At 48.2% G+C, this 66,966-nt stretch overlaps 2 protein-coding genes across 4 annotated transcripts; both read right to left on the reverse strand.

The window, feature by feature from the left end:
* Positions 1-17,385: 17,385 nt before the first annotated feature.
* Positions 17,386-44,892, reverse strand: CAPN1 (calpain 1). 3 transcript variants are annotated; one of them, XM_060158694.1, is made up of 23 exons: positions 44,745-44,778; positions 44,262-44,300; positions 43,749-44,016; positions 43,560-43,629; positions 43,177-43,295; positions 41,549-41,682; positions 41,293-41,461; positions 40,365-40,448; positions 39,929-40,014; positions 39,498-39,572; positions 39,200-39,360; positions 24,153-24,337; positions 23,229-23,240; positions 22,226-22,437; positions 22,083-22,122; positions 21,441-21,506; positions 21,293-21,350; positions 20,439-20,503; positions 19,971-20,039; positions 19,635-19,713; positions 18,896-19,012; positions 18,546-18,604; positions 17,386-18,177 (listed from the first exon to the last, which is right to left on the reverse strand). In XM_060158694.1, exons 2-23 carry the CDS (start codon positions 44,270-44,272, stop codon positions 18,151-18,153), a joined length of 2,166 nt encoding a protein of 721 aa, XP_060014677.1. In that variant the 5' UTR covers positions 44,273-44,300; positions 44,745-44,778; the 3' UTR covers positions 17,386-18,150. The 3 variants fall into 3 exon arrangements, with proteins under 3 accessions (XP_060014677.1, XP_060014678.1, XP_060014679.1); XM_060158695.1 differs by lacking the exon at positions 44,262-44,300 and having other exon boundaries at positions 44,745-44,892; XM_060158696.1 differs by lacking the exon at positions 23,229-23,240 and having other exon boundaries at positions 44,745-44,777.
* Positions 44,893-52,929: 8,037 nt separating this feature from the next.
* SPDYC (speedy/RINGO cell cycle regulator family member C) lies at positions 52,930-54,919 on the reverse strand. Its single transcript, XM_060157607.1, has 6 exons — positions 54,778-54,919; positions 54,470-54,528; positions 54,122-54,207; positions 53,846-54,017; positions 53,420-53,762; positions 52,930-53,240 (listed from the first exon to the last, which is right to left on the reverse strand). The coding sequence occupies exons 1-6, from the start codon at positions 54,917-54,919 to the stop codon at positions 53,206-53,208; spliced, it is 837 nt and encodes a 278-aa protein (XP_060013590.1). The 3' UTR covers positions 52,930-53,205.
* Positions 54,920-66,966: the final 12,047 nt, after the last annotated feature.

The following is a 66,966-nucleotide window of genomic DNA, read 5'->3' on the forward strand; positions in this document are numbered from 1 at the left end:
TCCCCGGTCGGGGAACTAAGATTCCACAAGCCGCGCATGTGGCCAAAAAAAAAAGAAGAAAAGAAAAAGAATTTCTCTGAATAGTTATGTTTCTGCAACAAGCAAGCATTTACCCCTTAAATGCCTGGACCCCAGTGGCCCCTGAGGTGGCTCTGCAGCTCACTGACCCCTGCTTGGCTCTCCATGGCTGCTGCCCAGCTCTTCACTCCCCCCATCTCCCTGCCTGGCCTGTCTCTTGCTCGAAGATTAACGCCTTCCATGGAAAAGGTCAGGACCAGCCACATAATTTGCAAGGCTCAGTGCAAAGTGAAAATTCAGGGCTCCTCATTCAGAAATGATTGAGAATTTCAAGATGGCGGCAGCAGAGCATTAACTCAAATGTGGGACCCTTCTGGGCGTGGGGTCCCGAGCAACTGCAAGGTTGCACACCCATGAAGTCAGCTGTGTTCACAGTCATTCTCGCTAATGCCAGAGCCTTCCTTTGCTTGAAGCCAGCACTGGGCCAGGACCACGCGGGCTGGCTGCCCTTCTCCTGACTTGGGCGTCTCAGCTGCTTCATCCCGGCTTGATGGGTCTATTTTATAATCCTCACTAAGTCTTTCGGAGATGGGAGGCTGGTCTGTGAGAGGGGAGGGGTGCTCTGGGAGCAGCCCCGGCTGGGGAACCAGGAGACCTGGCTGGGTTCTCTCTCCAGGTAAGGCTGGGTTGTGGCTAGGATTATATGACGACTGACCTTGGGTGAGTGCTTGATAAAGAGAGAAGTGGTCCTGATGCTGGGAGCTGATGAAAGGCTGCCCTGAAGAGATAACAATGGTAGCATTATTTAAGGTTGGTTTTGTTTTGTTTTTTTGTATTTTGCACAGTCATCCTCTCTGGAAACTTTGTCTAGTAGTTGGAAATCACCCAGGAAAATCATATCCTTTATCCATTACCTTATCATTAAAAGTAATCAGGGGACTTCCCGGGTGGCGCAGTGTCTGCCTGCCAATTCAGGGGACAGGGGTTCGATCCCTGGTCTGGGACAATCCCATATACCTTGGAGCAACTAAGCCCGTGCAACACAACTACTGAGCCTGCGCTCTAGAGCCCACGAGCCACAGCTACTGAAGCCTGCATGCCTAGAGCCCGTGCTCCACAACAAGAGAAGCCACTGCAATGAGAAGCCCACGCACCGCAATGAAGAGTAGCCCCCGCTCCCCGAAACTAGAGAAAGCTTGCGCGCAGCAACAAAGACCCAACACAACCAAAAATTAAAATAAAATAAAATAAATAAATTTTTAAAAACGTAATCAGGACTCATTAAAAGAGCTGCCTCCTTGCAAATGAAGGAGAATCTATGCCCAGTGACCCTTCAACTTCCCAACAGTGATGATCCTGTGCTCTGAGACAGCTGGAGAGGAAGTATCTAGAGCAGGGTCATGGTGGAAATTTCTAGCTCTGTGCCGCTTGATACAGTAGCCACTAGCCACATGTAGCTACTGTGCACTTGGAATGTGGCTAGTGAAACCAAGGAACTACGTTTTAAATTTTATTTCATTTTAATTAATTTCAATCTCAGTAGCCACAGGGACCCTATAGCAATCACATTGGACAATGCAGACTAAATCTGGAGTCTAGATTCAGAACATCGTAACCCCAGACAACTTTAAAATATTTGTAAAGACCCAAATAATGTCCCAAAGTGGTTATATTAAATGTTTTAAGCAGGCAAAGAACAGTGCTGGGAACCAGAGGGAAGGCTGCAAAGCAACCCACAGTTCCTGCTTCCAGAAGCTTGTATTGACAAGGAGACAGGATATGGAACATGAACTAAGATGTAAAAGTTATAGAATCTATGAGCTGATGGGATCTAAAATTGACTCAGTCCCTTTCCCACTGTGCTGTTAGACTCTGTTGTACAACAGAAACCACCTTGCATCACAATGATGAGGGTAATGTCATCAATGTCATCCACCAAGAGTCAGCAGGGACAGTGGGCCTCACGGCAGAGTAAGGATCTGCAAAATCTTCTCCTGCATAAAACCATGTGAACACTGGCAAAAGATGTTAAAATCAACTTTTCCAGAACTCTGAAAATTAATCAAAATTAGTCAAAGGCTTGCAACAGATGCTCAACGGATTAGTCATTAAGGACGTGCAAATCAAAACTGCAATGAGATGGCACTTTACACCCACTAGGATGACCATAATTTAAAAAATGGAAAATAACAAGTATTGGCAAGGATGTGAAGAAACTGGAACTCTCATACGTTGCTTTGCTGGTGGGAATGGAAAACGTTGCAGCCACTGTGCAGTTGCTCAGAGTTACCTGATGACCCAGGAATTCCTCCCCTGGGTATATAACCGAAAGAATTAAAAACAGGTATTCGAACAAATACTTGTACACGAATGTTCGGAGCCACACTATTCACAACATCCTCAAAGTGGAGACAACTCAAATGACAGTTAATTGATGAATGGCTAAACAAAGTGTGGTTTAGCCACGCAAAGGACTATTATTTGGGCATAAAAAAGGATGACACACCGATACATGCTACAACGAGGATAACCCTTGAAAGCATTATACAAAGTGAAAGAAACCAGACACGATAGACCAGATTTTATATGATTCCATCTATATGAAATATTCAAAATAGGCAAATCTATAGAAACAGAAAGTAGATAATTGATTGCCAGGTATTAGGAGAAGGGAGAAATGGGGAATGACTCCTAACGGGTACTGAGTCTCTCTTTGGAGGTGATGAAAATATCATAAAATTAGACAGTGGTGATGGTTGCACGACTCTGTGAATACACTAAAAACCACAGAATTATGAACCTTAAAAAAGTAAACTTTATGATAGGTGAGTTATACATCAATAAAGCTGTTATTAGAAACCACCACATAAAGCTACCAATTAAAAAAATTAGTTTGTCCTTTAGCTTTTTTGTTTTGTTTTGTTGTTTGTTTTGGGGTTTTTTTTTGGCGGCTTGTGGGATCTTAGTTCCCCAACCAGGGAATGAACCCAGGCCCCAGCCATGAAAGTGCCGAGTCCTAACCATGGGACCGCCAGGGAACTTCCCTGTTTTATTTTTCATTATTTACTTTTAAAATTGTGATAAAATACACAACATAAAATTGACCACTTTAAACATTTTTAAGTGTACAATTCAGTGGCCTAAGTACATTCATATTGTTGTACTACCAACATAACCATCCATCCATAGAACTGTTTTCATCTTGCAAAACTGAAACTCTGTACCCATTAAGCAATGACTGCCCATTCCTCCCTCCCCTCCAGCCCCTGGCAACCACCACTCTGCTTTCCGTCTCTGTGAGTCTGACTAGTCTATGTACTTCCTATAGGTAGAATCATACAATATTTGTCCTTTTGCAACTGGCTTATTTCATTTAACATAACGTCCTAAAGATTCATTCATGTTGTAGCATGGGTCAGAATTTCTTTCCTTTTTAAGACGAAATAATATTCCATTGTATGTACGTACCACATTTCGTTTATCTCTTCATCCGTTGATGGACACTTGGGTTGCTTCCATGCTTTAGCTATTGTGAATAATGCTGCTATGACACTTGGTGTACACATACATCTTCTTATCCCTGCTTTTAATTCTTTTGGGTGTATACCTAGAAGTGAAATGGCTGGCTCATATGGTAATTCTATTTTTAATTTTTTGAGGAACTGCCATACTGTTTTCCACGGTGGCTGCACCATTTTACATTCCCACCAGCAGTGCACAGGGTTCAAACTCCTTCACATCCTTGACAACCCTTGTTATTTGTGTGAAGTGGTATCTCATTGTGGTTTTGACTTGTATTTCCCTAACAATTAGTGCCTTAGTCAGTTCGGTCTACTATAACAGAATACCATAAGTTGGGTGGCTTAAAAAACAAACATTTATTTCTTACAGTTCTGAAGGCTGGGAAGTTCAAGATCAAGGTGCCGAACTGGTGTCTGGTGAGAATCTTCTTCCTGGTTTGCAAGTGATGGCCTTCTTACTGTATCCTCACATGGTAGAGAGAGATGAATCTTGTGGTCCTTCCTCTTTCTATTAGGGCTTTAATCCCTTCATAAGGGCCCTGCCTTCATGAACTAATCTAATTACCTCCCAGAGGCCCTACCTTCAAATAACATCACATTGAGGGGTAGGGTTTCAACATATGAACTTTGGGAAGGACACAAACATTCGGTCCATAGCATTTAGTGATGCTGAGCATCTTTCCATGTGCTTATCAGCTATTAGTACATCCTTGGAGAAATGTCTATTCAAGTACTTTGCCTGTTTTTTTTTTAATTTATTTATTTATATTTTTGGCTGCATTGGGTCTTTGTTGCTGTGCGTGGGCTTTCTCTAGTTGTGCTGAGCAGGGTCTACTCGTTGTTGCTGTGCGTGGGGTTCTCATTGCGGTGGCTTCTCTTGTTGCAGAGCACAGGCTCTAGGTGCACGGGCTTCAGTAGTTGTGGCGCTTGGGCTCTAGAGCACAGGCTCAGTAGTTGTGGTGCACATGCTTAGTTGCTCCGCGGCATGCGGGATCCTCCTGGACCAGGGCTCGAACCTGTGTCCCCTGCTTTGGCAGGCGGATTCTTAACCACTGCGCCACCAGGGAAGTCCACTTTGCCTGTTTTTGAATTGGGTTGTTTGTTTCTTGTTGTTGTTGAGTTTTAGGAGTTCTCTTTAATCCCTTATCAGATATGTGATTTGCAAATACTTTCTCCCATCCTGTAGGTTGTCTTTTTACTCTGTTGATAGTGTCCTTTGATGCACAAAACTTTTTCATTTTGATATGTCCTTTAGCTTTTAGGTTCAATGTACAAGCCTTATATGACTTATATAATTGTTAACTTAGTTAATTAAATTTACAGTTTAAATATTTTATAAATGTAAGCACTTAATTGCCTAACAAGTAGGATCTTAACAAGTTCTTAGGTAATTCTATAACTCTAACAAACTTAATTTATAGACATGATAAAACTTAAGTTTCTGTTGTACATGTCAATACTGTCTACTATTAATTGGTCCATCTAATCCATTCACTGCTTGTGTTCATTCTAACTTCCCTTCCCATTCTTCCCACCTGACAGGATCACAACCCTTACAGGTGTGGAAATTACACCCAGTGAGATTCTGAGCATCCTTCCTGTCTTTTGCCTGGCTCTCTTGTCATAGCTGTCAGGGTCCGTCTAATGACACCTGGATACAAATGATGCCTGGAAGGATGTGTAGAAAATGTTAACAGTCATCATCTGTGGGTCATGAGATCACAGGTGATTTCTATTTTCTTCTCTAGATTTTTCTGCATTATCAGGGTTTCCCAAAACAATCATGAATCATTCATTTAATAAATATTTATTGAGTGACTGTTCTGTGTGTAGTACCACCCTTGGCTCTGGGGAGAACAAGGCAGTCATGGTCCTTGCCCTCACAGAGTTTACAATCTAACAGAAAAGGAAGACATTGAACAAGAAGGACAAATGTGATGATGAAATGTGCTGTGGTTCTATTCTAATAGCATGTGTCCTAATCTGGAGGGGGCTTCTGGCCGGGGGTGGGGGGAGTGGAGTACTTCCTGGAGGGAGTGATACCTACCTGGGACCTGAAGGGTGAGAAGGCATTAGCTAGGATAGAGGTGGGTGACGGAGGAGTGTGAGCCATTTGCTTCTAACCCTGACACATGTGTCCCTCCCCACTGCTGCCAGAGAGGTTTTTCCTAAAATGCAAATCTGCGCTCATCACTTATTTAAAACTCTTGACTGAAAAATCATAAAGAACTATGAACTGTACTTACCTCTGGGGAGAGAGATGGACAGGGGAAATCTTCTTTTCATCTTGTGCCTTTCTGTGCCGTTTATACTTTCTAATTTGTACATGTACAACTTCTGCTTTTAAAATGTCAACAGGGGTCTTTTTGTTCAGGACAGTCCTAGTTTATTTCCTTCTTAGTATTTCTTCATATTCTTCTTCACATCCTTCTCTGACTTGCCACTGCCATCTGGAGAAAAAGCCGGTTGTTTAGCACGGCAAAAATGATCTGCCCTCTCATCCCTCATTTCCCACTTTTTTTTTCAATCCCAGTCGATGCTCCAGTGTTTTAGTCAGGACCTATGCATGGGAAATGACAGAAACGTGACTCATACTAGTTTATGCTCTTGGCTTGCTTTTTTCTTTGTTGGTTTCATTCTCACACTGGCTTTCTGTGTGCACTTGGCACTGCTCTACCTGTTCTGTGTCTATTTTCTCATTTAACTGTCCTATTACGGTGTAGGTAAGGCTTATTAATCTCATTTCACGGAGGAGAGAGTCTAGCTCCCCCAAGGTCTCACAGTTAGTAAGGGAGCTGGTAAGACTTGAACCAGGCAGTTTGCCTCCAGAGCATCCAGGACATTGGTCTCTTCCTGAAGACCGCTTGAGTCAGGACCCAGAGGATTCTCTTCCTCCCAACCCCAATCGGGATTTCATAGAGTGAATCTGATTGGCCCTCCTTGGGTCACATGGCCTCCCTGCACCAATCCCTGGTGCTGAGGAAATGGCGTATTCTGATTGGTCAGGCTGGCGCATGGAGTCAGCCTCCTTTGAACTCTAATGAATGAGTTTCCCACCTGGAAGTGGGGTGTTTAGTTACCTTCGCTCTGCAGTCATCCAGCCACAGGGTTCCATCTTGCATCTCCCAATATGCTTCACAGTCTCTCTTACTTCTCTGGCTTTGCCTATGCCATTTCCTCTTCCTGGGAATCTCCCCCCCATTCCCCACCAAGGTGATACCAGCTTCTAAAGGTTCAGGTCTCTCATTCATTTCCCGCAGGAAATTCCTTGTAACGCGCCAGGCAGGATCAGAGGCAAGCTGGGGCGGGATGGGGCTGTCAGGCCCGCAGTTCTCCTGTGACCGTGCCATACCCGCTTTTTTTGGCTGTGCAGCGCAGCACGCGAGATCTTAGTTCCCCGAGTTCCCCGATCAGGGATGGAGCCCACAACCACTGCAGCCAGAGCACGAAGTCTTAACCACTGGACCACCAGGGAAGTCCCATGGCTGAGGCTTTCTGATCCATGAGTTTGAATGCAATGGAACCAAGCAAAGCAAGTCAAATTCCTTCCAGGGATTTGAAAATGTTAAGTGAAGAATCAGTGGCAGAAGATGCTCGGAGCTGCACCATCTACCATAGGTCCCTAGAGAAAAGGCTGGAGCACTCCTGCTGAGCAGGCCTGGAGCTGCACGGATCCTTTTGCCTTTTCTTCCAGCCCGTGAATTCACCCAACAGCTGTCCAGAAAAACCTCCTCTGGGACTCAGTTTAGCCAGAGTCAGTTTCTGTTGCTTAAGACTGGAAGAATTTTAGTAGACAAGTGCCCCTTGCTCTGGTCATACCTGTGCACCCCTGTCGTACACCCTCAGAGCTGAATTACTTTCTCACTAGACTGGTTTCCCTGCATACGGTGTTATTGTCCCCATTTTACAGATGAAGTAAGCTAAGCTTAGAGAGGTTAAATGCCTTGCTCAAATTTACACACTTAGTGATAGCACTGGGACATATGGGTACCTGGAATAATGGGAAAATAATGGTTTTATGGAAATACAGACCTGGGTTCAAATTACAACTCTGCCACTTACTGGCCATGTGACTTTTAGCCAGGAGAGGTATAAACTGAGCACTTCATAGGTATCAGGTACAGTGATTTGCATATATAATGTCATTTAACCCTTAAGATAACTTTGTTGGGTAGGCCTTATTTTCCCTCAGTTTACAGATGAGGAAACTGAGAATCAGAGCAGTCAATTGACTTGCCCAAGATCGTGTAAGAAAAAACATTCTGAAAGAATTTACTTCTAACTGTGAAGAGAGAGTGGGGAATGGAAAGAGTATGGGGAAGAAATTTTCACCTTTTTTTTTCAAACATTTTCCTCTCATGTTTGAGTTTTTACAACATGTGAATTTGGGGGTGGGTATAGATAAAAATGTCTGAATAATATGATTATCACTCTATGAAGGCTTTAAGGTCAGGTGAAGTCTGGGAAGGAAATACCCTGACATAGCCACAGTCAGAGTGTTGAGGGGAGTGTGGCAGCTGGCCTCCAAAATGTCTCCCAAAGATCTTCAACTCCTGGTACCCAAGACCACATGTAGATTCCTTTGACGTGACTCAGGACTAACTTGTGTGATCGATAGAATGTGGCAGAAGCGTGTGCTTTCTGAGGCGAAGGTCATAAAATGCATTCTGGGTTCTACCTTGAACTCTGAATCATTCCTTCTAGAGGAAGCCAGTCGCCATTTTGTAAGGACACTTCAGCAGCCCTGTGGAGAGGCCTGTGTGGAGAGGAACTGAGGCCTCCTGACAAAAGCCAGCTCCAACTTGCCAGCATTGGAAGTGGAACCTCCAATGCCAGTCAAGCCTTTAGAGGACTGCAACCTCATGAAAGTTTCTGAGTTAGAACCACCCAGCTGAGTCCTTCTTGAATTCCTGACCACAGAAACCATCGGAAATAATAAATATTTATTTTTATTTTATTTTATTTATTATTATTTATTTTATTATTTTTATTTATTATTATAATTTTTTATTATTTATTTTATTTTATTTATTTATTATTATTTATTTATTATTTTATTTATTTTTAAGTCACCAAGTTTTGGAATGATTTGTTATGCAGCAATAGATAACTAATAGGGGGGTGGGTGGAGTCGGGTAGAGATCATGGGTCGATTATTTCACTCTGTTTTTGAGACTTCCCATGATGTCATGTCACTTCAAAAAACAGTGGTAAGGGCTTCCCTGGTGGCACAGTGGTTAAGAACCCACCTGCCAATGCAGGGGACACGGGTTCGAGCCCTGGCCTGGGAAGATCCCACATGCTATGGAGCAACCAAGCCTGTGCACCACAACTACTGAGCCTTGTGCTCTAGAGCTCTCGTGCCACAACTACTGAGCCCACGTGCCATAACTACTGAAGCCCGTGCTCCACAACAAGAGAAGCCACTGCAATGAGAAGCCCTGCAACACACTGCAACGAAGAGTACCCCTGCTCACCGCAACCAGAGAAAGTCCGCACACAGCAGCGAAGACCCAACGCAGCCAAAAATAAAAATAAAAAATTTTTTTAAAAAGTGGTAAAAATCATTTAAAAGAAGAGGGAGGAACAGGCTATCTCTATACCTCTGTGTTTGTTCCAGTGCATCCCAAACTTTTTCTTTTTATGGAATTAGTAGAAAATATATTTGTTCATCCCACTGGGGGAAGTTGAGGGATTGAGGGAGATTTGGGCTATTTCCATGGAGCACAGAGAAAACATTACATTGTCTTAGTATTTACTTTTTTACTAAAATAATAAAAAATGATGCAATGTATTAGGAAAGACATTTGAATTTGTATTATACTTGTCTCTAAAATCTTTTAAAATATTTTAATAGGAAAGTTGAGTTTGCTTCAGAACATAACTTTTTATATCAGGTTTTATGCTCAAGATGGCTGTGTGCAGTTCTTGTTTTTCATGATGATTCTTTCGAATTCAAGAATTCTTCAAATTCTTGATAGTCACCATCAATGCAAAATTGCATTTGTACAGGTAGCTAGTGGCAAGTAACAGAAGATTATCACTTTTTTTCCTTGATGGATATTCTTATCCATTAATTGATAATCATTAATTTGCCATTAATCAGAATGTAGATAATTCTATCAGTTTAAATTGTTTTCAATGGTGAGATTATCTTTTAAATCCAATAGTTCTGCATCTTCTGTCATTAAGAACTGCAATGTTGGGCTTCCCTGGTGGAGCAGTGGTTGAGAGTCCGCCTGCCAATGCAGGGGACGCGGGTTCGTGCCCCGGTCCGGGAAGATCCCACATGCCGCGGAGTGGCTGGGCCCGTGAGCCATGGCCGCTGAGCCTGCGCGTCCGGAGCCTGTGCTCCGCAGCGGGCGGGAGAGGCCACAACAGTGAGAGGCCCGCGAACTGCAAAAAAAAAAAAAGTGCAATGTTGAGATTTCTTAGGATATTGTTAATGGGTTTTTACTTTGATCAAATTTTTTCACATCAATATTTCAAAACAATAGTGTAGGTTTTCCTCAAGCAGACCCAGATACTGCTTTTCTAGTCTTTTTTAAAAAATATTTATTTATTTTTATTTGGTTGTACCAGGTCTTAGTTGCAGCAGGCAGCCTCCTTAATTGTGGCTCACTGGCTCCTTAGTTACAGCACATGGGCTCCTTAGTTGTGGCATGTGAACTCTTAGTTGCGGCATGCATGTGGGATCTAGTTCCCTGACCAGGGATCGAACCCGGGTCCCCTGCATTGGGAGAGCGGAGCCTTAACCACTGAGCAACCAGGGAAATCCCTGCTTTTCTGGTCTTGATAATTCTTTAGAGTTCAGTTTTTAACAACTACACAACCCGAGTGAACAATTCTTTAAGTCCGAATTCTGTTCTACAATACTTTGTCAGAACATGCTGTAGCTTACTTGCATTTGACCTTTGCATTTTTCAGTATTAAACTCATCCAGCAGCTCAAAAATGTCAGCCAGTAGCTATCTTTCTACAAATCTGTAAAGCAAGAATCATTCACAAAATCATTTTTGAATTCTATTTTGCCCCTATTTCTTTCCTTTGGGCAGCCAACACATTACCATGAGATTAGGGAGGGGGATGTGCTGATCCCAGTTCTTTTGCACAATGCTGGAAACAGGGACTGTTGCCGTGAGGACTTTTTAGAATGACTTCTTGGCATCAGTGATGCGCAACTTGGTCTAGGGTCAGACATGCACACAGGAGAGCCTGTGGGCTACAAAACAGGTTATTCCTTCCTACCACTGTAGCCCCAGCTGACCTGGTCTTTGTCCTTGGTGGAGAACCAGACCTCTGCTGAAAGGCTGAAAACCTATCCCTCTGCCCCTCACCTCTCCATGCCCCCTACCAGTGGGAGGAGCTCCATGGGAGGTCACTGATTGGAGCCTTGGCTGCCTTCTGGGTCTTCGGGGAACTTCCGCATCGCACAGATCCTTCCCTCACTCCAAGCCTCAAGACGGGCTGCCCTGCGTCTGAGAAACGGCCTAATTGAATTCCTATAATTTTTTTCATTGTGTGCCTCATTCCCTCGATTACCAGAGAAAACCTGCTCAATGTAGATAATTTGGAGAAAAAAATTTTAAATATAAAGCAGCCAGGAAAAAAATAAAATATCACCTATACTTTGAGTCAACCACTGTCACCATTTTAACATATCGTTTTCTCTCTACCGAGTCTCTATTTCTTGACATAATTAGGAAAATATCATAAGTAATTATAATACACTGTTTAACAGCATATTGTAAACATTCCCCTTGCCATTAAAAACTTCATCAACATGGCTTTTAACTAACGCACAATGTATCATAATTTATTTAAATTGTTCGATATTTGGAGAGTTCACATTTTTTTCTGGTACATTAAGCAGGATGACGAATATCCTTGTAAATAAACTTTGTCCGTATTTCAGCTTATTTTTTTAGGGCAGAGTCCGGGAAATGTCATTGCTGCTTAGAAGAATGTGAAAATTTTTCCAACTCATGATCTATAATGCCAAAGAAACTTCCAGAAAGGTTGCAGGAGTTTCCTCCTTGCTACCCGTACATCTCCTGCATTGACTATGCATTGACATTACTATGTTTGAAAATGTTTCCTTAAATATTTGAAACAGGGCATCTCCTGGTTTTAACTGCATTTCTCTGATTATGACTGATGTGGAATCTTTTCCTCTGTTTACTTCCTATTGGTATTGTCTCCTTTGTGAATGTTCTATTCTTACATAAAAGGATTTTTTTTGAACGGGGTTAGTCAGGTGCTCCTTTGCTACGCTGCTCCAACAAACTCGGGCATAAACCCAACTGGGTCACCGGGGCTGACCCCAGACTACACCAGACATTCAGACCATTCTGAAAACAGTATCTGGTCTCGTGATTAATGAAAGATCTTGGGGATGAGTAACTTGAACCCTAGAAACAGGCATTTTCTTTTCATCTTAATCTTTAACATCCCGAGCCTATGACCAGCACTCATAATTATTTGATGAGATTAGAAATTGAGGGCTTCCCTGGTGGCGCAGTGGTTGAGAGTCCGCCTGCCGATGCAGGGGACACGGGTTCGTGCCCCAGTCTGGGAAGCTCCCACATGCCGTGGAGCGGCTGGGCCCGTGAGCCATGGCTGCTGAGCCTGCGCGTCCGGAGCCTGTGCTCCGCAACGGGAGAGGCCACAACAGTGAGAGGCCCGCGTACCGCACAAAAAAAAAAAAAAGAAATTGAGAAAAATGAGATGGGCTGAGGAGTTCTGAATTCTTATTGTCCAGAAGTCTGAAACTCCACTTGACTATCTCGTGAGAGAGGCTGTCTCTCGCCTCCCCTTCCCCCATGTCACCGTTTCCCCACAAACTAAAACAAGTCCAGTTGTTTCCATCTCATGTTTGCTTGGACAAGGACTGTCAAGAAGAACCCTGGACAGGTCACTGAAGAAGCCCACGTACCAGCCAGTAATTTATAATGTGCTGGTCAAGTCTGAACCTCCTCTTGGAGCAGCTTCTACCAGCTTGTCTGCATTGTTTATTGAAAATTGTAGGTTCATGGTCTGCGCCTGGTTTACCAGGTTACACAGCCTGATTTGGGCTGTGACCAGTGGGATAGAAAAGACCCCTCAGCAAACTTGTACTTGGCCTCCCTGAGATCGAGATAGCTCACATCCATCCAATGGCTTGTGATGCAGGGATGAATGACACCCTGGGGGCTGCGAGGACCCTGGGAGGTGCACCTGGGTGCCCTGGCCCTTCCTGATGTTCGCCTGTATTTTCTTTCTCCTGCTGTATTGTATCCTCCGTCTTTTTTCTGGCTGCTCCGCATGGCATGTGGGATCCTAGCTCCCCAACCAGGGATTGAACCGGAACCCCCTACACTGGAAGAGCAGAGTCTTAACCACTGGACCATCAGGGAAGCCCCTGTCCTTGGTCTTATGAAAGCCTTAAATAAGTGTGCTTTGTGGAGTCTTATTAGTTCTTCCAATTATAAAACCCTGTGTAACTGCTGGAGTCACGAAAGTCAAAGAGCAAAGGACCTACTCCTGAAAGAGAAGCAACAGCTAAATGCCATTTGCGATTCTGAACCCGATCCTCTTGCTTTATAGGACATTGTGGGGAGGACTAGGGAAACTTGAATGAGGTCTGAGGGTGAAATGGTAGTCATATAGCAACACTAACTTTCTGACTGTGGTGGTTACAGTGCGGTCACACAGGAGAATATCCTTGGAGGAAATACACATGAATATATTTGAAAGGGACGTCAACGTCTTTCAGAAAAGAAGTTCTTTGTCCAGCAGGAGCACTTCTGTAAGTGCTTCTGGGCCCCACGTCTTGCTTCTCTGCAGGACATGCTGGCACAGACCCAGGAACCTAGAGGGAGGAGAAGTGGAAAAATAGAAAGTGGCAGTGGGTTCTCTCCTAGCAGGGCCCAGCATCTGCTCCCAAACCACTTACTGAGAAACTCCTACCATCCCTCCCAGCCATCCCCAGCTGTGTGAGTCAGTGGAGATGGAACAAAAGAGAAGAGACTTCTAGAAAAGGTGACAGTAATTCTTGTTGGCCCTAGGCAGGCCGGGGGGCGTCAAGGAAGAATGCAGGTCTGATTTCACCACTCCAGCTCCTCCCAGGTGGACATGAGAGGCAAGGCCCCCAATATGATTCTGAACAAACTCAGGTGAAACATCTCATGGCCCTTAACACCGCAGGGGAGGCAGTGTGATGTGGGCTTCCTTTGGTCTGGAGTTGTTAAGCTTGAGAGTAGATAATCTGACCTTGGAGGAACCAGTTCTGCTTCACTGGTCTCCTGACCCCACCTGGACATCATGGTCACTGCATGGACTGTCTTCTCGCCCACGCTTGTCCTCCACTGGTCACTCCCTTCTGGTTGGTTCCTCTTGTCTCAGCTTCCCTGACACGGCTCCTTCACCTCTCTCCTCCCCACTCTGTCTGGTGTTGCTCTGTCTTCTTCCCCCTTCTTTCTTCTCTCAAGTGTAGATGCCCCTGCCTTCCTTACCTTCACGAGTTCATTTGTTCTTTAATTTGCTCCTGCACGCTGCCATGTAAACGTTCTACTATGTTCTGGGCACACAGCACTATCGGGGCTTCCAGTCCGGTGTGGAGACCAGCATTTGGGGAAGGAAATCCATCATTGAAGAAACTTTGTCACGTCACTGAAAATACAATAAAGTTATCCATAATGTTTCCCTGCCTTGACGTCTCCTGAATGAACACTGACTCCCTTCCTTTTAAAGCCTCCCAAGGGACTTCCCTGGTTAAAATTCAGAGGGTCTGGGTTTGATCCCTGGTCAGGGAACTACATCCTGCATGCATGCCGTAACTAAGAGTTTGCATGCCACAGCTGAGGAGCCCGCGTGCCGCAACTAAGCCCTGGCGCAACCAAATAAATAAATTTTTTTTTTTAAAAAAGGAATATACCTCTTTTTTTTTTTTTTTTTGGTACGCGGGCCTCTCACTGTTGTGGCCTCTCCCATTGCCGAGCACAGGCTCCGGACGCTCAGGCTCAGCGGCCATGGCTCACGGGCCTAGCCACTCCACGGCATGTGGGATCTTCCCAGACCAGGGCACGAACCCGTGTCCCCTGCATCGGCAGGCGGACTCTCAACCACTGCGCCACCTGGGAAGCCCCCCTCAGGGGCTCTTTTGGTCAGCTGTGGCTCATCTGCACAGTGGGATGCAGCCCAGACACAGGGAGGACAGGAGAGCTTTTTCTGAAGGAATACGCAGAGGTCACGAATGAGGTTAAAAGCCAGATACAAAACCATGCATGGGTGTGTCAGCATTTGTATAGAAAAGGGGGATGGAGCACATGTACATGTTCACCTAGATTGTATAAAATCATAAAAAATCTCTGTAAGATACATGGAAACCAGGCTGCCCTGTAGAAATTACTGGAGTGTGGGGCAGAGGGGAGAACGCTTCCTTGCATACCCGCTTGTACCTTCAGGAATTTTGAACCTTGTGAATGTATTGTATGTATTATCTATTTTAAAATACACTAACTTTAATAAAGAAAAGTTAATGAAGAGGCGCGGGAGGCTGGGACCTGCGGCGCCCACCAGCACCCCGGTCATGTAGACGGACTGAGCCAGGTCTCAGAGGGCGCGGGCCTCACACACCAGATCCCACCGCGGGGAAGGGAGGGACGCTCTAGCCTCGGCCTCAGGCAGCAGCCCCCCGCCCCCCCCCCGCCCCCTCCCCCACCCCGACCTCCATCACCATGGTGGACGGAAAACACTGTGGTCCTAGACTGAGTCGTCCTTGCGGCCCTTGGTGGCCGCCCTGTGGACGGAGGTGTTGGGGCCCAGGAGGGCCCACTGAGGCTGCATGAAGTGCCAGCATGGCTCGGGGGGCCCCAAGCAGGTCCAGGGGTACGGTGGCCCTCAGCCGGGCCCCTGAGCCATTGACAGTGGCCGCAGTGTGGTTGGCGGGCCTTTGGCAGTAGTGGCGGGGCACGGCGGCCGTGAAGTTCAGTTGTGGCCGGCCAGCAGGCTGCAGGGCAGCAGCAGGGCCGTGCAGACCAGCTGGAAGCCACCCACGCCACCCAGGGCATCCAGCGGGTCTGTGAAGGCCATGGCCACGGGCCAGACCTGAGGCCCAGCCTCGGAGCCTTATGTGAAGGGGCTGGGACGGGGCCCTGAGAGGTGGAGGAACAGGCCAGGGTTAGGACCTCAGATGCCCGCGTCCCACAACTCAGAGGGGTCGGGTTACACCTCACAGGAGGCCTCGGGTGTCCCCAGGTCTGCAGGCCTCCCCCTCCTGCCAGGCCCTTTCTCCTCATTTCTCCCAGCCTCTCACCTCCGAGTTAAAAAAGCGAGGGGTCCTAGAGGGCCGCCTCATATCCCACTGCCCAGATCTCCAGGCTCAGCCCCCTGCCCATGGTCCTCGCAGGGGGGACCCCAGCAGTAAATGTGGCACCATCGTCACCTTCCCCTTTTCTCTGGAGGCCACTCTGAGGCATCTTCAAGAGCCCAATTCCAGGGGACTTCCCTGGCAGTCTAGAGGTTGAGACTCTGCACCTCCAATGCAGGGGACGCGGGTTCGATCCTTGGTCGGGGAACTAGGATCCCACAAGCCGAGTGATGCGGCCAAAAAAAAAAAAAAAGACGTGCAATTCCAGCCTCAGCACATGGGACCCAGTCCTGTCCCTGGGCTCCCTTGACGCCGGAGCCTTAAATGCTTGGAGGTCACGTAAGGGGGTGCCAGTGATTACAGCTGCTTGCCCCTCCCCCACTTCCCTGGAAGTCAGAGGCTGCATAGGAGACACTTGGAAAAAAGTCCTTGAAAAATGCCCAAATAGGGCAACCAAGAGGAAGCCCTACTCTCCCTGCCCCCATCCCAGGTACTCTCAGGCTGGGGGTGTGGGAGGGGGCAGGGTCTCTGCTCATCCAGACCCGCAGTGTTCCAACCTCTCATGAAAGGAAACCCAATACAGAGCTAAGCGGGTGGGGCCTGGTGCACCAGGCTCCCCGCCCCTCCACCTGGCCCCTCTCACAAACCAGCCCAGGATTCCGGGAAGTGATGGACCACTCCTCTTACTGAGGAGGAGGCTGAGGCCCAGCAGGACTTGCCCAGGGACTCCCAAAGGCAAAAGGCAGATTCCAGGCCCTGTGCCCGACAGTCTGCCACTCAGGGCTCCACATGGGGCTCCTGGTGGCCGAGGGCAGCCCCCACCCCCCAGCTGGGCTCCTTCAGTCTTTGCTCTGCAGACGCTGCCCTGGTTTGCGGCTCACCCCTCCCCACGCTGTCCCAGCCCCTCCTCTACCCCCACGTCAACCTACTCTTTGTCTTCTCTCTGGTAAGAAGAGCTGGGATCCCGGGGCGGGGGTGTGTGGGGGTGGGTGGGGTGGTGGGGGGTGGTGGTGGTGGTGTTGGTGGTGGTGGTGGTGGTGGTGGTGGGCTGGAGCAGCTTATATAAGCTGCAGGTGTCTGGGTCACAGGGGCAACTCCCCTCCCCCACCCCCGAGAAGACTTAAAGGAGGCTCCGTGTTCTGGGGAGCTTCCTGGGGTCAGGTTTGCGCTAAGTAGGGGTTTGGGTTTGAGCCAGAGCTGCACAGGCAGAGTGTGTGGGGAAAGAAGGGGTCAGGGCTTCGAGGAGCGGGGCATGTAGGACCAGCAGGGCCATGTGGGACCTCAGCAGTATGGCCCTGTCCCTGCAGGGGGTACCCCATCCTCCCCTCCCAGATGCCCAGGACTCCAGCAGAGGTGCGAGCCTCCAGGGCGATGGGGAAGGGGATGGAGGGCAGGGCAGGGGCGGGTGTGAGGCCCTGAGCAGAGTCCCTGCAGGACAAGGCTTGCTGTGCCCTCCTGGGCAGCAGGTGTAGGCAGAAACACACTCCAGAGTCAAAGGTGGGGCCGTTTCCTTTATTATTTGGGGTTTCTCTGCATGGAAACATGAGACTGCCCCACCCCATGCCCAGGTGCCTCTGGCACCCCCATAGGTGGTACTTCAGTCCCCACAGAGGCCCCTTTAAAATCACCAATATAAAAAAGGAGGGAGGGAGGGAGGGAGGGAAGGCCTGACCACCCCGCAGGCAAGTGGGGACAGGGCTGGGGGGAATGTGGGGCAGAGGGGGGCACTGGCTTCGGCACAGGAAGGAACAGGCATTCATTCCCAGCCCTGCGGAGGACGCCCCAGCTGGGAGAGTGCTCCGCACGGCTAGACAGCAGGCTGTGCAGAGCTAGTGGTTATAGTTTAAAGGCTGCAGCTGGGGCGTGGTGGGCTTGGGGGTGGAATGGGTGGCCTGTGGAGGGAGAGGAGGGGACACATCAGGATGTCCAGAGGCCTGGGGCCGTCAGCTCCCCCTGGGGCCCCACGTGAGGCAGGAACTAGCAAAAGCTGCCTTCCCGGTTTGGCAACCAGAGGGGCTGGGGGAGTCCATCTGAGCCCGTGGCCAGTGGAGGCAGGGAGGGCCACGCAGCTCTGCCCAGAACAAAGGAACCGGGGCGGCCGGGAAGTGAGGACGAGGAGGACGAGGCCGCCTCCTGCTCCAAGGAAGGCACTTGCAGCTGGCGGGGCCTGGTGTGGCGGGGCCTGGTGTGGCGTGGCGGGAAGGCACGGCCCGGCAGACGAGGAGGGCAGAGAAGCACAGCAAGGGGCTCGTGCAAGAGCCCCTCATGCGAACATGGTCAGCTGTAACCACTGCCAGGCAGAGGGCGGAGAGAGGGGTCAGCCAGGGCAGAAACCCCAAGTCCGGCCTCCCAGCTCCATGGCTCAGGAGTCACCATCTCCTCACCCCCCTGAGGGCAGGTGGGAGAGGGACCCTCCCGGGGAGGGGGCGGGGCACTCTCTTACCTCCTCGACCCCTGGGAGCCCAGGCTGCTGGCTCCTGTACAGGCCTCCAGGGGTCTGGCCCATCCTCCCCAGGACCCAGACACCCAAGCGTGTCCTTGCAGGACCCAGGTGGCCGGCCTTAGGGCTGGCGCTGAGGCCGCAGCCTCCAGCCCAGGCGGGTAAGAAAACACTGCCCCTGGGCACCTTCCCCAACCGGGACCGGAGGACAGCCCCACCTTAAACAAGTCAAAGGTCACGACTCCATCCAGATCCGTGTCCAGAGTCTTGAAAAACCCTGTGTGTTCAAGAAATGATGACATGGGGCTGAGAACTCAGTGGGACCTTCAGGCAGGGCCAGGACCAGGCCCCACCTCCTGCCTCACCCCCACCTCCCCACAGCGCCGCAAGCTCTCTCACCCTCACAGCCGGGGAGCAGCCCTTCCTGCTGCTCGAGAGCCCCCTCCAGAGTTCCCACCCAACTCCGTGTTGCCTGGCACTCAGCCTGCCTGGACCCCACCTCCCCGAGACCCTCGTTGGGGACGAGTTGGGGACTGAGCTGGAGGGGGAAGCCGACGGGGACACTCACGGAACATGGTCTCCAGCCGCACTAGGCAGCACACGAAGTTATCGAAGTCCACAGCCAGGTCGGGTTCCGAGTAGCGGGTGATGATGAGCTCGTACAGCTTCTTGTTGAGCCTGAAGCCTGGCGCAGGAGAGCAGGTGAGGGCCAGGGACGTGCAGCCAGGCCAGAGGGGGCGGAGAGGGGGACTGAGGCTGGGCAGGGTGAGCCCCAGGGCTGGGGGGCATGAAGACCGCCTGGGCAGGGCCAGGAGCTGGGCAAGTGCTGGTCCAGAGGGAGCTTGAGGACCCAGACTGCCCCAGGGAAGCAGGTGCTGGCCATCAGGGCCCAGGGTCCAGTTTCATTTGTTCTGAATGCCCTGGCCTCATCCTGACATGGGACTGAGGATGAGCCCTGCACTGCTCCCTTTGGAAGCTCTGGAGACCAGCTCCACTCCTCCCTGGCTGTGTGGCCTCAGGCCAGTCACTACCCCTCTCTGAGCTGCACTTTTCTCTGCTCAATGGGATAATAAAAGACCCTATCCTCATGAGGCTGCAGTCAGAACAAAAGGAAATTCTGATAAAGCGCTTGGCCCAGTCACCAGGAGAGAAAGGCAGTAGATGGCTGTTACTGCTTCACCACCATTGCCATCACCCCCCCAGGGACAAGGGCTAGGGCCCACCCACCGCCCTGGGTAGCTGTCAGAGAAGCGAGCCAGGGCCATCTCCCTGGGGCTCCACGAGTGCCACCAGCCCTCAGGCCTCACCTGCAGACTCGATGGCCATCCGCATCTCGTAGGCACTCATGCTGCCCGACTTGTCCAGGTCAAACTTCCGGAAAATTGACTGGGGGGGTGGGGGTGGGGGGCAGAGGGTGAGGGCTTGGCGAGCATCCAGCCCTTCCCATCTGCCCAGGGTGGAGGGCTGACAAGGGTGGAGGGGAGAGGCCCGAAGGGGGTCAGCCACTGGGATACGTGGGCTCGGAGAGGCAGACCCAGGGCAAGGGCCTAGTCCACACAGCTGGTCTGGGAGCCGGAGCCCGGCCGCCCGCTGTGACTGAGGCTGCAGAGGAGGGGAGGGTGCTGCCAGCAGGGACCACCTACCAGGTAATTCCGGATGCGGTTCCACAGGATGTTGAACTCCACCAGGCCCAGCTTCCCGTTGCCGTCACGCTGGGCGGCCATTAAGAAGAAAACTCCACAGCTTAAACCAGGCACTGGGTGAGTGAGCACCGGGGAGAGCAAGACGAGGAGGGGGAGGGGAGAAGGGGCAGGAGCCCGCAGACAGCTGCCTGGGGCCAGGCCTGAATCGGGGTGGCTGGGAGGGGCGCAAACAGAGCACCAGCCTCAGGGTCACCTGCAGACGAGGCCCTGCCCGCCTCTCACTCAACACAGGCCTGTGCCTCGGTCCCCGCCCCACCCCGATCAACGGGAAGATGCCAGGAAGGAACTGGTCTGTCCACACTTGTCCCTTTCTCTGTGCTGCTCCTGGGATGGGTCACTCAGGGCTCTCCCCATGCCTACATCCCACCCCAAAGGCCGGCTCAGGAGGCAAAAGCAAAGGGAGGATACGTCCATGAGGTTCACCATGCTGCGGCAGGACTCCAGGCTGAAGCCCTTGGTCCGCAGGTCTTTGTCTGCAAGAAAAACCAGTCCCAACACCTCAACCCAGCCAGCTTCCTGGGGCTGCCCCGTGCTGGGCACACTGGTGGGACAAGGGTCCGGGAGGCACCATTTCTGTCCCCTGGTGTGTAAAGTCTAGGCTAGTAGGTATGTAGGATTGTTTCCATCATCAGAAAAAAGAGTTCAAGGTATTTTAGCAGTCAAGCCGGTGTCCCAACAGGCACGTCAACACCACCATTAGACCCGAGTGAAAAGGAACAGTGCTAAGTATAAGTGAAAGAAACACAGTAGAAACGTGCAGCACAGGCGGTCACGGCAGGGGTGGGGTTTGCTGCAGGCCCCGAAGGGTGAGAAGAGCAGGAGAGGGGCTCTGGGCTGAGGGAGCAGCATGCACAGAGGTCGGAGGTGAGAGGTCAGAGGCGGGGGCAAAGGGAAGGTTGAAGGGCAGTTGCCTTCAGTTTTGCACATTGGGGAGTGAAGCCGGCCACCTGCCTTCTGGAGGAAGGGGCGCCCACACACTGGCCCTAAGGTGCTGTCAGCAGCCGGCTAAGCTTCTAATCACACCAGGCACAGCGCTCAGGCACGGAGAGCAGCAAGACGGCATGAGGAGTTTGGGAGGAAAAGGGGGTGAGCAGGGCTCAGAAAGGTGGTGGAGGGTGCCCCACCCACGGAGACCAAGGGGTGGGGTTCAGCCCAGGGTGGGAGCAGAAGGCTAGATTCTGGAGTTTGGAGGAACGGGGCGGGGGGGTAGGGGGGGTGGGAAGCAGGACACGGGGTGGAGAGCAGCCGCTCAGGGTGCTCACGTTTGCCGATGATCCTGTTGAGGATGGTCTGCAGCTCCTTGACGCTGATCTCCATGTCCTGCGGGAAGAGGGAGGAGGAGCCTTTTCCACTCTGGGGAAAGGCTGCCCCTTGGTGCCCCCGACCACCCGTCCACCACGCCCAGCCTACCTCCCCTGCCAGTTGTCTGAAGAGGGATTTGAAGTTCTCATCAATCTCCTCTTCTGAGAGTACTTGCTGGATGGAGAAGTGGGGGAGAGCAGGTCAGGGGCACCCCAGCCTGGCCCCTGCATGGGCAGCTGCTGGAGGCAGGGCTGGGACCACTCATCAGCTATGTGTCACTTCACCTCTGAGCCTCACTCTTCTCATCTGTGAAATGGGAACCTGGCCCCTACTCTATCCCTGTCCAGGCCTCTGTGGCCTAAATGTGGAGAGTGAAGGTCAGCTCAATGATGAACAGTGAGGCTTTGATTCCCTACTGCACGACCTTGGGCAAGTTCCTTAACCTCTCTGAACTTGAGTTTCCCACTGAGAGGGTAGTGACAGTACCCTGACACAGCTGTTATGGAGGAAACGGGGTGACCCAGGTAAAGAGCTCAGCACAGACCCAGCAGAGAGCAAGAACCCGGGGACCCTGTGCCATTATTATGACAAAGTCCTTTGCAATCTGTAAAGTGCTGGGCAAATGAGGGATTAGTATTACTCTTACGGCTCCTGCCAGGAGGGGCTCTGCGCTGCCAGCCGGAGCCCAGGTCACAGGACACCCAGGGTGAGGGAGAGGAGGAGGGTGGCTGGTGGGGGCAGGGCACGTACCTCGTCAGGGAGATTGGCCTGGATCTGGTCATCCAGCTCTCTGCAGAGGGTGGGGAGACAGGGGGCCAGTCAGCAGTGGGGGGGGGGGGCAGGAGGGGCGTGGGGGGCGCGCAGAGAGCGGGGTGGGGGGCCCTTCTACTCACTGGGTCCCAGCGCTCTTCTCTGAGAAGAAACGCAGCACAAAGTCGCCCTCCTTGTTGGGCTCGAAGGTGGACGGCACCACCACATACTCCCCGGGTGGCAGGCGGAAGCGGGTGCTGACCTCCCGCAGGTTGATGAACTGCTCGGAGCGGGCCCGAGACGCGTTGGCCAGGAAGAAGTCCCGCTTCAGGTGCACGGCCGGCCTGCCCATCAGCTGGCGGGAGGGAAGGAGGGAGCGGGGGCTGCAGCTGCCCGCTCAGCCCACCCTTAGGAGCTGCCCCCAGACCCAGATCCAGCCAGAACCAGACCCAGATCCAGACCCCAGGCTCCAGGTTCTGGCCAAGCGGCTGGAGAGCTGTGTCACGGCTCCGTCACCCACAGGCTACCCGACCCTGACAAGTCACAGTGCTTGTTGCCTCATCTGTGAAATGGGGGTAACAGCCCTGCCTACCGCACCGAGTGGAGGGGAGGAGACACCATGAGGTGAATGTAGATACTGTGACACCATGAAATAACTTTCTCATTATCCTTACCTGGAGCTTCCCGTGTCAGACACCGCAGGGCCTTTTACACGTCACCTCACTTAACGCTCATGACAACTCATTTTACAGACACTGACGCCAAGGCTTAGAGCCTAGGCAACTTGCCCAAGGGTACAGAACACTCAGCCCACTACCAACCTGCTCCTAGCCAGCACCCCAGACGGCCTCAGTGTGAACAGTAAGACAGGAAGAGCCTCACGGGTGCGTGTCAGGTGGGGCTCTGAGGGCCAGGGTTCAAATCCAGCTCCCTTACTTATTACCTGCTCTGACCCCCAGGAGGACAGTGTTTGCTCTGCCCACTGAACAGCAGGCAGGGGGGTGGGGGCACTGTGTTAGCCCCAAGATGAGGAGACTTCTTAGCTCTCTACGTGTGGGCTTGCCGCCGTCCTGCTCCCTCTGGGCACCATTGGGCCATGTGTGTTCAAGGGTGTGTAAATCCAGGCGAGTCAGATGCCACACCTACCTCCGGAGGGACCTGCCAGAGAGAGGAGGGAAGTTAGAGATGCTTGCTTGGCCCAGGGGCAGATGCTGTGGTGTGTGCTGGGCAGCGGCCCTGAGTTCTTAAGATGAAAATGATGGGATGAAGAGACCAGGAGACAGGGTCCTGGACAGGGGCCAGTGTTGACCCAGACCTGTATTCATGCCAGAGAGGGACCCCAGGACGCCAGGAGGGAGGCCCAGGCAGGGCCCTCTGTCCCTGGAATGCCCTGCACCTCAGCTCTGAACCAGAGCCTCCAGGACTGCCCCATGGGGCGGCCAACTGCAGAGTCCTCCGGCCCAGGGACACTGGAGGTCCACCCCAATCTGCTACGAGGGGCCGTGGGCCTGGGCTGAGGCTGCGACTGTCCTTTACCCCCACCAGGGAGATCCAGAAGTTTCTGTCTTGAATACAGTGCGTGAAGCAGGGCCCTCCACGGCCAGCCTCTGCTTACATACTTCCAAGACAGGGAGCTCACTACTCCTTCAGGGAAGACCACTTGCCCACTTCTTTCTGAAACTGAGTCAAAGTCTTTCTCCCAGGTGTCAGCTAAGGCAGATCCCTCTGCCCGAAAGCAGCCATGCAGCCTCTAAGGACAGGGGAGAATTGCAGAATCTTCCCCTCTCCTAGCTACACATCTTCCTCATCCTCCATCTGCCTCACAGGATGAATTTTAGGCCCCTGGCTGCCCCAGTCCTGGCGGAGGGCCTCAGCAGGTGCCTCCCGAAGGCTCAGTCTAGGGCTGCGTGCCTCAGGGGTGTGACTGGCCCCAGTCGGCTCTGGATGGGCGGGCGCCGCCTTGTCCTCTGGCGCCCCTGGCGTCCTCTGGCGCCCCTGGCGCCGCCTGGCGGTGCTTGCCGGGAGGCCGCTTTCTCTGCCGGGTGCTGGGAGATCCGCCCGCTCGCTCACCTCGTAGACAGCGAAGCCTATGGTCTCCATGTCGCGGCCAAATCGGCGCTCCCTACGGCGGTGCTTCTGCATGAGGGCGAGCAGGAAGCTGCAGCCTGACTCCCGACTCCTGTAGTCGTCGTCGTCGTCCGGGTCATCCGTCTCCTCCAGCCGGATCTTGAACTGGGGGTTCACCCAGAAGGTGGCTGCAGGAGGTAGGGAGGCAGGATCAGAGAAGCAGAGCAGTGCCCCCAAGCCTTCCCTCCCCCATGTTTTCATTCATTCATTCATTCAACAAATTTTACTGTGGCCACCGTGTGCCAAGTGACAGATGTGCCACAGGGACACACAGGGTCCCTGCCCTCATGAGCTCCCATTCCAGAACGAAGCGGAGGCAAAGATGAACAAGTCAGGTTAGTTAATGGAACAATTACAAAGAAAGCAAGCTGAAGTCGGGCAGGGAAGGAATCTTCGAGGTGACATTTGAGCCAAGGAAGCCTAGGCAGAGGGAGAAGAAAAGACCCACACCTGGGGCTCCAGTGAGCACAGGGGATCCAGGGAGGTTGGCAGACGTTGGTGGAAGCAGGGTCGGTGATAAGACGTGTGGATTGAATCAAAGACCAAAGGACTCCCTGACAGGTTTACACTGGGAGGGGCATGACTGGATCAGGATTTTAGAAGGTGGCTGCACGGACTTCCCTGGTGGCGCAGTGGATTAAGTTTTCCGTGCTCCCAGCACAGGGGGCCCGGGTGTGAGTCCTGGTCAGGGAACTAGATCCCACATGCATGCTGCAACTAACAGTTCACGTGCCACAACTAAGGAGCCCTCCTGCCGTAACTAAGGAACCCACCTGTTGCAACTAAGGAGCCGGCAAGCTGCAACTAAGGAGCCCTGGAGCCGCAACTAAGGAGCCTGCCTGCTGCAACTAAGACGTAGCGCAACCAAATAAATAAATATTAAAAAAAAAAAAAGAAGGTGGCTGCTGTGTGGACAGTGACTTAGAAGAGGGCGAGAGAAAGCAGGGTCTGAGAGGAGGCCACTGAGCTGCAAGGGCTGAGGGGGACTTGCATTTCTGGCAATTTAGTGATTCAGCTGCCTGAACAATCCTGCTGACTAAAACAACCAAGTGCCGGAGAGAATATGCAAAACTTCTGTTTAAAGGCACCAGTAAGTCCAGCATTTCCCCCTCCCCACATACAAAATTAACATTAATCAAAAAGAGAGATAATAAGCAAGGATGTGGGGACTTCCCTGGTGGCGCAGTGGTTAAGAATCCGCCTGCCAATGCAGGGGACATGGGTTTGAGCCCTGGTCTGGGAAGATTCCACATGCTGCGGAGCAACTAAGCCCGTGCACCACAACTACTGAGCCTGTGCTCTAGAGCCCATGAGCCATAACTACTGAGCCTGTGTGCCAAAACTACTGAAGCCCACACGCCTAGAGCCTGTGCTCCGCAACAAGAGAAGCCACTGCAATGAGAAGCCCGTGCACTGCAACCAAGAGTAGCCCCCGCTCTCCACAGCTAGAGAAAGCTTATGCACAGCAATGAAGACCCAATGCAGCCAAAAATAAATACATTTATTTTTGAAAAATTAAAAAAAATAAGCGAGGATGTGGAGAAATCAGAACCTCAAGCATAGCCGGTGGGAACGTAAAATGGTGCAACTACTTTGCATAATAGTCTGGCAGTTCCTCAAATGGTAAAACACAGAATTACCATATGACCCTGCGATTCCACTCCTCTGGGGATGTGTGTGTGTGTATATCCAAGATTAATGACAACATACACGCACACAAAAAACATGTGACTGTTCCAAGTAGCATTATTTATAATTGGCAAATGGCAGAAACAACCCAATTTAAACAAAATGTGATATAACCAAACAATGGAATATTATTCAGCAATTAAAAGGAATGGAGTACTGACACATGCTACATAACATGGATGAACCTTGAAGACATTATGCTAAGTGAAAGAAGCCAGTCACAAAGGACAACGTGTTGTATGATTCCATTTATATTAAATTATTGTCGGGAACAAGCAAATTCATAGAGACAGAAAGTAGATTAGTGGTAGCCTGGAAATGAGGGGGAGGGGCTTGGGAGTAACAGCCAGGGGGTATAGGTTTTCTTTTGGGGGTAATGAAAACGTTCTAAAATTGATGTAATAATGGGTGCACAACTCTGTGAATAAAGTAAAGGCCACACTGGATTTTACACTGTAAATGGGTGAATTATGTGGTATGTGAATTATATCTCAATAAAGCTGTTTTAAAAAATGGAAACTGGGAGCCATGAAAGGTAAATAATGCCAAAGGATTTCTGCAGACTCCTAGAGGTCTTGAGTCCTGCCTGGGCTCAGGGGCAGGAGATAAGGTCCAGTAGGAGATCACAGCCATAAAACTGGAAGCCCCGTGAGGAATGCCAGCAGTGTAAGTGTGAAAGAAAAATAAAACCACTGGGAGGAAGTAGAACATTCTCTGAGGATTTATAACCACAAGCCAGCCTTCTCATGAGCTTGCAGATTTAATTCATGCTGCCCATGAGGTCAAAAAAAGAACATTAAAGAGAAAATTTATTTTTAAGAGTCCTGGGTCGGGAGTATCCCAGGTGACTGGCAGAAACACTAGAGGAACTTAACTTCATCCAATAACTCAAACAACTCCTGAAGATAAACTTCTGGCAGAAACACTAGAGGAACTTAACTTCATCCAATAACTCAAACCACTCCTGAAGATAAACTTCTAGGTCAAATAAGCCAAAAACCTCAGAAGGTTGAGAACCAGCAGCCACAATGGATGAACCTCATGATGGCTGAGGATGAGCAGCGACAAACAACAACTCACCAAGACTCCAGATACTGAAATTATCAGACACGGAATATGAAAGACTAGGCTTACTATACTTAAAGAAATAAATGAGATGCTTAAACATATGAGCAAGGATGAACAGATCAGAAAAAGAGCCATTAACACTTCCAGAAATAAATTTTTCAAGTGAAATTAAGTATTTGTCGGAAGGATTAACCAACAGCAAAAAAGAAAATTTGTGCATTGAGGATGGATCTAAAGAAACTACCCAGAATGCAATCCAGGGACATTCAGGGATGTTAAGAGATGTTAAGTAAGAGATCTGGAGGGTTGACTGAGGGGGTCCAGTTTACATTTGATTGGCATTCCAAAAGAAGAAAATAAAGAGAGTAGGAAGGTGATATTCTAAAAGATCATGGCTAACAATTTTCTAGAATTGTTGAAAGACATCAATCTTCATACACAGGGAGCTTGACAAATCCAAAGCATAATAAAAAGAAATCCCCACCTCAACACATCATGGTCAAATTGTAGAATATCAAAGAAAAAGAATCTTAAAAGAGAGAAAAGACAAACCATTTCAGAAGGCATGGTAGACAGACTCCCGACTCACATAGTGACAGTGGAAGCACAGTGAAGAGTAATATAGCATATTCAGGGAAGTGAAAGTAATGTCAATTCAGAGTTCTATATCCAGAGAATTGTCAAGAATGAGCACTCTATAAAGGCATTTTATACAAGTACTGAGAAAGTTTATCACCAAAAGACCCTCAGTAAAAGAAATTCAAAAAGATATATTTCAGACAGACAGAAAATGATCTCAGATGAAAGGTCTCACCATTCATGAGAGTAGTGAGCAAAAATACTGATATTATGTGGGTAATCAAACAAATACGGGCTATACCAAATAATGGGGATGATGATGGTGCTAATTTAGGACAGGCAGGAAACTGTTAAGAATTAAAATACTAGCTAAGGATAGCAGATTGAAAAAAGGGAGGGTGTGATCCAACTTAAATATTCTCAAGTCTTTACATTATTCAGGTGGAGGGTAAAGATACTGATCAACTAACTTTGGAACTTATTAAGCAAGCTCTTCTGTCTTCCAAACTCACAGAGGGAAAAACAAGCAGAGAGAAAAGAAAAAATCCAACCCAAAAGAAGGCATAGCAGGAGGGACAAATCGAAAATGCATAGTAAGTCTGCTGAAATAAATACAAATATATCAGTAATCACTATGAATGTAAATGGATTAAACTTTCCAATCAAAGGACAATGTTTTCCAAATTCAGCTATTAAAAAAATCAGTTATATGCTATTTATGAGAGATAACTAAAACACTGAGCTGTAGAAAGATCGGACATCAAACGGTATAACAAGACATACCACAAAAGTACTAGTAGTAACTAACAGAAAACTGCAACAGCATAGTAACACAGACTGAAACAGACTTGAATGTAAAAAGAATTACTAAAGATGAAGGTGGTCACTAGATAGTAAAAAAAAAAAAAGTTTAATTCACTAGGAACTTATATCAATTTTAAACTTGATGCACCTAGCTCAACATATGCAAAGAAAAATAACGGACAGAAATAAAGGGAGAAATTGGCAAAGCCAGCAAGATGGTGTGAGATTTTATTATCCCTCTTCCAATCATGGATAGATTAAGCAGACAAAGTAATCAATAAGTTTGATATAATGAACAATTATAGAAGATTCCCCCTAACATTCAGAGAACAGTATACTGGTCAAGAGAACAGACTCCAGGTTCACACTGACAGGGTTCAAATCCCAGCTCTGCCACTTATTAGTGACTTTGGCAAATTGCTTAATCACTCTGTGTCTCACTTTCCTTATCTGTAAAATAGTGATAATGTAGTACATCCCTCATAGGGTCAGTGTGAAAGGTAATCAGGTTGTTATATTTAAAATATTTACAGGAGTGCTAACACAATATATGTGTTAGCCAGTCTTTGCAAGAACACGTGAATATGCATGAAAACTCACCACATGCTGGGCCATAGCACCAGCTTCTGTTTATTTCAAACCTATGATCTCATATAGATCATATTTTCTGACTGCAAGGAAATTAAGTTAAAAATCAACAATAAAATAGTAACTGGGAGGTTTGATTATTGATTCAATCTCTGAAGTGTTACAGGTCTATCCAGATTTTTTATTTTTCTTGAGTCAATTTTCATAGTTTGTTTCTTTCTAGGAATTTGTCAGTTTCATCTAGGTTATCTAATTTGTTGTCATACAATGGTTCACAGTATTTTCTTATAAATCATTTATTTCTGTTGGGTTGATAGTGATGTTCTCTCTTTAATTCCTGATTTTAGTAATTTGAGCCTTCTTGTCTTTTTTCTTGTTCAGTTTGGCTAAAGATTTGCACTTTTTGCTGAGCTTTTCAAAGAACCAACTGTTGGTTTCATTGATTTTTCTCTATTGTTTCTCTGTTTCATTTATTTGGCTTTCTTCTGCTTGCTTTGGGTTTAGTTTGCTCATTTACTAGTTTCTTAAGGTGGAAAATTAGGCAATTGTTTTCAGTTCTTTCTTTTTCAATATAGGTACACAGTGCTTTAATTACTATTCTATGTGATTTCTCATTTACATTACTATTTCTTTTGATAAACGAACTCATTCTACGGGGCCAGCATTACCTTGATACCAAATCCAGATAAAAACATCACAAGAAAAGAAAATTACAGACCAGTAACATTTATGAATATCAATACAAAAATCCTCAACAAAATACTAGCAAACCAAATCCAACAGTATATTAAAGAGATTACATACTATGAAATAGGATTTATCTCAGGAATGCAAGAATGGTTCAACATAAGAAAACCAATGTAATACATCATGTTAATAGGACAAAGGGAAAAAAAACCACATGACCATCTCAACTGACATGGAAAAGGCATTTTACAAACTCCAAAACAAATTCATGATGAAAATATTCAGGATTTCCCTGGTGGCGCAGCAGTTAAGAATCCGCCTGCCAATGCAGGGGACATGGGGTTCGAGCCCTGATCCAGGAAGATCCCACATGCCGCGAAGCAACTAAGCCCATGTGCCACAAATACTGAGCCTATGCTCTAGAGCTCACGAGCCACAACTACTGAGCCTGCATGCCACAAATACTGAAGCTCATGTGCCTAGAGCCCGTGCTCTGCAACAAGAGAAACCACTGCAATGAGAAGCCTGCACACCACAACAAAGAGTAGCCCCTGCTTGCCGCCAACGAGAGAAAGCCCGTGCACAGCAATGAAGACCCAGTGCAGCCAAAAATAAATAAATTAAATAAATAAATTTTTTTAAAAATTCAGAAATTTAGGAATAAAAGGGAACTTCCTCAACATGATAAAGGGCATTTATGGAAAACCCACTGCTAATATCATACTCAGTGGTGAAAAAAAAAAAAAGAAAGCTTTCCCCCCAAGATCAAGAACAAGATGCCCACTTGCACCACCACTATTCAACATTGTATTGGAAGTTCTAGCTAGAGCAGTTAGTCAAGAAAAAGAAAAAGTATCCAAATTGAAAAGGAAGAAGAAAACTATCTCTACTTGCAAATGACATTATCTTCTATATAGAAAAACCTGAAGAATCCATAAGAAAGTTTAGAGTTAAAAACAAATTCAGCAAAGTTGCAGATTACATTAGAATATAAAAATCAGTTGTGTTTCTATACACCAACAATGAAAAAATCCAAAAAGGAAATTAAGGAAACAATTTCTTTATAATAGCATCCAAAACTATAAAATACCTAGGAATAAATTTAACCAAGGAGTTGAAAGACTTGTACACTGAAAATTACAAAACATTGCTGAAACAAATTAAAGAAGACATAGAAAAGTCAAAAGACATATCTTCATGGATTGGAAGACTTAATATTATTAAGATGTCAATACTACCCAAAGTGATCTTCAGATTCAATGCAATCCTTATTAAAATTCAAACAACCTTTTCCCACAGAAGTGAAAAGCAGATCCTCAAATTCATAGGGAATTGTAAGGGGCCCAGAAGCCGAAACAATCTTGAAAAAGAACAAAGTTGGAAGACTCACACTTCCTGACTTCAAAACTTACTACAAATCTATAATAATCAAAATGGTGTGGTACTAGAATAAAAATAGACATACAGACTAAAAGAACACAACTGAGAGTCCAAAAGTAAACCCATACGTAAATGGCCAATTGATTTTTGACATGGGTGCCAAGACCATTCAATGGGGAAAGAACAGTATTTCAACAAATGATGCTAGGACACCTGGATTTCCACAAGCACAAGAAATAAGTTGGGTACCTATTTTACACCATAAACAAAAATTAACTCAAAATGGATCAACAACCTAAATATAAGAGAGCTAAAATCATAATGCTCTCAGAAGAAGACACAAGATAAATGACCATGGATTTGGCAATGGATTCTTAGATTATGACACCAAAAGCATGAGAAACAAAAGGAAAAAATAAAAATTGGGCTTCATCAAAATTAAAACCTTCTGTGCTTCAAAGGACACTATCAAGAAAATGAAAAGACAACCCACAGAATGGGAGAAAGTACATACAAACCATCTACCTCATAAGGCTCACATCCAGAATATATACAGATATATATATATTTAAAAAATATATGAAAAGACAACCCGATCTAAACATGGGCAGGGCTTCCCTGGTGGCGCAGTGGTTGAGAGTCCACCTGCCGATGCAGGGGACGCGGGTTCATGCCCCGGTCCGGGAAGATCCCACATGCCGCGAAGCGGCTGGGCCCATGAGCCATGGCCGCTGAGCCTGCGCGTCCAGAGCCTGTGCTCCGCAACGGGAGAGGCCACAACAGGGAGAGGCCACAACAGTGAGAGGCCCGTGTACCGCGAAAAAAAAAAACCAAAAAGACAACAACAAAAAAAACTGCATTTAAAAATGGGCAAACTATTTGAACAGACCATCCAAAAAAGACATACAAATGGCCAATAAATACATGAAAATATACTCAACATTATTGGTCATTAGGGAAATGCCAATCAAAACTTCAATGTGATACCACTTTACACCTGCTAGGATGGCTATAATAAAAAAGTTGGGGGCTTCCCTGGTGGCGCAGTGGTTGAGAGTCCGCCTGCCGATGCAGGGGACACGGGTTCGTGCCCCAGTCCGGGAAGATCCCATATGCCGCGGAGCGGCTGGGCCCGTGAGCCATGGCCGCTGAGCCTGTGCGTCCAGAGCCTGTGCTCCGCAACGGGAGAGGCCACAGCAGTGAGAGGCCCGCGTACCGCAAAAAAAAAAAAAAAAAAAAAAAGTTGGACAATAAGTGTTAATGAGGATGTGGGGAAATGGGAACCCTCATACACTGCTAGGAGGAATGTAAAATGGAAAGTAAAATGGCTGCCACTTTGGAAAACAGTTTACAGTTCCTCAAAAAGTTAAACATGGAGTTACCATACAACCTAAAAATTTCACTCCTACTTTAGACCCAAGAGAACATATGCTCATACAAACACATGTACATAAATGTTCAGAGCAGCATTACTGATAATAGCCCCAAACTGGAAACAATTCATCAACTTTGGAATGAATAAGCACAATGTGGTGTATCCATATCATGGAATATCATTCAGCCCTACGAATGAAATGAAGTACTGATCACACTACAACATGGATGAACTTTGAAAACGTGATGCTAAGGGAAAAAAGCCAGGCACAAAAGGCCACATATTCCATGATTCCATTTATATGAAACGTCCAGAATAGACAAATCTATAAAGACGAAATTAGATTAGTGGTTACAGGGCTGGTGGGTGAGAGGGTTAGGGAGTGACTTCTAATGGATACAGGGTTTCTTTTGAGCGCAGTGAAAATGTTTTGGAGTTAGGTGATGGTGATGATCACACAACATTGTGAACATATTAAAATGACTGAATTGTACACATTAAAAGTGTGAATTTTATGGTATTACAATTCTTAAAAACATTACATATCAAAATTGTGTAACTCAAAGGTACACTTGGAGGGAAATTTATCATTATAGGTGCATACACAGAAAAAAAAATTAATGAAATAAGTGTCTAATTTAAGAAGTCATAAAATTACAATTGCATCAAAAAGAATAAGATACCTAGGAATAAATCTAACTAAGGACGTAAAAGACCTGTACTTGGAAAGCTATAAGACACTAATAAAATAAATTGAAGAGGACACAAATGGAAAGATATACTGTGCTCATGGATTGGAAGAATTAATATTGTTTAAATGACCATACTACCAAGGCAATCTACAGATTCAATGCAATCCCTATCAAAATACCAATGACATTTTTCACAGGACTAGAACAAATAATTCTAAGGTTTGTATGGAAACACAAAAGGTCTTGAATAGCCAAAACAATCTTAAGAAAGAAGAAGACTGTAGATATCACACTCCCTGACTCCCTGACACTCCCTGACTTCAAACTATACTACAAAGCTACAGTAATCAAAACAGTATGGTACTGGTACAAAAACAGACACATAGATCAATGGAACAGAACAGAGAGCCCAGAAATGAACCCACACTTATATGGGCAATTTATGACAAAGGAGTCAAGAATACAAAATGGGGGAAAAGACAGCCTCTTCAATAAATGATGTTAGGAAATCTGGACAGCTACATGCAAAAAAATGAAACTCAACTACTTTCTCACACCATATACAAAAATAAACTAAAAATGGATTAAAGATTTAAAGGTAAGACCTGAAACCATAAAACTACTAGAAGAAGCCATAGGCAGTAGGCTCTTTGACATGGGTCTTAGTAATATTATTTTGGATATGTCTCCTCAGGCAAGGGGAAAAAAAGCAAAAATAAACAAATGGGACTACATCAAACTAAAAAGCTTTTGCACAGCAAAGGAAACTATCAACAGAATGAAAAGACTGCCTACTGAACAGGAGAAGAAATTTGCAAATGATATATCTGATGAGGAGTTAATAGCCAAAACATACAGAGAATTCATACAACTCGACATCAAAAAAAAACAAACAACCCGGGCTTCCCTGGTGGCGCAGTGGTTGAGAGTCCGCCTGCCGATGCAGGGGACACAGGTTTGTGTCCTGGTCCAGGAAGATCCCATATGCCGCGGAGCGGCCGTGAGCCATGGCCGCTGAGCCTGCACGTCCGGAGCCTGTGCTCCGCAACGGGAGAGGCCACAACAGTGAGAGGCCCGCGTACCGCAAAAAACAAACAAACAACCCACCCAATTAAAAAATGGACAGAGGGGCTTCCCTGGTGGCGCAGTGGTTGAGAGTCCGCCTGACGATGCAGGGGACACGGGTTCGTGCCCCGGTTCGGGAAGATCCCACATGCCGCAGAGCGGCTGGGTCCGTGAGCCATGGCCGCTGAGCCTGCGCGTCCGGAGCCTGTGCTCCGCAACGGGAGAGGCCACAACAGTGAGAGGCCCGCGTACCGCAAAAAAAAAAAAAAAAAAATGGACAGAGGAACTGAATAGACATTTTTCCAAAGAAGACATACAGATGGCCAAAGAACACATGAAAAAATCCTCAACATAACTAATCAACATCGCAATGAGATTTCACCTCACACCTGTCAGAATGGCTATTATTAAAAAGACAACAAATAAGTGTTGGCAGGGATGTAGAGAAAAGGGAACCCTTGTGCACTGTTGGTGGGAATGTAAATTGGTGCAGCCACTATGGAGAACATGGAGATTCCTCAAAATGGAATTCCTCACTATGGAGATTCCTCAAAAAATTAAAAATAGAACTACCATGATACCCAGCAATTCCACTCCTGAGTATTTTTCCAAAGAAAATGAAAACACTAATTCAAAAAGACAAATACTGGATGATTTTGTTTATATGTGGAATCTAAAAAAGCAAAACAAATAAAAAAACACAGCTAAACAGTAACAGAGTCAGAGATACAGAGAACAAACAGGTGGTTGCCAGAGAGGAGGGGGAGAGAGAGAGAAGACAAATAGGTAAGAGAGATTAAGAGGTACAAACTTTCAATTACAAAATAAATGAGTCACAGATATGAAATGTACAGTGTGGGGAATATAATCAGTAGTTTTGTAATATCTTTGTATGGTGACAGACGACAACTAGATTTATTGTAGTGATGGTTTCGAAATGTACAGAAATATCGAATCACTATGTTGTGGACCAGGAACTCACATAGTGTTGTAGTTCAATTATCCTTCAAAAACAAACAAACAAACAAACTCACAGGAAAAGAGATCACATTTGTGGTGATCAGAGGCAAAGGGTGGGGGCAGAGGGAATTGGATGAACGTGGTCAAAAGGTATACATTTCCAGTTTTAAAGTGAATAAGTGCTAGGGCTGCAATGTACAACATGATAAATAGAATTCACACTGCTATATGTTATATATGAAAGCTGTGCAGAGAGTAAACCCTAAGAGCCTAAGAGTGCTCATCACAAGGAAAAGATACATTTTTTCTATTTCTTTAATGTTGTATCTATATGAGATGACAGATGTTCACTAAACTTACTGTGGTCATCATTTTATGATGTATGTGAGTCAAATCATTACGCTGTGCACCTTATACAGTGCTGAATGTCAATTACATCACAATAAAACTGGAAAGAAAAAAAAGATGTCATAAAGTCTAAAAATAAATCCAAAGAAAGCAGAGGAATGAGATAACAAGCAAGAAACCAAAGATTAATAATATAGAAAAAAAAACTAAAAAGGATCAATAAAGTAAAAAAATCATTTCTGTTTAAAGACTAATATTGACAAACCCCTCACAGGATTAGTAAAAACAAAAGAGACAATGCCAACAAGCAACATTACCAATAAAAGAGATGATATCATTACAGATGAGGTATGGTATATTAAGCATGACTTCACGCTAATAATTGTGAAAACAATATGCAAAGGATCAACTTCTAGAAAATAAAACTCATCAAAAGAGTCTCAAGAGGAAATAGAAGACCTGAATAGTTCAATCACCATTAAAGATACTCAATAACAAAAGTTAATCTTCACACAAATAAAAGAGCAGGCCTGACAGCTTTATAGACCAGTTCCACCAAACATTCAAGCGAAAAATCATACCCACCTTATACAAACTCTTCTAGAAAACAGAAAAAGAGAAAACATTTCCCAGTTCACTTTACCAGCCAAATACAGCACCAATACCAAAACTAGACAAGGTAAGTATGAGAAAGGAAAACTATAGGCAAACCTCAGTCATGAACATGGATGTAAAATTATTGTATAAAGAAAGTTACGTCATGACTCTGGTTTTCTTTTCTTTTTTCTTTTTTTTTTTGCGGTACGCGGGCCTCTCACTGTTGTGGCCTCTCCCTTTGTGGAGCACAGGCTCCAGACGCGTAGGCTCAGCGGCCATGGCTCATGGGCCCAGCTGCTCCGTGGCATGTGGGATCTTCCCGGACCAGGGCACGAACCTGTGTCCCCTGCATCGGCAGGCGGACTCTCAACCACTGCGCCACCAGGGAAGCCTGACTCTGTTGTTTTTAATCTCAGGAATGTAAGGTTAATTTAATATTAGAAAAGTGATCAGTGTAACTTACCTTTTTAACAGATAGAAGAAAAAAGCTAATTCTAATAATAAAGTATTTAATAACATTAAGCTTCATTAATCTGATAAAAGGTGCATACAAAAATGAAAACAAGGGGCTTCCCTGGTGGTGCAGTGGTTAAGAATCTGCCTGCCAATGCAGGGGACACGGGTTCGAGCCCTGGCCTGGGAAGATCCCACATGCTGCGGAGCAGCTAAGCCCATGCGGCACAACTACTGAAGCCTGAGCACCTAGAGCCAGTGCTCCACAACAAGAGAAGCCACCGCAGGGAGAAACCCGCAAACCGCAATGAAGAGTAGACCCCGCTCACTGCAACTAGAGAAAGCCCTGCACACAGCAACGAAGACCAAACAAAGCCAAAAATAAATAAATAAATAAATAAATGTATAAACAAAAACAAAAACCTAGAGTAGAAAAGTTTTTAGTGATGAAATCTACAGTCAACATTTACTAGTAAAAACTTTTCCTTTGGGCTTCCCTGGTAGCACAGTGGTTGAGAGTCTGCCTGCCGATGCAGGGGACACGGGTTCGTGCCCTGGTCCGGGAAGATCCCACATGCCGTGGAGTGGCTGGGCCCGTGAGCCATGGCCGCTGAGCCTGCACGTCCGGAGCCTGTGCTCCGCAACGGGAGAGGCCACAACAGTGAGAGGCCCGCGTACAGCAAAAAAAAAACAAAAAAAAACCCTTTTCCTTTGAGAGAGGGGTAATACCAGGACATAGCCAGTGCTAGTCAGCATGCTGCAGGCCTGGCCAGCACATTAAACAAGAAAATGCAACAAAAGTAATAAGAATTGGAAAAGAAACAAATTCATCACTATTCTCAGATACTATACTGTCAGTTAGAAAAGCAAAAAGGATCTACAGAAAAATGAGTAAAGTTAACTACAGTTTAACAAGTTTGCTGGATACAGCATAAACTTAAAAGGTCAGCTGCATGCTACAGTATCAGCAACTACTTGGGAGAGGTAATTTTAAAAGAGATACCATTTACAACAGCAACAAGATGATAACGTATCTAGGAATAAATTTCAAGAGATGTATAAGCCCTTTATGATGAAAGACATTAAATAAGGCCTAAATAAATAAAGAGATATACCACATTCTTGGATAAGAAGATTCAAAATTGTAAAGATGTCAATTCTCCCCAAATGGGTCTGCAGAGTCAATCCAATTCCAAAGTAAAATCTCAAAAGGGCTTTTTGTAGGACTTGGTAAACTGATCCTAAAATTCACATAGAAAAAACAAAAAAAGGAGCACGAAGAGCTAAGAGACTCCTGAAGAAGGAATTCATCCTGTCCAATTTCAGGACTTATAAATCTATAGCTACTAAATCAATGCACTCTTGGCAGTGGGATAGGCCAAGGGACAGAAAAGCAACTCAGAAACAGACCCGCACATATGTGGGGACTGTATGATGGGGCTGGCGTTGCAGGGAAAGGATAGACTTCTCAATAAGTGGTACAGGGAACAGTGGTCATCTGTTTGGGGAAAAACTGATGAAATTAGATCCCTGTGAGGGAGAAGAATGCTTGAAAACAGAGGGCTGTGAGCCAGCCTGAGAACTGCTAACAGGGGCAGGTCATGAGAGCAGAGCTGTAGTGGTGGACGCGGCACAGCCGAAGCTGGCCAGTGAGACGCTGCAGCACCGGGGTTGGGTGGAAGCTGGACTGGAGGGGGTTAAACACTGAACTGGAAGCGAGCAAGGAAACGCTGAGGGCAGCACTGCTGAGAAATTTCACTTTGAAGGGGAGCAGAGAAATGGGTGGGGGAGTGGGTCGAGAGACAGGCGACTGTTCTGAGGCAGGCAGTTCTCTCATCACGACACAGAGTGAGAGGTGACAGATGAAGGAGCGGGAGGCTTTCAGAGTGAGGGAAAGGGAGTCTGGAGCAGAGGTGCGGGGTCCCCACGAGCAGGGATAGTTCTGCCACTGTCCCGGGCGGCAAGGCAGCAAAGGCGGGCACAGGTCCAGTCAGGCTGGGGGATTTGGGGGTGGGAATGGGACGGGTGTCCCATGAAATCAGATGAGAGTGACAGTGGAGGCAGGTCTGAGGAGAGAGTGGGAACGTACTCATAGGAGCTGCTGGGGTCATGCAAAGTGCACAACTGAGGTTTGCGCCTGTGAATTTACAGGGAAAATACTGCCCCAGGTGTGTAACTTCTCTCCAGGCACAGTCAGCGGTTCTGGAGCCGGTGGAGAGGGTTCAACTAGGGTTATGGGGCAGAGGGACAGAGGGGCCGGGAAACTCGAGCGTTTGCAGGGGGAAGATTAAAATGGTGACTCCAACCTGGTAAGGATGAGGACTCTAGCCTGGTAAGAAGAGAAGGCGAGATGGGAGAGGAAGGATACCCCACGGATCTAGACGCCCAGGGAAAGGTGACAGAGAATCAAGGAGGGAGACAGTGGGCCAGGAGGAAGGTCTCGGAATGAGGAGTGACAGGAAGGTGGCTGGACGGCAACGAAGCCTTCTCCCCTTGTCAGCACTCTGGCTCAGACCCCACCAAGGGAGTCAAATGTGGCTCTTTGGAATTTACAAGGACATTCAATATTTCATCCTCAAAGCAAACTCACGAGGTCAGCACAACTACCCCTACCTTACAGGCAAGGAAACTGAGGCTCAGAGAGAAGACATGTCCGGGGCAGCAGGGCCCAGACCCGCCCCCCTGTGCTCTCAAGGCCAGGTCACCTGGGTAGTTGCGGCAGCCCCCCGCGGTGCTCCCCCGCCGCCAGGTGCCCTCATACAGGGTGGTGTTCCAGTTGCGGAACCTCTGGCTCTTGAGCGTGTCGGGCGTCAGGTTGCAGATCTCCAGGCGGGTGAACTCACGCATGAAGTCTCGGAAGGACATCCTGGGGGGGTCGAGGTGAGAGGTGAGCCAGGGCCCCCAGCCAGGGCACTGAGGGACGTGGCACGGCTGGGTTTGGGGGGATTGGGAGCTGGGGTGCCTGTCCCCAAGAACGGCCAGACTGAAGAGGGGGCTGCTCACCAGAACTCCCCGTCCTCCATCTTGACCCGGAGCTGCTCCCGAACATAAGGGTCTACGTTGTTCCACTCCGGGGAGCTGTGGGGAAAGGGCACTGCCAGGGGCTGCCGGCCACTGACCTGCCCAGCCTCTGTCCCTGAGGCCTGTCCTCCCCTGGCGCGGGTCAGGAGGCCTCCTCCAGGCCAAGTCCAGAGATCCCAGTCCCAGTTGTCTTATAGGGGCCGGGTCAGATGCCCCGACGATGCTCACAGGCTGGGCACAGCAGCCCGCACAGCCTGAGCTCTGTCAGGGCGGTCCTCAGACCCAGTCATATGCAGATGGGCCCCTCTGTCCAATCCTGAGCCCACCCTGGGCTGGCAGAGCCCCCAGCAGAAATGCCAGTGGCACTGAACAGCCTCCCCCAGCCTCCCTGGCCAGTGTCCGCAGCCCCTCACCCGTCACTCCAGGCTCCTGTCCACTCCACCTCACCCCAGGGGTTCCGCATCCGGATCAGGTTCACCATCTGGCCCTGGTAGTTCACCTGTTCCCCAGAGCTCCCATCAGTGCCTGCTTCTGGTACACACTTTTAGCACCCCTTCCCTCCACCTCACCCTCGCCGAGCCCAGCTCAGCACCCAGCACCCACCATGGGAAGCACAGCTGAGAAGCCTGATGGGGAGTAACCTGTTGAGGAAGGCAGCTATGTGCACAAACTAGGGTAAGTCAGGGGGGGCACAAGATAAACATCTCTGGATGAGAGTCCCCAGGAGATAGAAAAGGTGCTGCAGGAGGTCAAAGGAAGAGTCGGCCTCTCCCACAGCCCTGGCCACGGGCCAGAGAGACAAGGAAGCAGGAACGGCCCTGCAGGGAAGACCTCCATGTGGGGCAGTACCTGCTTGGCCCCGGTCACAGAGTAGGCATGGCCCTTCACTAGCTTCTTGAAGGTGACAGCCTCCATATCCAGAATGCTGGAGATCTGCAGAAAGACACACATACTATGGCCAGTGTCCCCATCCCCGGTCAGGAGATGAACCCTGAGTCTTGGCGTTCCCTTGCACACACAACAGCTATGCAAAGTGATAGGCAGGAACCCTGACCCCATCTCAGCCCCTGGAAGGGGTGCTGCCTGCTACTCCACCAATGTTACCACTGGTGGCGGGGCCTGGGCACCCCACTGACTTGCTTTTGGCCAGAGCTGGCCAGACCCTGTGCAAACATGCATGAACACACACATACAGCCATGCATAGCCCCTCGCCTCACCACAGAGCCACGAGGTCCTCAGAAGACCTCGTGTGGAGGGACACAGTGAGGCGGAGAAGAGGGCGGAGAACAGACTAGAGTCGGGTAGGACTGGGGAATAGCATGGGGGCGGGGCTGGAGTGGAGGATGCAGTGATGGTGGGGGTGGAGGCTGACATCAAGGATGAAGGAGGTCTGAGGTTGAGTCGTGGGAACAGAAAAGCAACTGAGGGAGTGAATGGAGTACGGGAAGAAGCGGGGGCCCACGGGAGCCGGCACTAGGAAGGAGCTGAGGTCTGAGGCTGCGAACTGGAGAGCAGACAGGCAAGGCCTTAGATGACAGGAACAAGGAGCTGAAGTGAGGAAAACAAGCTGAGGTCTGAGGCTTTGGGGACCAGGATGACGCCAGGCATGGAGGTGGAAGATGCGACTGAAGTGATGGGCGTGGCTGGGTGAGGATCCAGGGATGGTGTGAGGTGAAGGATGGGGTCTGGAGCCAAGCCTGCAGCGAGTCTGAGGCTGGGCTGGGTAGGGAAAGGGAGCCACTAGGAGGCTCAGGTCACAGGATGGAGCGCACTCACATCAATGGAGCAGCCCAGCAGGGAGCCTCGCTCCAGCGCCTTGAGGATGATGCTGTATAGGTCGCTGGGCGCCTTCCGCAGCTCATACCATTCGGTGACCCCACCTGTGAAGTCCTCAAAGCCCTCGGAGGTGCTGCCTCCTGAAAGGGCCTCGTAGCTGCCATTCACCCTGTGGGAGGCCCCGGTCAGCACTCTGTACCAAGCGGGACCCCACACTCTGGGGGTGGCCTGGAGCTCTCGCTGGGCCCCTACTCACTTGGCATAGGCCTTCTCCAGCAGAGCACTCCAGAACTCGTTACCTTGGGCAGAGTGCACGAACACCAGCTTCCCGTCCTTGGTGGGCAGCAGGTCATCCACCACCACGTCCACCCACTCCCCAAACTGCCACAGCTGGGGGAAGAGAAGCATAGTGAGTACCTGCTTTGAGATCCCCGGGGCCTGAGCTTACGCCTCAGCAGCTCTCCCACCTACTAGACACCTGATTCTAGGTCATATATCCTAGACACGGGATCTGAGCACCTTATCCTCTCTGAGCCTCACTTTCCCTCTCCACAAAAGGGAACAGCAATGCCTTCCTCATGGGAAAACTAAAGAAGATTAGGAAGGTAGTTTTTAGGGCAGCATTGTTGATATTTTTTGAAACAGACCAAGGGATGGAGAGGTTGCAAAGCCCTTGGGCCTTGGCTCTCCCGGAACCTTTTAAGGCCATGACCCCTGCCTTTCCCCTCTCCCCATTCTAGGCCATGGGGTGTGCGTGGGGGGGGGCCTGCGGATACCTATGTAATTTAGGTGTGGAATAAAAATGCGTCATCCAGATCCTTCAACCACAAGGTGGACAGCAAACCGCAGGGTTTGCTTCATAGATGCCTTGAGGGCCAAGTTTCCCAGAGAGGTAGGAGTCGGCCCGCCGAGGCCAAAAGTGACTCAGTGCTACGGCATTGGCATTCGGGGCTGTGTGTGTGCGCTGAACAAGGGGGCGAGGGGAGGAGGTGGGCCCACCACACTGTCTGTGAGGGAGTGAACGGGCCAATCAGAGGCCGGGGAGGAGCGGATTGGTGGAGTGAGGGGAGAGGGTGGGGAAAGGGCGGTGAGGCCGCGCCCCGGTGGGCCAACGCTGGCAGGTGCCGCACTTGGCCACAGTAGTTGCCACCGCACGGTGGGTCCTGCAAGTCAAGCCTTAGGCGCCGAGGCGGGTGAGGACGAGGTAGGGCAAGGGGCTCCCTGGCTAGGCGGAAGGAGAGGACACTGGGGCCAGAGATTCTCATCCAGGCTTCCTGGGGGTGTGTCTCTCCCAAAACCAGCCTACTGAGAATTCATTAGTGTGATTTGAAAAATGGGCCCTGTGCGCAAACAACATCAGGAAACGCTGGTTTAAATAGGCTTAATCCCGAGTCTTTCTTTTCTGCAAGGCTCTCTAAGAGGCTGGCGATTGCCAAAGTGCAGGCGGAGCTGGGAGTGGGTGGGTGGGTGGACTGATGCCAAGGGTGTAGATGGCCACATGTGCTGGTCGGTTTTCCCGGCAGAACACTCTCTGTTTCTCAGATAGGGAAACTGAGACCCTGAGGAGGAAAAGGATTTGTCCCACAGGATATAACACAGAGATCTTTCTACTCTTCTAAGCACTTTTCTCCCCCGATGTGCACAAGCGTCCAGGAAAGCTGCCAGCTGAAATACCTGCCCAGCCGTTTCACACATGACAGATTCTCACACATGACGGATCGGAGATGGAATCAAGAGGTCACACGCAATACTTTCGAGAGGGAGGGCTGGCCCTGCAAGGTGTGGCCCTGAGCCACCCTAACTTCAGTGTCCCCACCACCTGCAGTGCCTGCTACCCCTCTCTCCCTCACCCCCCTTGCCCAAGGTGCATGTGGGGCTCCTCACCTGGAAATGGAAGATGCCGACATAGCCATCCTGGAAGCTTTGGCCATGTGGAACTACTCGGTGCAGGAGGGTGTCATTGAGGGTAAGGGAGGCGATGGCCGCCAGGAGCCAACAGTCCCCTGGGATGGGAAAGAGCCACGTCAGGCCTGCTCTACCAATCTGCGCCCAATGGTGCACACGAGTGCCATGCTGGGGAGAAACGGGTTCCCTGGGCAGGGCTCCCCTCAACTTACAGAAAAGACCCAGGAATCTGGGCAAACCAGCCCCAGCACTGATAGCCAGAGCCTGCTTGGGCTTGCAGAAGGGAGGGGCTGAGGCAGAGCAGGAAGGAACGGGTATAGGGAACTACTTTGGAAAAACACTCAAAACGCCCCAGGGCCTACCCAGTGCTCCCTGGCAGATGTCTGTGCGGGTGGCTCCATCCACGATGAACTGGGGGTTTGAGAACAGCTCCTGCAAGAGACCCAGAGTCCTGTCTCTGGGCCAGCCCCTCCTAGGGACCTGGAGTCCTAGTCCCACTCCTCACCCAGGAAGGGGGTAAACTGAATCCCACCCAGGGTGGCCCCTCTCACCGTGGGACGCTTCCACTTGATGCCGTAGGTTTTGGAGGAGTTAGGGCCCAGGTCCTTGAAGCCCAGGCTCTGGGGCACTGGGGGGAAAGCCTCATCACGGAAGAGGGCCCCACTCTGCAGGCAGTGAACCCGCAGCTGATCATAATCCTGGCCCAGGTACTTGATGGCGTTTTCATGGCGGCCCAGGCCCAGCTCCTTGGCCCGCTGCTTTTGCACTTGTGCAGACACCCCGGTGCAGTACACCGGAGTGATGACCTCCTCAGTCATCCTGTGGGAGAGATGGGTCTGCTCAGAACCCAGGCCTTCCCAGGACTAGAGCTGGGACTCCTGTCTGCTAACACTGCTTTCCTTCCTCCCCAGACCTGGGGTTCCCCGCCCCCACTGCTCCTCTCACTGAATCAGGGCTGCCACCTCCCTTTGCTCCCACAACCCTGGAGAGGGGGCTTCCCATCCCCCCAGGTATGGTGGCCACCATCTCCCTACCCCCACCCAGTGCTACCACCTCTCTTTTACCAGATGCCCATTGTCCTGGGTCTGCAGTCCTGTGGTCAGCTAGTCAGGTTGGGGAAGGGCGGAGCCCGAAATAGCACAAGGAACCAGGAAGGTGGGAGACCCCAGGGAAGGCCTCTGACCGTTTGCCTGCCTGTAACCCCCCTCCTCAAACTAGCCGAGCTCCCGTACACTGGCCCCTTTCCCTGGCTTGGGGGCTGAGTACTCCAGGCAGTCGGGGTCCCCCTCCCCAAGCTCCTGAGACAGGTTGAATGATCAGGGCTGCTGCGTCTCAGTCCTTCCCCCTCCGGCCCTCCCCCAGCCCAGCGCAGCCCGGCCCCTGGAGGCAGTGAGGAACGCAGGCTGGGGCGGGCGCCGGAGCTGTGCGGCTTCCCCAGCCCCTGCCCCAGTTCCAGGCACTCAGAGAGCCCGGGGTAGAGGCAGCCCCTCAGCCCGGGAGCAGTGGCCAGGCTTCGGGAACAGCGGCCCGGCCACCCACCTCCTTACCTGGGGGAGGAGTGTTCGGGGGGTCGCTGCGGTCCCTGCGGCTGGCTTCCCCGGTGGCAGCTGAGGACAGGGCCCAACCAGGAAGAGCGCTCCTCCCCGCCCTCCTCCCGCGGCCCCTCCGCCCTCCTCCCTCCCTCCCTCCTTCTGTCCCTTCTCTTCCTCCTCCTCGGGCTCCAGCCCCGCTTCCTCTCTGCCCTCCCTTATCTCTCGGGCACCTCCTCAGACTGTCTCTCTAACTCACGGTGTCTCCCCGCCCCTCCCTCCGCAGACGCCGGGCCAACTGCGCGAGAGGACAAATTAGTAAAAGGCAGAGTTGTCCCCGGGGAGGGGCCAGCGCCAGTCGGGGTGGGGAGGGCTGGGGCCCGGACGGAAGGTCACCGCGGGGGATGGGGAGGGAGAGGACAGGACAGGGGGTATTTTTAACCAGGGGCAACAGCTCGAGTTGCAGGGCCCGGCGGCCCCACCCCACGCGGCGCCCCCAGAGGGCATTCTCGGGAGTCCGGCCCGGCGGCGCCGCCTCCCGCAGCCCCGGGTCCGTCCCCCCTGCGCCCCTCCTCCGCGGGGCCGCAGCTGTCCCTCCGCCCCCGGCCCCGCGCGCCCTAAGCGCGGGGCCGAGATTACCTCGGGCTGAGGCAGCTGCTCGGAGGAGGGGCCGGGCTGGCGGGCGAAACGACCCCTGCCGGACGCTCTGCAAACGGCAGCCCCACCCTGCCGGGTCCTAGCCGCAGACCGGCTCCTGGGCAGGGCCGACTTCCCCCCCACGCCACCCCCGCGCCCTGGGGCGCAGGCTCCGGGCGCCGGGCGGGGCTCGAGGAACCGGTCCCCCACGCCCGGGCTGGCTGCGTGACCTTGGGTAAGTCCCTGCCCCTCTCGGCCTTAGTTTCCCCATTTGCGCAGCGACTGTGATGAAATGAGGAACTGCGGAAGCCCATCTTTCTCTTACTCTCTGAGGTTTCTTGAACCTGGAAGTTGCGAGGCCGGCATCCCTGCCCTCTCCTCCAAGCCCTCCCTCTCCCATCCACCTGGGAATGCCCGTGTGCCGCTTTACCCAGGAGGCGGCGGGAGAGACTGCGAGCAGGACAGTAGGCCCACCCGGGACCCGGAGAGACCCCACCTCCCGAGATGCAGAAGGTGGAGAGCCGAGAAGCAGGAGGGAGCGAGACGGCAGCGGTCCGGTGCCCCAGCTCAGGGCTTTTGATTGACCTTGGGGGCCCCGACCCAGCAAGTCGAAGCCCTTATATGATGTACACACAAGCATTTTGTTGGGGAAACGGTGCATAGCCTTCCTAGGATCTGAGGGCGCATGACCCCAAGAAGGTTAAGAGCCACTGATCTAATCTGACTCCATTCTCACTCCTAGTTTACAGATGAGGAAAACTGAGGCCTAAGAGAGTGCGACTTGCTCAGCTCCTTCAACTGGTGAGTCAGGGCTAGAACCAGCTTCTGAGCTCTTTGCTCTTCACCACTGGGCATTAATGTGTCCAATCTTGACTAAACCGCCGACAGGTCTTTGCCTAACAGAGACCCATGACTAAGGCAGACCAGCGCGTGCTAGAGGAGGCTGCTTTCCTGGTTCAGCTTTGGGGATTAAGGAAGGTGAATCCTATTGGAAAAGTCGGAATTAACCAGGCAGTGAGGTGCTGGATAGGGTGTTCTTAGCTGAAAGAACTGCGTGTGCAAGGGTCCAGAGGCTGGGGGAACAGGCCAGTAAGGGGAATTGCAAGTGTTCCTTGTGACTGGATCACAGAGAGCAGGGGCCTGGGAGAGGAAAGATGCTCTGGAGAGATAGCAGAGACCACCCCTCCCCTCAAAGCCCTCTGGCTCAACCTATGTGTCCCACAGTCCTCAGAATTACTTCCACCAAACTGTCACTCCTGCTGACTGCGTTTGACTGTTCATGGGCACTGACCACCTCCTGTATGTGCAAGGCACTGTGCTCACCTGGGCATAAGATGGTGAAGCCTTATTGCCTTGGCTCCCTCTGAAGGAAGCAGACATTGCCTCAACTTTTAGACCCACGATTGGTTGAGAAGAAGAATGGTGTGAAGGAAGCCCATAAGTGAAGCCTTAGCTAATCTAGGTGTTAGAAGAGGCATAAATCAGACAAAGGGCGTTATGGCAGGGGTGGGCGAGATGCCAGTGAGGGGAATTAATTGCCTTGGCATATGGAGGAACTGAAATATTCTTAGTGTTGCTTGAGCACAGAGAGAGAAAGGGAGAGAAGAGTTGTGGCAGGTCTGGGTCGGCCATGGAAGATGGGTTTTGTTCTACATAGAAGGCTGCTCAGATTTGTACAAATGAAGGAGAAGGATGCCTGGGAGTGGGTGGATCAAACTAGGGAGGTGGTAGACACAAGTGGGAAATAGATGGATTTGATAACTATTTAGGATACCCCATATCAAAATGTAACTCCAACTGGATTATACACCTAAATATATACTCTAGGACTATAAAACCTCTAGAAGAAAGCATAGGAAAAATCTTAGCAATCTTGGGCTTGGCAAAGATGTCTTAAATATGACACAAAAAACTGAAACAATAAAAGAAAACATTAAGTTGAACTTTATCAAAATAAAACACTTTGTTTTCAAAAGGCACTATTATGAAAATGAAGAGACAAGCCACAGACTAGGAAATAATTGCAAATATATATATGTGTATCTGATGAAGGACTTGTATTTAGAATATATAAAGAACTTTTACAACTTAAAAAAATAATCCAATAAAAATGGTTGAAAGATATGAATAGACATTTCCAAAGAAGATATTGGATGGCAAATAAGCACATGAAAAAATGTTCACTCACTGGTAAAGTGCAAATTAAATCAACTAGAAGGACCACCATTGCAAACCTGGAATGGCTATAATTAAAAAGACCGACCATGCCAAGTGTTGGCAAGGATGTGGAGGAGTTGGAACTCTCATACGCTGCTGGTGGGAATTCAGAATACCACCACTTTGTTAAACAGTTTGGTAGTTTCTTTAAAAGTTAAACATATATTCAGCAATAAACAGAGATAACCTAGCAAGCTACAGAAAGATGCCAGAAGCTTAAATGCATATTGCTAAGTAAAAGAAGCCAGTATAGGGGCTTCCCTGGTTGCACAGTGGTTAAGAATCCACCTGCCAATGCAGGGGACACGGGTTCAAGCCGTGGTCCGGGAAGATCCCACATGCCATGGAGCAGTTAAGCCCGTGTGCCACAACTACTGAGCCTGCGCTCTAGAGCCCGCGAGCCACAACTACTGAGCCCATGTGCCACAACTACTGAAACCCGTGCACCTAGAGACCGTGCTCTGCAACAAGAGAAGCCACCGCAATGAGAAGCCCGCACACCACAACGAAGAGTAGCCCCCGCTCGCCACAACCAGAGAAAAGCCCACGCGCAGCAACAAAGACCCAAGGCAGCCAAAATAATTAATTAATTAAATTTTTTTTTTTAAAAAAAGAAGCCAGTATAAGAAAACTATATAGTGTATGATTCCAACTATATGACATTCTGGAAAAGGTAAAACTAGAGACAGTAAAGAGATCAGTGATGGCCAAGATTTCAGGGAAGGTGGGGGAAGGGAGCACAGGGCATTTGTAGGGCAGTGAAACTCTTCTGTGTGATACTGTAGTGGTGGATACATAACATTATGCAAAACCCATAGAATGTACAACACTAAGAGTGAACCCTAAAGTAAACTATGGACTTTAATAACAATGTATCAATATTGGTTCATCAGTTGTAACAAATATACCACACTAATGCAAAATGTTAATAGGAGAAACTGTGCACAGGTGGGAAAAGGGATATGGGAATTCTCTACCCTTTCTGAGCAGTTTTTCTGTAAACTTAAAACTGCTCTAAAAAAATAGTCTATCTTAAAAAAAGAAAAATAAAGTTAAGTACACACCTACGACACGACCCAGCCATTCCACTCCTAGGCATTTACCCAAGGGAAATAAAAGCATGTGTCCACACAAAGACTTGTGTGTGAATATTCATAGCAGTTTTAATTGTAACAGCCAAAACTCGACACAACCAAATGTTCATCAACAAATTGTGAACGGATAAGCAAATTGTGGTGCGTATATATACAATAGAATACTACCCAGTAATGAAAAGGAACAACAATGGATGAATCTCAGAATAATTATACTGCATGTAAGAAACCAGACCAAAGTACATTCTTCTATATAATTCCATTTCTATGAGAATTCGAGGAAAAGGATGGCCATTTAGTGACAGAAAGCAGGTCAGTGGTGCCTGGAGGGGCCGGCAGGTGGGAAAGGGCGGGAGGGAGAGATTACAAAGGGGCTTGAGGAAACTTTTTGGGGTGATGGATATGTTCATTACCTTGATTGTGATAATGGTTTCATGGGGGTATACATGTCAAAACAAAAATGTACCTTTTAAGTATACATAGTTTATTGTATGTCAACTATACCTCAATAAAGCTGTTGAAAACACCTATAGAACTTAGCCACTGATTGGATATGGCTCTTGGGAGATAGGGAGGAATCTGGGTGGATTAATGGTGTGGGGGACACTAATCTGGAGGGGATACTGGAGGATCAGGTTTGGGAGGTACCTTTGGGACCCACCCCCATCCAAGGGGAGATGCCTGGGGGTGGGACTAGCCCTCAGAATAGAGGTACAGATTTGGGAGTCACTGGCCATCGGTGCCACCTGAAAGAAGTATGTAGAGGCAGGGGACAGACACTTCGTTCTGAACACAAAGATGCTTCATAAAGATGTCTGTTCTTAAAGTAATCTATAGATTTATCGAAATTAACAATTCTAGGCACTTCCCTGGCCATCCAGTGGTTAAGACTCTGCGCTCCCAGTGCAGGGAGCGCAGGTTCCATCTCTGGTCGGAGAACTAAGATCCCGCATGCCGCGTGGTGTGGCCAAAAAAATAAAAAATTCTAACAGATTTTTAAAAATTCTAACAGATTGTTTGAGGGGAAGAGGGACTAGAAAAGCTGATATAAACTTCATATAGAAAATTGAACAAGCAAGAATAGCCAAGAGGGACTTCCCTGGTGGCACAGTGGTTAAGAATCCACCTGCCCATACAGGGGACATGGGTTCGAGCCCTGATCCGGGAAGATCCCACATGCCGCAGAGCAACTGGGCCCGTGTGCCACAACTACTGAGCCTGCACTCTAGAGCCTGCAAGCCACAACTACTAAAGGCCGTGAGCCTAGAGCCCGCGCTCCGCAACAAGACAAGCCACCACAATGAGAAGCCTGCACACCGCAACTAGAGAAAGCCCGTGCACAGCAACGAAGACCCAATGCAACCAAAAATAAATAAATTAAAAAAAAAAAAAGAGAATAGCTAAGAGACTCCTGAAGACAGGAGACTAACCCTACCAGATATTAAATCCAATCTATAATAATTAGATGTAATGAAGAGAGGTACTGATGCACAAAGATCAATGAAAGATAGAAAAACCTAGAAATAGATCCAAATGCATATAGAAATTTAGTATAAGAGCAGCAATTCAAATCTGCTGAGAAAAGATGAGTTTTTCACTAAAAGGCATTAGGAAAATGGGCAGGAATTTTGTATATGATAAATTCCAGATGAACTCATGATTTAAATGTAAAAAATGAAAACAAAAATACAGCCAGCAGCTAAGGGAGACAGTCTTTTAATCATCTCAGTGTGGAAAAGGTCTTTTCAACTATGACACAAAACCCAGCAGCCACAAAAATTTATTTTACTACACTAAAAAATCCGCATAGCAAAGTTAAAATGATAAACCAAAGAAAATACTTCCAATTTACATCCTGAAAGGCTACTTTTCCTTATATGTGAGTCAGATACCAAAAACAGTGGCAAAATGGGCAAAGACAAGGACAGTTCACAAAAAAGTAGACAAAGAGCTCTTAAACTATGAAACAATGCTTGAGGTCACTCAAAAGAAAAATACAAATTAAACCTTCACCAAGACACCATTTTCTACTTAGCAGTTTGGCAAACATAAAACAATCTGGTACCTCACTGATTGGTGAGTGTTCTGGAAAACAGCCTTCACATGCTCTGCTAGAGGTTGGGGGGGAAGGGCAGCACAGGCATAGCCCCAACAGAGGGACATTTGGCAAAGTCCTTCAATTTTGACTTGACCTTCGGCTGAACAATTCTTCTAGGAATTCACTCTACAGATACCTTTTCACATTTGAATAATGCTGTTCTTACAAAGTCTTAGTGACTCTCTATAGCACTGTCTGGAATAGCAGAAGTGTGGAAACAAGTGCCAATCAATAGGAAAAAAGATACATTATAGTACATCCACACAGAGGAATACTACACAGCTGTCAAAAGGAATGTGCAGACAAGGAACCATCTTGAACCAAATACGTTGATAAGTACACAGTAGGATGTATGGAATTCTCCCACTGGAGTGTTTTAAAAATGGGGGTGGGACATATATGCATATTTGGTGTGGTATCTTTTTTCTGACACCACGTCTCACACCAAATAGCTTTTTTCCCGGATACCAAATACATGCGACGGGTCCACACCAACTCTCCAACACCATCTAGGTGCCTACAATTCAATTCGGACACCAGTCGCCAGAGTTAGCGCAGACCCCGTGGGTTAAGGGCTCAGTTCCACAAGATGCCGGCCACAGATGGAGTGCCCAGGCGACCCACGCTCCTGTGTGGCCGACTACAAATTTGGGGATCCCACAACACCCCTCCTCAGGCCTGATAATTCAGTAGAACGCTCTCAGCACTCAGGAAGGTGCTTTACCTACTGTTAACAGTTTCTTATAAAGGCTACTCAGGAGCAACCAAAGAGAAGAGATTCATAAGGCAAGATGTGGGGGGGGGGCAGGCGGAGCCACCCTCCCCCCAAACTCCAAATCTCCAGTGCCCTGCCCCTCCTGGAAGAAGTAGGGAAGCTGAAAGTTCCCACCCTCTAGATCAGTTTTCCCCCATCCTGAGTCACCTCATTAGCATAAACTCAGGTATGATCCAAAGGAGCTCATTATGAATAACAAAAGACACTCCTGTAACTCTGGAAATTCCAAGGGTTTTAGGAGCTCTGTGCCAGGAACCAAGGACAAAGACCAAATATGTATATTTTTATTATACCACATTTGGTTATATACATTCAGATTCTTTCTCTGGCAGGACATGAATTATTACTTTCATTGCTTCCCGGAAGGGGAACCAGATGGCTGGGAGTCAGGGGCAGAAGGTGACACTTGGTGCAAAATTCAAAACATACATGTGAATATATTATCTATTTGAAAAACTCTTACAAATACTTTACAGTCCTCGTCATGGCTTCTAACGGTCGCAGTCTCCAGGCTTTACCTCCTTACTTCTTGGGAGCCACTCATAGAGAGGCAGGGGAATCACATCCAGATTCCTCTGCCACTTGACCCTTTAGACTTCTCTGTCTTGTGTTCCGGCCGCTCCCCAAACGTACGTTCCCCTCTAGCCTTTCTCTGGGCAGCAGTTCCCTCTACTAGTAACACCCACATTTGAGCTCTACTCTTGAAACCTAGTTCTAAACCCTTCTAGGATTAACTCATTCAAATCTCAACCGACACCCTTTTTAGTGTAATACCCATTTTACAGATGAGGCAGTAGAGGAGATTAAATAACAGGCTAAAGTCACACATAAACCTGGACTTTGAACTTAAGCTGTCTGGCACCAGAGACCAAGTCTTAATCACTACTCTGGACTGTCTTTCCAAGAACACTGTTCCTCACCACCAGCACCCCAACACCACCACCCGAGCACGGGCAAACCTGACATTGTTCAAGGCCCCGTTCAAATGCCAGCTCCTCGGGTGAGTCTTCCCTGCTCCCCAATTAACAAACTTACTTTGGGGAAGGGAGAGGGGGTCTTGTATTATAATAATTACATTATATTCGATTGCCGCCCAGAGCAAGGACCAAGGCTCATTCCTAAATAGACCTGACCCTGCAGGCATTTCTAGACTGACAATGGAGCCGTTTTCCTTCTGAGCATTTTTTTGTCCAGGAGGTTCCAGACCCTCTTCTAAGGACTGCAGATACCTCATCTCATTTAGTCCCATCTGCACTGTGTGGATCTCACCATCCACATGGATGTTAAAAAGGGGAAACAGGCTCAGGATGACTGGTCACGAATGGGAGGAGAGGAGCTATTACAGGACCTGTGCTCATGGGTCTCCAACCACTGGTACCTAAACGTGGCAGATGCCCCTCTCCCGGTAGCTCCCTCCCTGCCCCCACCCTGGGTCAGGGACCCAGACTAGGGCCTAAGCACAGTTGGTGTCCTGTGGACATGAATTTATTTGAGGAGTCAGGTCAGAGTGCGTACAAGTTGCAGGTAGGGAGGAAGGGGCAGGGGGCATGGGGCAGCCCTGCCAGCCTGAGGCCAAGTAGACAGGAGGCCGGAGGGGCCCCAGCCAGTAGAGCACTGGGTCAGCAGGGAGCAGACGGGCTGTTCTTCACCCTGCGAGTGTCAGCGCCGAGGGCACGGCAGCAGCTTTGAGAAGACTGCGGGAGGAAGGATGGAGAGAGGCTCAGAGGAAGCTCGCCAAGCCCAGGCGGCTAGGAGGTGGCAGGGCTGGACACATGCCCAGGTGTGCTGGACCCCAGGCCCCTCCTTCCCATTCTGCTGGCCCTGCACCTGCCCCCCCAGCCCCTCTCAGCTCCCCCTACTGTACCCTACTCACTGTGGAGGGTGTAGGTGCCTGGCTCCAGTTGCAGCTGGGTGGGCAGGACAATGAGGAAGGCCCCACTCCAGGAGTCTCCAGCCACTGAGAGACAAGCTTGGGAGGGAGGGCGGTGTCGCTCAGGGTTTTGGGAAGGGCACTTGGATATGACAGGCAAGGGGCAGGGCTGGTGGCAGCGGTGGCTGTGGCAAGGGGGCAAGCCACACAGGGGACAGTGGGGTGGCGAGAGGCCGGGGCCCCGGGGGAGGGGGATGTGGGCCTTTGGGTAGCTCCTCTGAGCCCTGCCGTGGTGGGGATGCCTCTCCCGAGTCCAGGCCCAGTGGGTCGGCTCCTTGGCCATGACCTGGCATGAGAAGAGTGGATGGTAAATGGGAGGTGGGAGGTCCAGCCTCTTTTCCCCACCCCAGGGTGCTGGCGGGACCTCACCTCCTCGCAGCTCTGGCGTCTCACCACGGCCCTGAAGCCCATCCGTGCCCACAGCTTGTCCCTCTGACACAGGAAGTCTGACACTCGATGATGCCAATCTTGGCCCAGGGCCCACAGAAAAATCACGCTTTTGGGGTCCTCCAGGTCTTCCTCCATGTCATTTGCAAGGTACCTGGCCACAGAGGCAGGGGGCAGGGAACAGAGGCTGTAAGCATCTGCCCTGCCCCACCCTGCCACTCCGAGTCAGGGTCCCCATCACGCGCCCAGGCCACTCACAGTGCCAGGAACAGATTGCTGTGGGTGTACTCGCTGAGCTGCAGGTTGGCGCGCCGGAAGTAGACCAGCACCATGGCCAGGAGATACTGCAGACACAGAAATGGGGAGAGTTAGAGTGAGGCACTGGGTGGGGAGGGGCTGCGCCAGCCCCTTCTGCACCCAAGGAAGTTCTGGTGGGGCTAAAAACTCTGGGGTAAAATGGTGGGGAGGGGCCTGCAAAGAGGAGGGTTAGAAGGGAGGCGCTCCCTCCACCAGACCAGAGGACACAACGAATTAGCAGCACCGGAGCCCCACTAATTCAATCTTCCCCAAGCGAGGCTGGCCTCTGCCCCCACTGTGCCCTCTCACCTTATCTGAAATCTGGAAACAGGGATCTTTGGAGAGGAAATCCTGGAGGAAACTGTGCTCTGGGGGTAGAGAGGAGAAACGGTGGACTGGGGTTACCACCCCAGCACACACAAGGTAAGAGGGGCAGTAGCCGTTCCAAAGCCCAAGCCTCCCTTGAACCCACTTTCTGACATGACACTCCCCACCTGCCAAACTGGGGCCACCTGAGGAGAGCAGGGACAGAGGCTGCAAGCTGAGATCCCACCTCCCACACCTGTTCACGCTTGGTCCCCACGGCCCCTGCCGTGCCAGCCCCCAAGTGGACTCACCCAGAAGGCTGAGGAAGGCCTGGAGCTCCTCGTGCCGGCGGAAATGGAAAGACTCACCCCCCTCCCCTTGACGGCTCCAGCCCCTCAGCTTCACCTGGGTGCCAACCGCAGGGATTGTGGCAGGATCTTGGGCATCACTCATCTCTTGGGGGGTGGGGGTGGGTGAGGGGGGGTGGGACGGGGTGACCTGTAAAGGAAGCAGCCCCAGGACTTAGCACTTACCCCACTGCCCCCCAGAAGTCAAGGGGATCAGCGTGCTGGCCTGACAGATGACCTCCAGGAAGTGGAGGCATGGGAAATGGAGAAATGGGGGCTCAGAACAGAAGGAAACTGAGATGTGGCGCAGCGGGTGGGGGGAGGGGGCGGGGATGGGGGCAGAAAAGCAGCAGAGCTCCTGGAGGCTACAGCACTCTCCCCCCTCCTCCTGGCACCCCAGACCTGGCCAGAGAGGAAGAACAGCAGCAACAAACACCTCTGAGGGCTTCCTAAGTGCCTGGAGCTGTGTTAAATGCTTTAAGGACATTATCTTATTTCATCCTGGTAAGTAGACCCATTTTGCAAACACGGAAACTGAAGCATGGAGGTCTCACGGCCACTTCAAGGTGGAGCCTGTCTGACCCCAAAGCCAGAGTTTAACGGCTCCTCTTGTCTCCCACCTCACAACAACCCCCTCACCCTTCACCAAAGCGGCAGCCCTGAAAGAACCAGCAACCCTTTACCGCCCAGAAGGAAAACTGAGGCCCAGAGAGAGGAAGGTTATTGGACAAATACTGGGGTTTAGGGCAAGTTGAGGTGGGGCCACCTCAAACATTTTTAGCTACGAAGAGAGAGACTCCAACTATGGGGCTTAGGGGAGGGACCCCTTCACCACCCCTCGGTCAACCTAGGGGCCTCCATCTTGCTTCCCACAAGCAGCCCAGCCTCTTCCCTCCAGAAGCATTACCTGAGCTCAGGAGTTAACCTACAGCGTAACTCCAAGCCCAGCCAGCACATTTATATAGCCCCAGGGCTGCCCCGCCCCCGCAGCCCTCCACCAATCAGGCCCCTTCCTGGGAAAGGGTGGGGCTTCTCGCCATCACCACCCACCTCTACTTGGAGAAAATCCAGTCAGTTTCCACCACTCGTCTCCCAGCTGCGTCTCCCCAAGATAAAAGCTCCTCCAAAGTCTCATCACCTACAAGAGGGTTGATCTCATCACCTACAAGAGGGGTGAAGGCAGGCTAGCTGGACGCCACAGCCTGAAAGGCAGCAGGAGCCCCTCTCGGCTCCTTACAGATGCAGAGCCAAGGCGCGGGGCGGGAATGCTACCGACCTGGGCTGAGGCGAGCGGCTGATGAGTAAGATGTGATTCAGGGGTTGGGCCTTGCTGGGGAAGGGTCGCTGGATGTGTCTGTGTTTGTTTCAGATCCAGGAATCCCCAAACCTGGGAGCCAGAGAGGAGATGGTCTTGGCGTGAGAGTTCCCAGGGGCCACATCCTCCTCCCAAGGTCTTTTAGGGGTATGGGGAGCCCGGCCAGCAGCTCCAAGGTGGGGGAGGAAGGCTTTGCCCAGGACCACCTAGCTCATCCTCTCCACACCGCCACCCCCCGCCCCCGCCACACACACAGCAGACCTTAAGCCTTTTCATCTTCACTGGCTCAGTTACGCTTTACAGCCAGTTGTATTGGACAGTCAGAACCTGCATTACTTTCCACATGGGACAGGTGACATTTTTTCCCTATTTTTTTTTTTTTACTGTGATAAAATACACATTACATAAATTTAACAATATTTACTGCCTTAACTTTTTAAGAATAAATTTATTTATTTATTTTTGGCTGTGTTGGGTTTTTGTTGCTGTGCACGGGCTTTCTCTAGTTGCCGAGAACGGGGGCTACTCATTAAGGTGGCTTCTCTTGTCGCAGAGCACGGGCTCCACGAGCACGGACTCAGTACTTGTGGCGCTCAGGCTTAGTTGCTCCGCGGCATGTGGAATCTTCCCAGACCAGGGTTCAAACCCGTATCCCCGGCATTGGAAGGCAGATTCTTAACCACTGTGCCACCAGGGAAGTCCCTGCCTTAACATTTTTAAGTTCACACTTTTAAGTACTCAATAAATGCCACCCCATTTCAAAACCTGCAACTGAGGACTTGGGGGCTAAGAAGGAAGGAGAATATATAAAACTCAAAGTCATCAGACAGGATGGCAGTGAGATTCACTTCAAAGTGAAAATGACGACACATCTCCAGAAACTCAAAGAATCATAATGTCAAGGACAGGGAGTTCCCATGAATTCACTCAGGTTTCTCTTCAAAGGTCAGAGAATTGCTGATAATCACACTCCCAAAGAACTGGGAATGGAGAGAGCAGATGTGATTGGAGTTTATCGGGAACAAACGGGTGCATTCAACGGTTCTGATATTCTTATTTTTTGTTCTTTTCCCTTAATCCTTTTTTATTTTTTTATTTTTTTTACATCTTTATTGGAGTATAATTGCTTTACAATGGTGTGTTAGTTTCTGCTTTATAACAAAGTGAATCAGTTATACATATACATATAATCCTTTTTTATTTTTAAAAATAGTTCCTTGTAACGTGGTGTTCAAACCAGAATTGAAAACTGGCACCCCATCGCTTTAAAACATCTGGTAATTTGAATTCTAGTGCCCACTGGGGAAGTCCCTCATCCTTTCATTTTCTTAACATTGTTTTCACAGAGCAAGTCTTTCATCTTGATGATGTGCAATTATCAATTTTTTTTTTTTTGGTATGGATTGTGGGAGGGGTTTCAAAGGCAGGATTCTCCCATCCCCCAAGACCTCAAGAAGCCCCAGAGAGTAGACAAAACCCAAGAGAAGAGGCAGCCAAAGGCAGGCCACTGTAGAAGAAGGAGCCAGAGGCCTGGGGCTTCCAAGCTGCCCTGGTCAGATGTGTAGGAGGCCACGCTAGGGCAGAGAGGCCTGTGGGTGGGGAGGTGGGCAGGGCATAGGAGTTGTAGATGAGGGGGATGAGCCCTGAGTGGGTGTGGCCAGAGGACTGCCATAGATCACAGATCCAGGAGGCAGAGGGCAGCCACCCTTTCAAGCCTGGTTCTGGCGCCCCTTGCCTCTGCACACCCTCCCTGATTTGCTCCCTGAATTGCCTCATCTATTCCACTGGCATTGAATCCCTCCAGGGGTTCCAAAGTTTCTCGCAGCCCTAATGCTCCTCCAAGTCCACACCTGTACCTCCAGGTGCCTCTTGGACATCTCCACTTGTTTTTTCCAGGTACCTCATTATCTGTCCCCACAAACCTGTTCCTTCCTCAGTTTCCCCATCTACTTACCAATAGTTGATCAAAAAATTTAAAACGAACAAACAAACCTGAGAGTCATTGTTTTTAAGTAAACTTTTTATTACAGCACAGCAGCCAGACAGTAAAGTGCACAGATCAGAAATAACTAACTGGGGACTTCCCTGGTGGTCCAGTGGTAAAGAATCTGCCTTACAATGCAGGGGACACAAGTTCAATCCCTGGTCAGGGAACTAAGATCCCATATGCTGAGGGGCAACTAAGCCCGAGCGCCACAACTACTGAGCTCGCACGCCTCAACTAGAGAGCCTGTGTGCTGCAAACTACAGAGCCCACGTGCTCTGGAACCTGCGCGCCACAATTATAGAGCCCAGGCGCCCTGGAGCCTGCGCGGGCCACAACAAGAGAGAAACCTGCACGCTGCAACGAAGAGCCCGCACACCGCAAGTAAGACCCAATGCAGCCAAAAATAAAATTAAATTAAATAAATAAATCTTAAAAAAAAAAAAAACTAACTAACTGGCTTGGGAATTCCCTGGTGGTCCAGTGATTAAGACTCTGTGCTTTCACTGCCGAGGGCCCAGGTTCGATCCTTGGTCGGGGAACTAAGATCCCACAAACTGCATGGCACGGCCGAAAGAAAGAAAGAACTGGCTCGATGAATTTTCAGAACACTCCCGTGGAGCCAGCACCAGATGAAGAAACAGCACATCACAGCAGCCCCTCATGCCCCCTCCTAGGCTCCAGTCCTCCCCACACCGCCAAGGTTAATCACCATTCTGGCCTCTATCATCATAGTTAGTTTTGCCTGTTTTTTTTTTGTTTGTTTCTTTTGGCTGTGTTAGGTCTTTGTTGCTGCATGCGGGCTTTCTCTAGTTGAGGAGAGCGTGGGCTACTCTTAGTTGCGGGCTTCTCATTGCGGTGGCTTCCCTTGTTGTGGAGCACGGGCTTTAGGCGCACAGGTTTCAGTTTTGCAGCACGTGGCCTCAGTAATTGTGGCTCACGGGCTCAGTAGTTGTGGCTCGCGGGCTCAGTAGTTGTAGCTCGCGGGCTTAGTTGCTCTGCGGCATGTGGGATCTTCCCGGACCAGGGCTTGAACCCGTGTCCCCTGCATTGGCAGGTGGAGTCCTAACCACTGCACCACCAGGGAAGCCCTCAATTTCTTTTTAAAAAAGGAGACTCTTGTTAAACAACATTTTCTCTAATTCCTCTAACAAAAAAAAACTTGTTTTTGAAAGCCACTGAGATTTTGGAGTTGGGTATTATTGTATTGGATTTCTATTTGCTGCTGTAACAAATTACCACAAACTCAGTGGCTTAAAATAATACAAATCTATTATCTTATAGTTCTGGAGGCCAGAAGTCCAAAGTGGGTCTCACTCTGCTAAAATCAAGGTGTCAGCAAGGTATAATTCCTTCCAGTGGCCACCACATTCCTTGGCTTGTGGCCTCCTTCCTCCATTTTCAAAGACAGCAGAATAGCATCTTCTGACCCTGACTCCTTTCCCACTTTTAAGGACCCTTGTGATTACATTGAACCCACCTGGATAATCCAGGATAATCTCGCCATCTCAAGGTCCTTAATCATATCTGTGAAGTCCCTTTTGCCATGCAAGATAATATGTTCATGGGTTCCAGGAACTGGGATGTGCACATATTTGGGAGATGATTATTCTGCCTACTACATTTATCACAACATAATTTCTACTGAGCTAACTAATATACTATTTGTAAAATAATTGCACTACGAGTTAGAGGCATATGTCCATTTACTGCGTTTTGCTTTATTGCACTTCACAGATATTGCATTTTTTACAAATCGAAGGTTTGTGACAACTGTCAACAAAAATAATGAATAAACAATCTATAATAGGAATAGAAGAATTGTTTTGTTTTGTTGTTGTTTGTTTTTTTCTTGGCTGCATCGCACGGCTTGCAGGATCTTAGTTGTGGGATCTTAGTTGCCCCTGGCAGTGGAAGCGTGGAGTCCTAACCATTGGACCACCAGGGAATACCCTAGAAAAGAGTTTTGTTTGAGCCAAACTGAGGGCTAGAGCCCGGAAGCCAGCTTTCCAGATTACTCTGAGCAACTGCTCCAGAGAAGCATGATTTTCAGCATGGTTTTATATCTTGCCAGAACAAAGAACATTAAACAAATCAGGAATACATTTCTTCACGGTTTCAAAAAAAAAAAAACAAACAGACCAGCAAGTATACAGCAAGTCAGTATGGCCTTAGCATCTGGGAACCGGTCTTATCATCAAAGGAGGATCAGCATCGACATCCCAGGAAGAGAGGCATTTAATCATTATTTTAAACATGGACATTCTTTACTTCTGGTCAATGTGTCTTTTTATTTAATAATTAAAGCAGATGTACAATGTATGTTTGATAGGCCACAAACAGGCTGTTTTTCTTAGCATAAAATTCAAGTTAACTCATGTATAAGCCAGAATGACTTCCCCACACCTCAATATGTGAACGTTTCTTTTATCACAACCATGTGTCGAGCTAGTCTATCAGTGTAATTTTTTCAACAGCATTCACTCACTTCGTGTCTTTGTGTCACATTTTGGTAATTCTTGCAAAACTTCAAACTGTTTCATTATTATTATATTTGTTATGGTGATCTGTGATCAGTGACTCTTTGGCTCCGTTGGGTCTTCCTTGCTGCGTGTGGGTTTTCTCCAGTTGCAGCAAGCAGGGGCTACTCCTCGTTGTGGTGCACAGACTTCTCACTGCGGTGGCCTCTCTTGTTGCGGAGCACAGGATCTAGGCGCACGGGCTTCAGTAGTTGTGGCACACAGGCTCAGTAGTTGTGGCGCACGGGCTTAGCTGCTCCGCGGCATGTGGGATCTTCCCGGACCAGGGCTCAAACCCGTGTCCCCTGCATTGGTAGGTAGATTCTTAACCACTGCGCCACCAGGACAGTCCCTGTGATCAGTGATTGGTGTTGCTATTTCAAAAGGACTATGACTCCCTGAAGGCTCAGATGATGGTTACCATTTTTTAGCAATAAAGTATTTTTAAATTAAGGGTATGTACCTTTTTTTAGACATAATGCTATTGTACACTTAATAGACAATAGTAGAGTGTAACATAACTTCTATATGCACTGAAAAACCAAAAAATCTGTGACTTGTTTTATTGTAATATTCACTTTACTGCAGTAGTCTGGAACCAAACACACACTATCTCTGAGGTATGCCTGTATTTATAAAAGATACATATAAATATAAGGATATAAAACGTTTGGAAACAGAAGGATGGAAAAAATATCAGGCAAATGCTTACTAAAAGCTGGAATAGCTATACAGTATTAGTATCAGAAAAAAATAAATTTCAGGTTAAAAGCATTACTAGGGAGAAAGAGCATGCTTACTTAGTGATTTTTAAAATACACAGCAATTTTAAATTTATTTATTCTTAATTTATTCTTAAAAGTAAGATTAACAAGCAATAAAGATTTATATATAGAGAATAAAGCCACAAGGAAAAGCAGATTAAATCACAATCGTATTTGTAGATTCTATGGCACATGCAGGCAAAAAAAAAGAAAAAATTAGCAAGGGTATAAAAGATATGAAGAATATGGTTAACAAATCTGACCTAGTGGACCATTGCACCTAAATGCAGACCAGTGTATGCAGAACATTTCCCAATAAATCGATCAAATTCTAGATCATCAGGCAACTGAACTAATTTCAAAAAGTTAAAATCATTCAGTCTGTTGTTTGTTCGTTTGTTTTTTACCACAATATAATTAAGTTAAACATCGTCAACAGACAGATTAAAAAAAAATCCTACCTATTTTGAAATTAAGAAACATTTTATGAGATGTCTGGGCCAAGAGAAAAAAAACCACAACAGAAATTAGAAAATAGATTATAAATTTGTGTTGTTTTAGATTACAGTCGTAATGAAAATATCGTATATCCATGTTGGAGGACCCAGCTAAAAATTCTTAGAGAGAAATTTATGACCTCAACTGTATATATTGGAAAATAAGAAAGGGTCCAAACAAATGAGCTAAACTCCATCTTTAAAAGTTACAAAGGAGGGAGACTTCCCTGGTTGCGTAGTGGTTAAGAATCCACCTGCCAATGCAGGGGACACGGGTTCCAGCCCTGGTCTGGGAAGATCCCACATGCCGCGGAGCAGCTAAGCCCGTGCGCCACAACTACTGAGCCTGTGCTCTAGAGCCTGTGAGCCACAACTACTGAGCCCGTGGGCCTAGAGCCTGTGGTCCGCAGCAAGAGAAGCCACCGCAATGAAAAGCCTGGGCAGGGCAACAAAGAGTATCCCCTGCTCACCACAACTGGAGAGGGCCCGCATGCAGCAGCAAAGATGCAACAGAGCCAAAAAGAAAAATAAATAAATTAATCAATTCATTTAAAAAAAAAACTTACAAAGAAGGGACTTCCCTACTGGTCCGATGGGTAAGCCTCCGGGCTCCCAATGCAGGTGGCCCGGATTCGATCCCTGGTCAGGGAACTAGATCCCAGCATGCATGTTGCAACTGAGAAGTCCATGTGCCACAACTAAGACCCAGCACAGCCTAAATAAATATATATATATTTTTTAAAGTTACAAAGGAAGGGGAATTACCTGGCGGTCCAGTTGGTAGGACTCCGCACTTTCACTGCTGAGGGCTCAGGTTCAACCTCTGGTAGGGGAACTAACGCAGTCAAATTTAAAAAAGAAAAAAAAAATGTTCCTCTGTAACTTTTTTTTGTTTCAAAGGAAAAGCAGCGGGACTTCCGGGGCGGCTGCCTATGTCCCCATCTCTCAGTGCTTCCTTCCCAAGCAAATCGAAACAAGAATGGGAAATAAAACTCTGCCATAGCCTCAGCATAACTTGAAAGCAGAGAATGTCCGAACTTCAACATAACTGTAAATAAAAAGAAAGCCCCCCACAGGGCTGTGCGGACCTCTTGCGCTCCAGCCCCACACAGCCCTAACACCAGGCTCTGTACCAAGATAAACGGGGAAGAGACAGAAGAGGGGAGTTGGCAATAGGGCCCAAGGTCGATCTAGAACCTCCATCAGGAAGACGATGTCATCTGCAGTCTGTAAATAACAAACAGGAAAATGTCCTGGGGGATCAGCGTGCAGACTACAGGGAAGGGACTAAAAGATATGTGGGATTTGAAGCGTCAGTCTTTAAAATACATAGGTTCTGGGAAAGGAAAAAGAAAAACACCAAATGGTCGAAGAGTCTTTGGGCAATTGAGTGATGAAGGGGGAAAAAGCAAAAGGGAAAAATTTAGGGTCTTGCAAGACAAAAGAGAAACAAACAAAGAAACTGGAGGACACAAACCCCTTTCCCCAACCAGACAAACAAATTAAAATGCACTGAAGTAGGGCTTCCCTGGTGGTTCAGTGGTTGAGAGTCCGCCTGACGATGCAGGGGACACGGGTTCGTGCCCCGGTCCGTGAAGATCCCACATGCCGCGAAGCGGCTAGGCACGTGAGCCATGGCCGCTGAGCCTGCGCGTCTGGAGCCTGTGCTCCGCAACGGGAGAGGCCACAACAGTGAGAGGCCCGCGTACCGCAAAAAAAAAAAAAAAAAAAAAAAAAAAAATGCACTGAAGTGTCTGGACTTTGCTATATTGACATAAGAGTGTGCTATAGAGCTAGGAATCTTGTAAAACACCCCAATATCACAAAAAATGAACAAGAAAAGGAGTAACAGATCCATCTGGAACTATTATTAAAAACCAAAAAATAGTCAGAAAATAAAATCCAGTACACATTAACTGAGGAAATTTCCCCCTGAAAAAAAACGACCATAAATCCAAAGAAACAAAATATCACAAAAAATTAATCATATATTAGGTCACAAAGAAATCATCAGTAAGTTGAATAAAATGGAAATATTATAAACAATAGTCTCTGAGCAGAATGTAATAAAATGAGAAATCATTAACAAAGACAAAAACAAATTAATTAGGTGAAAAACTGGAATATAAAATTCCAAAAAATAATGATAATGAAAATACTACATATCAAATTCTATGAGATACATTTTTAAAAATAAAGTTATTTATTCATTTATTGCTGGCTGTGTTGGGTCTTCATTGCTGCACATGGGCTTTCTCTAGTTGTGGCGAGCAGGGGCTACTTTTCATTGCGATGCAGAGGCTTCTCATTGCGGTGGCTTCTCTTGTTGCGGAGCATGGGCTCTAGGCACATGGTCTTCAGTAGTTGTGGCACGTGGGCTCAGTAGTTGTGGCTCAGGGGCTCTAGAGTGCAGGCTCAGTAGTTGTGGCGCCCGGGCTTAGTTGCTCCGTGGCATGTGGGATCTTCCCAGACCAGGGCTCGAACTGGTGTCCCCTGCATTGGCAGGCGGATTCTTAACCACCGAGAAACCAGGGAAGCCCTATGAGATACATTTAAAGCAATGATTAGAATAACATTCATAGGATTAAACATGTATATCATTAAAAGTAAAAGAATGAAAAGAAATGAGTTTAATTCCCAGCTCTAAGAAAACTAGAAAAAGAACATCAAAGTAAACCAAAGAAAGCACAAAGAGGGAAAGAATAAAGATAAAAGCAAAGATTAATGCAGTAGAGAACAGAAATTAGGCCTGAATATTTGGAAAAATTAACAAATAGACAAACAACTAGCTAATTTTTCAAGAAAACGGGGGAAAGCACATATAGAGCAAATAAATGACAAGAGGAAAATAACCATGTGAACAAGAAAATTTTTAAAAAATTTAAAATGAATTGGGATGATTGGGAGATTGGGATTGACATGTATACACTAATATGTATAACATAGATAGGTAATAAAAACCTGTGGTATCAAAAATAAAGAAAATTCAAAAGTAAATAAATAAATAAATTCACCTTAAGCAAATACCACAGTAGTAATTGTTGCAGGCGTGAATCATTGATGGATGCTAAAGTTAGTAAACAAAAGTATGATGAGAAACAAGGTATTTGCATACACTCAAAGTATCTCCCCCCGTGATGTTTACTCATCACAAATGGAAAAAGAGAAACCTGGCAGACACCACCCTAACCAAGTGATCAATGTTAACATGACCAGTAATAAAACAAACCTACATCATATACCGTCCAATATGATTCACTGAGAAGCACACATCACTTCCGTTTTATTCTTTCTTTTTTAAATTTTATTTATTTTTGGCTGCGTTGGGTCTTCGTTGCTGCTGCAGGCTTTCTCTTGCTGCAGCGAGCAGGAGCTACTCTTCATTGTGGTGCGCAGGCTTCTCATTGCGGTGGCTTCTCTTGTTGTAGAGCACAGGCTCTAGGCGTGCAGGCTTCATTAGTTGTGGCACGCAGGCTCAGTAGTCGCGGTGCGCGGGCTCAGTAGTTGCGGCAGGCAGGCTCTAGGGTGCGTGGGCTTCAGTGGTTGTGGCGCACGGGCGTAATGGCATGTGGGATCTTCCTGGACCAGGGCTCGAACCCGTGTCCCCTGCATTGGCAGGCGGATTCTTAACCACTGCGCCACCAGAGTAGTCCCCACTTCTGTTTTATTCTTCTCCCAAATGAATAACCTCAAAGTAATCATTACAAAACTTCTGATAAATCCAAAGTGAGAGATACTCTACAAAATAACTGGCCAATACTTTCCACAAGTGTCAAGTTCACAGAAGAAAAAGAAATCTGAGATGTTTCCCCAGATTGGAGAAGACCAAGGAGACTGGACAGCTGTGGTAGCCAGCCTCCCAGGTGGCCTCTGAGTGAGCCTGGTATTCATGGAATAGGGTTGACCCGTTTACCAATAGGACGTTGTGGAAATGACACCCTGTGATTTCTGAAGCTAGATCATAAAAGACTTTGCAACTTCAACCTTACTTTCTCTGGGAGAAGGCAGCTGCCTTGTCATGAGGCCACTCAAGCATCACTATGGAGAGACCCACGTGGTGAGGTACCAAGGCCTCCTGCTCTTCTGTGAATAAGCCATCTTGACAGCAGATCCCCCAGTCTGGTTAAGACGCCAGATGACCTCGGTCCTGGCTGACATCATGAGTACAATGTCATCAGAGACCCTGAGCAAGAACTACCCAGCTAAGCAGCTCCCAAATTCCTGATCCACAGAAACTAGGAGATAATAAATGTTTGTTGTTTTAAGCTGCTAAGTTTTAGGGTGTTTATTACACAACAATGAATTACTGATTACATGCAATTTGGAATCCTGATTGGATCCTGGTCCCAGGCATCAGTGAGACCACTGGCACAATTAAAATGAGATATATCGATTAGCTAATACCAGTATATCGCTGTTAATTTCCTAGCTTCAACAACTGTCATACGCTTGTGTAAGATGTTCCCATCAAAAGAAGTTTGGTGAAGGGTATACAGGAATTCTGCACTGTTTTTGCAATTTTATGTAACTCTAAAGTTATTTCAAAATAAGTATCTTTTTAAAAAGAGCAGAAAAATATACCTAATTAAAAATAGAAGGAATAAAGTAATAAAGAGCAGAAATTAATAGAAAACATATACTAATGGAAAGAACCAGAAAAGTCAAAATTTGGTTCTTTGATGACACCAATAAAATTGACAAACTTCTGACAAGATGCATTCAGAGTAATTTTTAAAAGAGAAGGCACAACAAAAAATGAAAATAAAAAAAATTAATAAAAGAGAAGGCACGAATTAACTAACAGGAATAAAAAGGGAGATACGTTCGACAATAAAAATATGAAGATATTATGAACAACTTTGTGCCAACTTTTATACTTTATACAATTTAACTATTTATATTTATATAAAGATAGACAAGTCTGTAGAAAAATAAAACTCAGCAAAACTAAAACAAGTAGAAAAATACATCCTGATTAGTCCTATAATATTAAACAAATTGAATCAGTAGATAAAATCTTACCTCAAACATATAGAATGGATACACAACAAGGTCCTGCTGTACAGTACATAGA

This window comes from Lagenorhynchus albirostris, chromosome 9, assembly GCF_949774975.1.
Source record: "Lagenorhynchus albirostris chromosome 9, mLagAlb1.1, whole genome shotgun sequence".
NCBI classification, from domain to species: domain Eukaryota; kingdom Metazoa; phylum Chordata; class Mammalia; order Artiodactyla; family Delphinidae; genus Lagenorhynchus; species Lagenorhynchus albirostris.

What these genes read in the sequence shown, in the direction of transcription:
- SPDYC (XM_060157607.1), bottom strand. Translation starts at nt 54,919, where the DNA reads ATGAGTGATGCCCAAGATCCTGCCACAATCCCTGCGGTTGGCACCCAG. An exon ending in GACGCCAGAGCTGCGAGGAG is followed by an intron (nt 53,763 to 53,845) that starts GTGAGGTCCCGC and finishes TTCTCATGCCAG; the next exon opens with GTCATGGCCAAGGAGCCGAC. An exon ending in AGGCACCTACACCCTCCACA is followed by an intron (nt 53,241 to 53,419) that starts GTGAGTAGGGTA and finishes TTCCTCCCGCAG; the next exon opens with TCTTCTCAAAGCTGCTGCCG.
- CAPN1 (XM_060158694.1), bottom strand. An exon ending in TCGGCATCTTCCATTTCCAG is followed by an intron (nt 41,683 to 43,176) that starts GTGAGGAGCCCC and finishes CTCTTCCCCCAG; the next exon opens with CTGTGGCAGTTTGGGGAGTG. An exon ending in GCATGGTGAACCTCATGGAC is followed by an intron (nt 20,040 to 20,438) that starts GTATCCTCCCTT and finishes ATGGCCGCCCAG; the next exon opens with CGTGACGGCAACGGGAAGCT.